At 37.8% G+C, this 72,089-nt stretch overlaps 1 protein-coding gene across 1 annotated transcript; it reads left to right on the forward strand.

Annotated features, from left to right (window-relative positions):
- The first annotated feature begins 29,193 nt into the window (after positions 1 to 29,193).
- LOC145009093 (phospholipase A1 PLIP2, chloroplastic-like) lies at positions 29,194 to 32,121 on the forward strand. The gene is made up of 3 exons (XM_078967758.1): positions 29,194 to 30,089; positions 30,297 to 31,322; positions 31,417 to 32,121. The coding sequence occupies exons 1-3, from the start codon at positions 29,469 to 29,471 to the stop codon at positions 31,966 to 31,968; spliced, it is 2,199 nt and encodes a 732-aa protein (XP_078823884.1). The 5' UTR covers positions 29,194 to 29,468; the 3' UTR covers positions 31,969 to 32,121.
- Positions 32,122 to 72,089: the final 39,968 nt, after the last annotated feature.

The raw sequence follows: 72,089 nt of genomic DNA on the forward strand, positions 1-72,089 counted from the left end.
AGAATGTTCCTGTTCTCAACCAAGGAAGAGCAATAACCGACGATCTAATATTGCTTCTAAACCTTATTCTTCTCATTTTCATTCTAATTCTTATTCTTCAAAAGATTCAAAGGGGAAAGGAAAGCTCTTTCCATAAGACAACAGATGCTCGAAAGATATCCAAAAGCATGCAGACATCAAAATTTCAAATCATCATGGTTGGGACACGCCACAGACCTGGGGCGAGCGGTGTGAGTGACGAGGAGCTTTGTCAGATGATCCACGATGAGGTGGCTGCGGCAATCAGCACCGAGATTCCGAAGATGTTTGGGTCTATCAAGACCACACTGTTGGAGACTTTTGATGAGCGGTACGCTGCGATGAATGAGGTCGCAGTCGCTGCAGCTACAACAGCTGTGGTTGCTACTAGACCTCAGGGAGGTGACTCATTGTTGTTCCGGGAGTTCAGCAACATGAAGCCACCCGAGTTTGACGGGATGCGGGATCCGATCGCTGCGATGAGATGGATTGCTGACATTGAGGGATGCTTCTATACGTGTTCATATCCGGAGCATCTAAGGGTACGGTTCGCTTTGAACCAGCTCCGCCTAGGAGCGAAGGATTGGTGGATGTTCGTAACAACGAACTTCACTCTTGCAGATATTTCAGCAGTGACCTGGGAGAGGTTCACTACCATGTTCCAAGACGAGTATGTTCCCCCGGTGGAGAGGGAATGACTGATTCAGGAGTTCATGACCCTCAAGCAGGGTAATGATTCGGTTACTGTGGTCACCCGAAAGTTTCATGAGAGGGCGATGTTCTGCCCTGAGCAGGTGTCTGCTGAGGAGGCACGGATGAGCCGGTATTTGGGTATTCTGAGGAGGGACATTCGGGAGTTCGTGTCGAACTCGACGTACCGGACATTTTCTAAGCTCCAGGAAAATGCCCGTAAGAGGGAGATTGAGTTGGAGACTCAGGCCAGGGAGGAGGCCGAGTCTCAGAGGATGGATCGGCGGCCGGCTCAGTCTCAGCCGGCAGCCAAGCGAACCAAGTTCGCGGATTCGAGGACGGGAGGCCAGAAGTGCCGCACTTGCGGGAGGTGCGGCAAGGGTCATGAGGGGGCCTATCGTTCGGGTGCTTGCTACAAATGTGGCAAGGAGGGGCATATCGCCAGGGATTGCCCCAAGGGATTTATGGTTTGCTTCCATTGTGACCAGACCGGCCATCGGAAGGCCGAGTGTCCTCAGCTACACCAGGGATCAGCACAGGGATCTGCGCCTACTGCTAGGGTTATCGAGATTCGACCGGTGAAGTCCGAGGCTCCGAAGGCTCGTGGGAGAGCTTTTCAGTTGACTGCGGAAGAGGTCCGTGTGGCGCCCGATGTAGTGGCTGGTATGTATTCTTTCATGTATTTACTTTCATGTCGAGATATTGTGCTTATATTATGATATGCGTAGGTACTTTTCTTGTGAATTCTGTACCTGCCTTGGTATTATTTGACTCGGGTACGAGTCGGTCTTTTGTATCTTTGGCTTTTATTCAGCACATCGGTATTAGTCGGGAGGTGATGACTCGACCCGTGAGGGTTTCCATAGCTAATGAGAAAGCGGTGTATGCCACCGAGGTGATTCGAGGATGTGTGCTCGAGATTTTTGGCGTCAAGTTCCCAATTGATCTAGTTCCTATCGCGATGGGATATGTATGTGTCATCGTGGGTATGGACTGGTTGAGTAAGCTTGGAGCAGTTATTGACTGCGAGAGACAGCTCGTGACCATACGAGACCCTAGTGGGGGAGTGCTTACTGTGTATGGCGAAGGGACCCGGTGTGGGTCCGCATTTTGTTCGGCTGCCAGGGTGAGACAGAGTTTGCAGCAAGGCTGCAGTGGATTCATAGCCTATGTGATGGACACATGAGTGGCCGCGGGGAGGCCAAGTTCGATTGACGAGGTCCCGATAGTGTGCGAGTTTCCGGATGTTTTTCCCGAGGAACTGCCGGGCGTGCCTCCGGAAAGACAAGTGGAGTTTCGTATCGATTTGGTTCTGGGAGCAGCACTTATTGCCAAGGCGCCTTATCGCCTCGCGCCACCAGAGATGTTGGAGTTATACTTGTAGCTTCAGGAGCTGTTGAGGAAGGGGTTTATTCGACCGAGTAGCTCACCTTGGGGAGCGCCGATCCTTTTTGTCAATAAGAATTATGGTTCACACCGGATGTGTATTGATTACCGGGAGTTGAACAAGTTGACGGTCAAGAACAAGTATCCGTTACCAAGGATCGTTGATCTGTTCGATCAAGTTGCAAGGGGCATCTTGGTTCTCCAAGATAGACTTGAGGTCGGGTTTGATGGGTTTTAGCCATAAGAACTTTCCTATGTGCGCATGCAAAACCCTATTGCTAGGATCTAGGCTTTCTAATTAAACATGCTTTGAATCCAAGACTTCTAATAGCTAATTAGGTTAAATAACAATGATGAAACAGATCTAGAATCATACCTTTGAGTTCCTTGTTGATCTTGTTTGCCTTGGAGCTTCTAGAGTCACAAATGTCACTCCTCTAATGGCTTACAAACACCAATAGCAAGCAAGATGATTTAGGAGAGAGGAGAAGGGAGGAATTCGGCCAGAGGTTCCTTGCTTTAGGTTGTGTGTCGAATTCCCTCACCCATAGGGTCTATTTATACTTGTAGACTCCTTAAGGGTTACCACCTAAACCCTAATTGGATAATCTTCTCTTAAGGCGATCCAAATCCATTCCATAGATAACCCTATGGACGATTTTGGCTTATCCAAACCCTAGAAATCGTCCATCCTATCTAGGATAAGGATTTATAGTCTAAAGTGTAACTATCAAACAATTGACAGTTTATACCCTCTTATTTAATTAATCTCTTTAAGTCACCAAATTAATACCAATTAATTTATGACTTATATTAATCAAATAGCCATATATTATTCCTTATAATATTTACTCTCTCTTAACAAATCATCCTTCAAGTTGCTATGGTGAAGGCAACCCAAAAGGACCATGCACAACCGAATATAGTTACAGCCTTAGACACTATTCCAACAGTCTCCCACTTGGATAAGTCTAGTAACTATACAAGTACAATTCGGTTTGCAATCGTAGCTCTCAAAGACGCTGTCAACTCTGATCTAATCAATCTTGTCCTTTAGATAAGGGATCGTACAGTCCTCTGTTAGATATCATGCTGACAATCCTATGGAATGGTTAGCCAAGCATTTAGATTTCTCGATCTCCGATTTATTCGACATAGAACTTAATCGAACACATCAATTTAGTTCTGACCGGGCCCGGCACATAAGTCAAATCAAATCATCGAGTGGCCAAGATATCTCTTCTACCCTCTTAGGATAAAATTTACAGATAAACTTCGACTTATATGCATTTACTTATTCATTAACCAACAATACACAACAATGCATTTTATAACATCAAGTTACTGATGCGTTTTCGCATTATCAATGCACAATCAATTAACAAATAATAAACCACATATCTAGGTTTTAAGACTATATGATATTATCGTCTTGCGATCACCTTTTATATCGTATTCCATAAGGTGATTCCAGCAAGCGCGGGTTTATTCCAATGCTCAAAACCAGTTCATAAGCACTCATGAACGTTGCAGCAACCCTTGCTATGTCTAACACCATTTAGACATTCTACACACCAATTCATGACAATCTTCATTCATATCTACTCCCAACATATGAACGATTGTGGACCATTTGAATAATTCGATTATTCCTAATAAACTCAATTATTCTGGAAGTCAAAACATGCAAAGTGAAACAATAGTTAAACAATTAACATGTGACAGTAACTTTACTCATAAATAAAACTCCTTTATTTAATCATCAAATGTTAATTACATTTATCTATTATACGTTTCTAATACTATCTAATCTATACTAATATCATCCTTCAGCCCAATACTCCTAGCATGCTGCAAGTGCTTAACCCTACTCAGTCCCTTCGTAAGCGGATCTGCTGGGTTATCTTCTGATGATATCCTCTTCACTACGAGTTGTCCTTCTTCTACACGATGTCTAATGAAGTGATATTTTCTATCGATATGTCGAGATCTACCATGATCCCTCGGTTCCTTGGTCAAGGCAACCGCACCTTCGTTATCACAGAAAATCTCCATGGGCTCCTTTATGGCTGGTACAACTCCAAGATCACCAATGAAGTTCTTTAGCCATATTGCCTCCTTCGACGCTTCGCTCGCTGCGATGTACTCTGATTCGCACGTTGAATCAGCCACGGTTTCTTGCTTGGAACTCTTCCAAGTCACTTCTCCTCCATTTAGGGTAAAGACCCAGCCCGACTGCGAATGGTAGTTGTCCCTGTCGGTATGAAAGCTGGCGTCACTATACCCTCGCACCTTCAAGTCATCACTCCCTCCAAGGACTAAGAACCATTCTTTCGTCCTCCGAAGGTACTTAAGGATGTCCTTCACCGCAATCCAATGTGCTTTGCCAAGGTTCCCTTGATATCTGCTAACCATGCTCAAAGCGAAGGCTACATCAGGGCGAGTACAAGTCATAGCGTACATGATTGAGCCAACTGCGGAAGCGTATGGTACTCGGCTCATTTCTGCTATTTCAGCTTCGGTACTCGGACTTTGAGTCTTACTCAACTTGGCATTTCCTTGTATCGGTAGTTCTCCCTTCTTTGAGTTTTCCATACTAAAACGTTTTAGTACCTTCTCTAAGTAAGTATTCTGACTAAGTCCAATTAGTCTCTTACTTCTTTCTCTTACTATCCTTATTCCCAAAATGTAAGAAGCCTCTCCGAGGTCCTTCATAGCGAAACACTTCCCGAGCCAGGACTTAACCTCCTGCAGAGTCGGGATGTCGTTCCCTATGAGTAATATGTCATCGACATATAATACGAGAAAGCTTACTATACTCCCACTGGCTTTGACATATACACAAGATTCGTCTTCGCTTCGTACAAATCCAAACTCTTTGACTTTCTCATTGAAGCAAAGATTCCATCTACGAGATGCTTTCTTAAGTCCATAAATGGACTTCTCAAGCTTACACACTCTATTCGGATACTTCGGATCCACAAACCCCTCTGGCTGAGCCATGTAAACATCCTTAGCCAACTTTCCGTTAAGGAAAGCGGTCTTGACATCCATTTGCCAAATCTCATAATCATGAAATGCGGCAATTGCTAGCATCACTCTAATAGATTTAATCTTCGCAACTGGTGAGAAGGTCTCATCATAGTCAACTCCGGGAGTTTGAGTAAAGCCCTTCCCGACCAATCGCGCTTTATATGTGTGTACGTTCCCATCCACGTCGGTCTTCTTTTTGAAGATCCATTTGCACCCTACGGTGTTACGTTCGGGCACATAATCAACCAAATTCCAAACTTGGTTATCGCACATGGATTGGATCTCGCTATCCATCGCCTCTTTCCATTTTGCAGACTCTGAGCCTGCCATGGCTTCCTTATAGCTATTAGGTTCATCAAGATTTACTAGTGTACCATCACTAATATACGTGTCCCCTTCGGTAGTAATATGAAAACCATAAAACTGGGGATGAACACTAACTCTATCGGAACGTCTAAGAGGTAAGGATTCGTCAATCGGTTCAACCGGAATTTCCTCCTCGGGTTGAATGCCAGCGGTAGAGGTTCCTTCATCTATCGACTCTTGAATCTCTTCAAGTTCGATTTGCCTCCCACTGTCTCCTTGGCTTATGAGTTCTCGCTCTCGGAAAACTCCTCTCCTCGCAACAAAAACAACATTGTCTTTCGGTCTATAGAAGAGATATCCAAAGGAAGTTTGCGGGTAGCCGATGAAAATACATCGCTCACTTCAAGGTTCAAGCTTGTCGTGAGTATCTCGTCTTACGAAAGCCTCGCAACCCCAAACCTTGATATGTGCCAACGAGGGAGCTTTCCCTGTCCACATCTCGTGAGGTGTTTTGGCAACCTTCTTAGTTGGTACTCGGTTAAGGATATGGGTGGCAGTCTCTAAGGCATACCCCCAAAAGAAGATAGGTAGTGAAGCACGACTCATCATAGAGCGAACCATATCCAATAAGGTTCGATTACGCCTTTCTGCCACACCATTCAACTGCGGTGTCCTAGGAGGCGTCAATTGCGAAACTATTCCACACTCCTTGAGATAATCGTAGAATTCAAGACTTAGGTACTCTCCTCCTCGATCAGATCGAAGCATCTTGATTTTCCTGCCCAATTGATTCTCCACTTCATTCTTGAACTCTTTGAACTTTTCAAAGGTGTCTGACTTTTGCTTGATTAAGTAGATATACCCATATCTATTATAGTCATCGGTAAAAGTCACATAGAAGCGGTTCCCATCCTTCTTGGTTGATCTAAAGGGTCCACATACATCGGTATGTATTAGGTCCAATAGTCCCTCACCCCTTTCACAAGTACTCGTGAAGGGTGACTTAGTCATCTTTCCAAGTAAACAAGACTCGCATGTGTCATCTTCCCTAAGGTCGAATGACTCCAACACTCCATCCTTTTGGAGTTGGGCTATGCGTTTCTTGTTGACATGTCCAAGACGACAATGCCACAAGGATGCTTTATCCATACTAGTGGAAGAATCAATATTCAAAACATCATTTCCTAAGTTATCAACAATCATAACAGTTTCATATATTCCATTACATGGTATAGCTTCAAAGTAAAAGACACCATTTAGATAAGCCAAAATAGAACCATTCTCATTATTAAAAGAAAATCTAAATCCTTGTCTATATAAACCATGAAATGAAATGATGTTTCTAGCCATTTCTGGCGAATAGCAACAATTGTTCAAATCTAAAACTAAACTATTCCTAAGCACTAAAGAATACACTCCAATCTTGGTCACAGGCGACGATCTTCTGTTCCCCATGATTAGATTGATCCTTCCTTGCTCCACATCCCTACTTCTTTTTACTCCCTGCACATTAGAACAAATGTGATAACCGCAACCGGTATCAAGAACCCAAGAAATAGCATGATTAGAATTGTTAGATTTGATTGTGTATATACCTGCGAAAGATGGATTGATCTTTCCTTCCTTGATGGCTTGCAGGTAATCCGGGCAGCTTCTCTTCCAATGTCCTATCTTGTGGCAGTGGTGGCACTCTGCCTTCCTTGGGTTGGAACAGGGCCTAGAGGGATCAACTTTGGTCCCACTAGAAGAGGAACCATCTCGGGCTTTCACCTTTCGATAGTTATTCGATGAAACTTTCCTCTTCTTTCCCTTCCCTTGACCAATAGCCAAGACAGGAGCAGCGGATGGATTGGGAGTTGGTGCAACAGACTTGTCCTTGAAGTTGCTCTCAGCAACCCTCAAGAGACCTTGGAGTTTGCTTAGGGTGACCTCCTCTTTGTTCATGTGGTAGGTCATCCTAAATTGGTTGTACATCGGAGGCAAAGAGTGAAGCACCATGTCGATCGCCAAGTCTTCGCCGAAGTCAACATTTAACTTGCGAAGGCGGTCGACATACCTTTGCATCTTTTGCAGGTGCACAGTAAGAGATTCTCCATGACCCATCTTAGCGGAGATCATGTTAGTGAAAATCTCGTAACGCTCTTGTCTCGCGTTTTGGTGGTACCTCTCCAACAAGTCTTGATGCATCTCGTATGGATACATGTCCTCGTAGGACTTTTGGAATTCGGAGTTCATAGTGGCGATCATGATGCAATGTACTTTCGTTGCATCTCGCTCATGAGTTTCAAAGGCGGTGATTTCGGCAGGAGTAGCAACTTCAGGGTTGATTTTCTCGAGCTTCTCATCGAGGACATACTCTTTATCCTCATAGCGAGCAATGGTGCGAATGTATCTTATCCATTCGCTAAAGTTCGTTCCATCGAAGGTGACCTTTTGGCAAAGGCTCATCAACGTGAAAGAACTAGCAACAGCGTTGTTTGCGTTTGACATCTATAGAAAGGACAAAGATAGATTAGAACAAGAATCCCTAATTATCACCCAATAAGAAAAATTAGGGCTAGGATCCAACAATAACATTTACATACTAGAAAAGGGATGCCGTAATCTAATATGCAAATAAATTGAAGGTAAGTGAATGACGATTCACTAATTCTCCATTACAAAACTTAAACTATTAGTCCTAAGTGTTTTTGAGAATTCCTAGGTTCGGATGAGATTCATTGAACTATTCAATGGCATGTTTAAATCTCGATATGCCCCTCTTGTTTGTGACTGGGATGTCGAGGATCACAAAGCGGGTGTGAATTACCATGCAAATTCACATGGTGCCTTCATTGTAACAATCACCTATTCGATGTGCCGGTAAACCACACACGCTCCATCGAACTATGATAAACAATGAATCACCCTTTGCCACCTTCGCTTAGAACCAATTAGTGTGCCGGTAAACCACACACGCTCCACTAACTTCTTAGCAAGGTGCAAAGTGTAATTTCATGGGATTGCATCAATTCACTTTTCCAAAAGTAACTAAGATTGGGAAATTTTTAAAACGTGTAGTTACTTTGTATTTCTTATTATACTTTTAATGAGAGGATGAGGTTGCCCTATCCTACCCGTTCGGCTAACGACCCTCCACCAATCAAGCAAGTGGTGGGTGTGAGTGTACACCCATTAAGCACCATTTTATAGGCCGCAACCTTATACCCACCTTATAGATTGGCTTCGTGAATGAGGCCTACTAACGGTAAGACTAGCATTTAGTTATACATATATATATTATTCTAGTAATATCATATAAGTATAGGGTTGTATTTTAAAACCATTTAAAATCTAGGGTTTGAAATTTAAGTTGTCTAAATTTAAAACTTTTAATCACAAATATAAATTTCAAAGCTTTAGGGTAGGTTTTAAACATTTAAAACATGAAGGATCAAATAACAAATAATTCCAATTAACAATTAATATCCTAATTATCTTTATTTGATTTATCTAAGATTTCTTTCAAGATAATTATCAAAATAATTAATCATTATCATATAAGGAAATTAAATATTTTATTAGATGATAAATATCTTTAATTAGATCAAGATAATAGTCATATTTATCAAAAAAATCGGATTTAGGTAAGTATGATTAAAAACCCAAAAATCGAATTTATCAAGATAAAAAATCTAATATGATTAAGGTAAGTATCCATAAGATAATTATGAAAAAATCCCGAATTTGGCCATTCCTGACGCCTGGACTCGCCGAGTGCACAAGGGGACTCGCCGAGTCAGGCCTACTCGCCGAGTCCACCTTGGAACTCGCCGAGTCAGTGACTCAAAAACCCAAAAATCGAATTTGCAGGTTTGTTTCAGTTAATCAAGCAACAATTTAAAGAAAACCAAGCTAGGCTTTGATACCACTGATGGGTTTTAGCCATAAGAACTTTCCTATGTGCGCATGCAAAACCCTATTGCTCGGATCTAGGCTTTCTAATTAAACATGCTTTGAATCCAAGACTTCTAATAGCTAATTAGGTTAAATAACAATGATGAAACAGATCTAGAATCATACCTTTGAGTTCCTTGTTGATCTTGTTTGCCTTGGAGCTTCTAGAGTCACAAATGTCACTCCTCTAATGGCTTACAAACACCAATAGCAAGCAAGATGATTTAGGAGAGAGGAGAGGGGAGGAATTCGGCCAGAGGTTCCTTGCTTTAGGTTGTGTGTCGAATTCCCTCACCCATAGGGTCTATTTATACTTGTAGACTCCTTAAGGGTTACCACCTAAACCCTAATTGGATAATCTTCTCTTAAGGCTATCCAAATCCATTCCATAGATAACCCTATGGACGATTTTGGCTTATCCAAACCCTAGAAATCGTCCATCCTATCTAGGATAAGGATTTATAGGCTAAAGTGTAACTATCAAACAATTGACAGTTTATACCCTCTTATTTAATTAATCTCTTTAAGTCACCAAATTAATACCAATTAATTTATGACTTATATTAATCAAATAGCCATATATTATTCCTTATAATATTTACTCTCTCTTAACAAATCATCCTTCAAGTTGCTATGGTGAAGGCAACCCAAAAGGACCATGCACAACCGAATATAGTTACAGCCTTAGACACTATTCCAACAGGGTTATCATCAGATGAGGGTTCGGGATGAAGATATCCAGAAGACTGCATTCAGAACTCGTTATGGACATTATGAGTTTGTGGTGATGCCTTTTGGGCTCACCAATGCCCCAGCTGCGTTCATGGATCTCATGAACAGGGTGTGCAGGCCGATGCTGGATCGGTCGATGATCGTATTCATTGATGATATTTTGGTATATTCGAGGTCTAGAGAGCAGCATGAGGAGCATTTGAGGGAGATCCTTGGAGTTCTGCGATCAAAGAGGTTGTATGCCAAATTCTCCAAGTGTGATTTCTGGAGAATTTGGCAGTGATGAGATGGGAGGTGCCGAGACCACCCACTGAGATCAGGAGCTTTCTGGGATTGGCCGGCTATTATTGGAGGTTTATTAGGGATTTCTCCAAGATCTTCGTGCCACTTACCAAGATGACCCGGAAGGGTGTTGCATTTTCATGGGGTCCGGAGCAGCAGTCCTCATTTGAGACACTTCACCAGAAGTTGTGCGAAGCCCCGGTGCTCGCACTCCCGGAAGGGATGGAGGATTTTGTGGTATACTGTGATCCATCAATATCTGGGTTAGGGGCAGTGCTTATGCAGAGGGGACATGTGATATCGTATGCATTGAGGCAGCTGAAGCCTCATGAGTCGAGATATCCCACCCATGATCTGGAGTTGGGGGCTGTGGTGTTTGCCCTCAAGATCTGGCATCACTATCTGTATGGGGTTCGGTGTACCATATACACGGACCACAAGAGTCTGAAGTACTTGATGGATCAGCCCAACCTGAATATGCGCTAGAGGAGATGGTTGGATGTGGTGAAGGATTATGATTGTGAGATCCTGTACCACCTGGGCAAGGCTAATGTCGTAGCCGATGCTTTGAGCCGTAGGGCGGAGAGCGCCCCGATTCGAGACATTTGTATGAGGTTGACAGTGATGACTCCGGTATTGGACAACATCCGAGGGGCCCAGGCTGAGGCTGTGAGACCAGAAAACCGAAAGAGGGAGCGAGTTGTCGGGCAGGTATCGGAGTTCGTTACCGATAGTTGGGGACTTATGACATTTCAGGGTCGAATTTGGGTACCGTTTGTGGGCGGGACGCGTACCATTTTGATGGAAGAGGTACATCGATCGAAGTTCTCGATCCATCTCGGGGCCACTAAGATGTATCTAGACCTAAATAAGGAGTATTGGTGGCCATGTATGAAAAGGGATGTTGCATGGTTCGTTGAAAGGTGCCTAACTTGTCGCCAGGTTAAGGTCAAGCACCAGCGTCCGCATGGTAAGCTGCAGCCGCTGGAGATCCCCGAGTGGAAGTGGGAACATATTACCATGGATTTTATCACCAAATTGCCAAGGACTGCAAGAGGAGTCGATGCAATTTGGGTGATTGTGGATAGGTTGACGAAGAGCGCTCATTTTCTTGCTATCAGTGAGAGCTCTTCTGCTGAGAGGTTCGCAGAGTTGTATGTGAGGGAAGTGGTATCGCAGCATGGGATTCCGATATCGATTGTTTCAGATCGAGACATACGATTTACTTCCAAATTTTGGAAGAAGTTTCATGAGGAGTTGGGAACGAGGCTGCATTTCAGTACCACATACCACCCACAGACGGACGGGCAGAGTGAGCGGACGATTCAGACACTCAAGGATATGCTCCGAGCATGTGTTTTAGATTTTTTCAGAATTTGGGACACATATTTACCCTTGGCAGAGTTTTCGTACAACAACAACCATCATTCGAGCATTGGTATGCCACCCTTTGAGCTGTTGTATGGGAGGAGGTGTCGGACCATCGTTTTCTGGGGAGAGGTGGGGCAACGTGTAATGGGTAGTACGGAGATCGTACTTCAGACGACTGAGCAGACACACCAGGTCAGGAAGAGGTTGGTGACCGCTCAGAGTCGCCAGAAGAGTTATGCGGACAAGCGTCGGTCCGAGCTCGAGTTTCAGGTCGGTGACCTCGTACTCTTAAATGTCTCTCTTTGGAAAGGAGTGATCCGATTCAGGAAGAGGGGCAAGTTGGGGACTCGATATATTGGACCTTTCAGGGTAATCGCGAGTGTAGGCAGGGTAGCCTACCATTTGGATCTACCTACGGAGTTGGGGTAGATTCACGACACTTTTCATGTGTCTCAATTGAGGAAGTGTATAGCCGACGAGTTGCTAGTGGTACCATTAGAGGATATTCAGGTGGATGCAGGCCTGAACTATGTTGAGAGACCGGTAGAAATTAGGGATCGGAAGGTCAAGGTTCTGAGGAACAAGGAAGTGCCTTTGGTGCAAGTGCAGTGGCAGCATCGGAAGGGGTCCGAGCTGACATGGGAGTCCGAGTCGGAGATGCGGGCAGCATCCGAAGTTGTTTTCGGTATAAGATCGACTTCGGTGACGAAGTCTGGTTCTAGTGGGGGAGAATTGTAACAGCCCGAAATTTAGGTACGACCATTTAACCCTTCATCTTTTCCAAAATGTCATTTTGGTCCTATGTGTTGAGTGAGTACGCTGGGCGTACAAAGAGTACGATGCGCGTACTCACGCGCTTATTTTGTACACGTTGCCATCCGGGTACGCTGGGTGTACCTAAGGTTACGCCAGGCGTAATCGGCCCAGACTCAAAACCCTAATATGACTTGAGGGCTATAAAAGGAATGAGATGGTCTTGTCCCTCAATCACCATCTTTCATAAAGAAACCGTAAGAGAGCATTTCCTTCGTTTTTAGCTTGGGTGTGAGTTTTCTAAGCTTCAAAGTGTCATTTCAAGGTAGTAAAAGAGAAGAGGAGACCATTGTGGAGGCTAGAAGTTGGTGGACAAGTGTAGATCTGAGGACTACAAAGGTTGGAGCTTCTTCCTTAGGTAAAAAGTTCAGATCTTGCCTTGTAGTTTATATGGTGTGCTTCCTGGACCAATTTCTAGGGTTTTTTGTCCCAAGATGGAGACTTTATGAGCAAGTAGTCTTCATTGGCCTAGATCTATCATATTCCTGGACTATATGAGTTGTATGTTCATAAAAATGCAATCTTGGACGTGGATGTTGAGCCATGCATGAGATCTAGACTCTTGGAGGGGAAAGGAAAGGTGTTAGAAGGTGTGGGGAACCTTTTTAGCCATGCGAAGGCTTAAAGGTTTCGACTTTATGGACTAAGAGGTATTATTTTAGCCAGATCTGGAATATGGGGTTGTGTCTTAATCGTTTAAGACATTAGAAGAAGGAAGTGAGAAACTGGGATGTACGCTGGGTGTGATCCCAGTACGCGCCACGTAGTGGGATGCGTTCCCCGTTTCTAGAATGCAAGAGTACGCCCCGCGTACTGCTTGCTGTTGACTTTTGTTGACTTTTAGGGTTTTGGTCAACATGTGGACTTTTGAGTCAAGGAGTGGTGAAATGGTCTTTTACCCCTCTGTGGGATAATGAAAAAGGGTGTAGCTTAGTCTTGGAAGCTTATATTAATTAGAATGATATTCATTGTGAATAGGCGGGGTTGGATCGTCGTTTCGAGATTCAGAGATATCGAGCACGTGAGATTCTAGACATCCTACGAGGTGAGTCTTCTCACTATACTGTACCTGGAAGGGTACCTATGTGTGACCGGAAGGTTGGATATGCTATAAGATGTATGCATTGTATGTGATTAGTTAACCGTTTTGTATGTGCTAAGTATGCTATGCTTGTTATGGGTTGGAAGGCATTATGTTATGGGCCGGAAGGCATTATGATGTGGACTGGAAGGTCAGGGAATTATGGATCGGAAGGTCGACACGAGTAGGACCGGAACGTTTCCCGGGTTGGGACGAAAGTCCCCTGAGACACATGCACCGGAAGGTCATGGCCTGGAAGGGTGTATGTGTGTAAGTGGTATTTTGGGGAACTCACTAAGCATTTATGCTTACAGTTGTTGTGTTATGTGTTTCAGGTACTAGCGAGGACCGTGGGAAGGCGCCGGCATGATCTACACACACTGATGGAAGATTTATTTTATGATCTTGGGATGTATTTTTATTATGATGACATTTGCTAAACACGAGATTTGAGAATATTGAATGATGTTTTATGTTGTTTGAAAAATGAAAAATTGTTTCGAAAATTCACGTTGTTACAGTTCTATCCCGTTTGACTGGCAGGTGAGCAAGGCGGAGGGTCGGGTGGCTCCAGCGCTCCGATGGATTGCTTTCCATGGTTTTCTCCAACGCTCACTGCTACTCAACATCTTCATTAATTGCGGTGTCGGCTACAGATGACGTTCGGTTTTCAGATTCTACAAATCGATTCCACCACTATGTACAGTTCTCTAAACCACCGTTTCACTCAAATCAGGCGCAAGAAAGATGGGAGAAGTTGGATATCGTTGGTCGGACCGTCACTCCTATATACGATATGTAATTCCAACCCATCGTCGGCTTTCGGTTGCTTCTTACACCTGATCAAAAATCACACATTCGCTTCTTCTGTCTTCCTCACTGCCCGAAACTCTTAGGCGGTGACCAATCGTCAACCGTCAGTAGCTGACCAAAATAGCCCCTTCTGTGGTTCGGTGTAGCTGATCGGTAATTTCATTACTCAACTCATCTTCTCAACATTTTCCGGTGACCATTCCATCTAAGTTGTTAACTTCTCTGGGTTTTTTTTTGGCGTTTCAAGAAGATTATACCTTTCGAATCTTTCTGCTGCTCTTTCTTTTCATATTCTAAATTATGTTATTTTGTTTTCCATAAGAATAATTATTTCTGAATCTAATTTTCATTACAATCTATATGTGTACTGGTGACTATATGTCAAAAATTTTCTATAAGTGAAAGTATTTCCCAATCAGTGTACAGGGTGAGCCATATGTCAGCCGCCACTTCTCATCTCACTTAACATCACATTTAATTGAATCATGTTATGTTATTTATTACAGGTACACGATGGTAGGGATCCCCAAGGTTGAAACCACAGGTGGATTGGCCAAACCAATATATTTTATGTATTTTTCGTGAGAATAGGTATTGTAGTAGTTTTTACTATTTTGATTGAGTTACAGTCGCATCTTCACACTTTCCAGTTTTATCTTCACTTCTAACAACATCAAAACGCTTACTCAGTTCAATACTATCCTTTTTTAATTCAGTTATGGCTTCCTTCTTCCAAAAGGTTTTTTATCTCACCTCTGATGGGTGAGGAAGGAGGTGGTGGGAATGTAGATTTTGATTTTCAAAATTAAATATGATATTGGCTCTGTAGTTTCCAGGGTTATTAGGGATGTGTTCTCTATAATTCCCAACTTCTTCTTTATATGAGTTATGTGGTATATAATTGTTTGATTTTAAACATTGATACACATAGTGTAAATGTGTACATACTTGATAACTTGGTTCTTGAGGCGCATGTTCCACATTATAAGCATCTTATTCCAAAATGTTATTGACGTTAAAGGGTTAGGGTTAGTATAAATGAAGGAGACAATGAACAAGATGAATAGTTGGAAGAGACATGTGGCTTTGTTTATATATACATCTTAACGTATATATATACTTTTTTCCAGCTTCTAATTTATGTGGAAAGATGTGAAGAAGCAGAAATGAGGGTTAGACAGGTTGAGAAACAGGTAATCAAAACATTTATTTCCTTATATTTTTGTGCTTAATAGGTATAACATGTGCCAAACTTTTAAGCAGGAAAGAACAAACATTTTAGGCTCTTTGTGTGGAAGCTGAGGTGTTCATATTCAGAAATCTTCTTGTACGTTCACTATAAAAACATTTATGATTCATAATATAACTGTTGGATTAATGTCTAAGTCCATAACTATATTTGGTATGTACTTGACCCGACCCGACATGGTCCATTTGGGTTGCACTTCACCAACACAATTTATATGGATAGTCTTTTGAGAATAATATATTTATGATTAATATTAATATATTATAAGTTCTAATATATTAATATGGAATCATATTATTTAATTAGTATTAATCAAGAATTAATTTAGAATTAATTAAGTGATCAAAATGAACTCCTTAAATATGGACTCTTATATATATGGAATGGGCCAAGTTCATTTAGGTTGGACTAAGCTCTCATGGATAGTCCATGGAGTGTTTAACCCATGGATCATATGAAATGAAAGGTCATGGGTTTAACCCTAGTCTCCATACTATATAAAGATGTCATTGGTTGGTGAAATGGGCACTAGTGTGGGACACTAAGAAGGGCTAGCTGATTTCACTAGAGAGAACCAAGTATCCATATTCTCTAAAGTCTTCCAAGGTGTTTTGGTGATTTGTGATTCCACTTGAGGCTTCCACACTATTGGGGCTAAGCTCTTAAAGCTTGAAGACATCAAGCTACATCAAAAGGTATGTCATCTAACTAGTACTTTGTAGTATAAGAACTTCATAATATGCTAGTTAGGATTAAAGCCTTGGAAAGTTCTTATTTGCATGTATAATAGAGAAAACATAGATCCAAGGTTTATAGGGTTGCATGTACACCATAGGAGTGTTAGAATGCTCAAAACCCAACAGTGGTATCAAAGCCTAGGCTTGTTTTCTTGTTATACTTGCAATAGAAGCTGAAAAATCGAGTTTTGTTGCTGTCTGCCCAGCAAACTCGCCGATTCCATGAAGGGACTCGTCGAGTCCAAGGCAAAATCGATCCAACTTGCCGAGTTGGTTCGTGAACTCGATGAGTTGGACCCCCAGACAGCATAAATTCAATTTTTTTGGCTGGAATTGGACTAGGAACATTACCCTAAGACGTGTTTGGACTTATAAACTTGTTTTTGATGTGGTAATGTTCATGCTAATCCCATTTCAAAGATAATTGTCAATAGATTCATGTTTTGTATTAGTTTAAAGTGACTAATTACATGAAAAAGTTTGATTTGAACTATCTTGTTCTTATGAGTTGCTTAGATTAATAGTAAAGTTGAGTGAAATAGTTGTTTTCAATCCAAATTAATCTAAGAGTTGATTCTAAAATGTGTTTTTGTAACTTGTGCTCAAGTTATACGAAAAGTCACATTTAAGTTTCATAAAACTCATAAAAGTTGGCAAAGGTTACAAAAATGAAGAGTCTTGTCTCATTGAATGGTTTTATGACTCCATAACTTGTCCTCAAGTTATGGAAGTTCAAGAGTCACTTCATTAAGTAATAAAATATGTAACCTTAATTAATTAATTAATTCCATAAGTTACAAAATAAAGATAAGTTAATTCTTTTATTAGTTTAAAGTCTTCCATAACTTGTCCTCAAGTTATGGAACTTGAAGAGTTTTTGGATTAAAACTACTTTAAACACATAAGTTATGGAATTAATTAGTTTTGAATAATTTCAAAACTTGCCCTCAAGTTTTGGAATTTGAAAAATTTTCTCTTATGAATACTTTAATTCCAAGTTAGCCCTTAGAATTTTAAAAGTTAAAATTCAACCCTTACACTTTATAATATTATAAGTTAATAATATTTATATATATGTATAAGAGTAAAGTCAGTTCAATGAATCGTCATTCACCTACCTTCAAATATTTTACAACTACCTTGGTGGAAATTTGTGAATCGTCATTCACCTACCTTCAAATATTTTACAACTTGGATTACGCCATCCCTCTTCTAAGTTATAAAATAGTTTGTTGGGTCCTAGCCTTAATATTTCATATTGGGTGTCATATTAAGGACTTAAGATCAACTATCTTGAATATCTCCCAAAAGATGTCTGGTTTAGACATTTATGATCTTCCCAAATATCTTGAAACAAGCTTTCTTAAATGTAGATGATGTCCTTTGGAAATCATACTTCTTTCACCTCCTCCAATTATTCTCCCTAACCCACAAGTTCAAGGTCACTCAAGCCTTACTGGCAAGGCAAGGTCTAGGTGTGATCACTTCTTGGAGATGTAGTCACACATTGACAAGCTGGGAGAGTTAGGTGTCAAAGTCTTGAGAAAGTTGGTGGTTCAACTACTTTCTAAGTCACATAGTGAGTTCTTTTGGAACACCTATGAAACAGACTATGACAAGACCCTTAATGATCTTATCTATTTGCTATGATCAACTTCCTAAAACTTTATGGACATTGACAATGATGACATTGGATATCTAGTAAAGCTCTCTCTTCCCAGTGGAAAGGGATCGGCCATAGTCAACTCGGTTGACCAAATGGTAAAGGGAAATGCTAAGTCTGATACAGTCCCGTGTACCATTATCAAAGGGTCCATATGTTTATATTCAGAAAGGGGCATTAGTTACAAAGCTGCCAAACATACCTAAGGATGTTAAAGTCAATAAGTCTGACTCTACTTCAGGTAAAGTCCGCTATCTAACTCTGCTAAGTTTCTATTCTGAGATTCTTGATACATGATGTGACTAGGTCACATGGTGATGTTTTAAGAATCAAAGAAAAGTGAAGAAACTTAAAGAAAGAATATGCTGAATCTGATCGCGTAGATGGATTTCTATCGCATAGTTTGAAGATTGGATTCTTGAGCTACTTCTTAGGAGTTATAAGATATTGCGTAGGAATAGATAACAACAAGTTTTCATATGGGTTATAAGGATAAGTTTTTTCGTAAAGTTTTAAAATAAAAGAAAATTTTTTTTATTTTATTTATTTTAAAATATCCTTACAATGGCATTTGAGGAAAAATTGTTGATTGTATGATTCCGTTAATAGCAAGAGTGGAAATATGAAATTGATTCTTTCATTTGTGGTAATGTCTAAATTTACCAAATAAGGAAAGATTCTCATCACCCAAGTTTCAATTGGACTGGAACTTGGAATCATGCAAGTTGTATAGCATGATGAATGAGAACTTTCAAGTATTGGAAAATTAAGAATAATTACTTGTTCACATGGATGTGTGAGTCAAGTAATGGACTAAGGGGATCGAGTACACATTCTTGTGCACTGGTCAAGTCCACCACAAAAGATCGATAAGATTATTCAACATAATTTACTAAAGCTCAGTAAATATGGTTATACTTACAAGCTTAAGTGTAATTTTGAGACATTGGAAAAAGGTTTCAATGTATGGCAGAGCGAATAAGAAGAATCAAATTAGGTAGAAAGATAAAAGTTTCTCAAATCTGAAAAGATGGGAGAGTACTTTGGTATCAGTTTTGTGATCATCTTAATGATTAAGAAACCATAGCACAATTATTTCTCTAAAGGAATCTTAGTGCATTCTTATGACTAAGAGGAGGAATCTTGAATTGTTGAAGTGGTTAAATCAAGAAGATGAGTCATACTTTGTTCCAATACAAGTCTTAGAGTCATACTCCAAGATTGTAATTTGAGTGATATGTCTTAAAGAAGGTTTAAAACACTTGTAAAATGTAATAGTAAAAGTTTCCTACTCTTGTACATTTGAAATTGGTAAGTTGTGATGTTTTGGATAAAACAAAGACCAACTAAGGCCAATTGTGTGAAGTGTTTGTCTTGATTAGAATCCGCACTATCTCTTGGATGTTTGACAAGGGAGTCTTATAGGTCAAGAGGACAGTGGGAGTCTTAAAGGTCTTGAAAGTCTCAAGAACTAATCAAGAATAAAAGCCTGAAGTTCTTCACTAGCACACGACTTGAGGTTTATAACCTATCATGTTGACATATTCTGAGCCCATTCCAGTTAAAGTTGGCTTTGCATATGAGTTCTTAGAGTTCTCAATTGGTTGTGCAACAACTTGGAAGCAATAGCAGGCCCTTGAGCTACCAGGTGGCAAGAAATCAAGATTGAGTTCAGTCCATATGAGTTTGGATTTGTCATTATCCTTGTCTTGTGACTATGTTCTTGACAATTCAGATGGATAAGAACACATACACCAGTAAATCTAAGTGTCATAAGGTTTCTCTCCGATTCATGAAAACGATGGTGAGGAAACTCTTTCACTAAGTAGATTTTAGCTAGATAGAAATTGTAATATTTGCATTCTCAAAGTCGTTAGTGGTGCGTGTGTGGTTTACCGGCACACTAACCTGGACTTGTGAGAAGTGCAAAGGTCTAAACAATCGAGACTATGATTACGGCATCCCTTTTCATAGTTCTTAAATTGTTAAGACACACAAGTGTGCTATCTAAGTCAAGGTGTATGATTTTGATAAAGTTTTATCAAAGCAATCTAGTATCAGAAATCTGAACTTTGGAAAGAAAGTCAATAAAGTATTGATTTCTAGAAGTCCAGTTAATTTCTGAGTACATGTCAAATCTAGTGGGAGCATAAGTGTTATGCTAATAATCATCATGTTAGTGGGAGCATGATAATTATGATAAGTATTGCAAGTTAGCAATGTTAATTATAGAAAACAAAGTTTCAATTGGGAAAGAGTTGTTTTGCTATAATTAAGGGAGAGGAAATTATACTTCATCTCAAATCTAAAAGCTTAGATTGAGGTTTTAATCGTATTCTGTCAAGGATATATATATATATATATATATATATATATATATATATATATATATATATATATATATATATATATATATATGAATTTCATGTTGGAATGGCTCAACATAAGGAAATTCTGTATATGGGTCCATTATTTGCGTTCTAAAATTCGATTATGATTACGACATCCCTTTTCATAATCTGAACTATGATAACTTGGCAAATAGAAATGGAAATAGTATAGCAAAAGACTGGTGTAGTCTTTATGTGAGACATCATGAATCGTGTCCAATATGCTTCGGATATAGGATCGATTACATGTGCTATATTCATCCGTTCTAAAATTTTCCAAATGCTTGGGGCATTAAGAAGGGAAAAGGTCTAGAATTGGATATGACTAAAAGGATTAAACAATTATCGAGGACGATCTAAGGTTTACCAAAGATTGGGTGCTCAAGGACAGTTGGAAGTATAGTGATAATTCTGGAAGGACCATATTGACATAATCTGTAAGGAGGTAGCTCTTGTTCAGAAGTGATAGTCAAAATGGAATCTGGAAATGTTTCAAAGTTAGAATTTTTCAATTTGTTTAAGGTTAGGAAACCTAATGCAAGAAGGATGTTTCTAAGGAGCTGATCTCCTTTGGAATGCTCTGTAATGGTTGTTGTCAAGTCTTTCTGACTTCGTGCATAATCATTACAAGAGGATCAATTCATATAAGTTTAGAATCTAACAGATTTCAGTAAATCGCATGAATTTGGAATTATTGCATTTGCAGTAAGGATTTGGGACCGTGAAAAGATGATCATTGGAGTTATGCTCAATTGATCTATTTCACAAAGTAAAGATCATAGACAAACATAGTATGCATACTTGGTGTGTGGCATGACTATTGTTCAGAAAACATAGTGTACATGCTTGGAGCATGGTACAACTAGTGTTTCAATTCAAGTATAAAGTTGATAAAACCGAAACAATGAATAATGAGTAATCAATATGGTGATAAATAAAAGTGTTTATTTATATTCATAGGGTTTGATACCATATCTGATTCATTTATTCTTGTGTTTCAATTTGCATGTTTTGACTTCCAGAATAAACTAGGTTATTCTTCCAGAATGACTAAGTTATTCAAACCATCCACAGTCGGTCATATGTTAGAAGTAGATATGAATCAAGATTGTCATGGGTTGGCTTGTAGAGGTCTAAGATGTTGGACAAAGGGCTACAACACTCATGAGTGCTCATAAGTTCTGAGTATTGGATTCAACCCGTGCTCATTAGAATCACTTCATGGATCTTATCACAAGTGATCATGAGACGATAATATCTTATATTCTTCAAACCTAGAGATATGAGTTGTTACTATGAGTTGGTTGTACATTGATTGCACGAAAACGCATTCGGTAACTCGGTGTTATAAAACATGCCTTTGTGTATGATTCAACAAGTAGCAGAACAAGCCATATGAGTCGAGGTTTATACATTCCTTTTACCTTCGGGATAAAAGCGATATCAGTGGGCCCCTCAATGATTTAATGATGACACATGTGAGTGCTTGGCCAAACCAGGATTGATTTGATTTGTTCAATCAGTCAGTCATCATGAATCGGAAATCGGGAAACAACAAATGGACAGAGAGAATGACTATAATCCATGTCTCAGTCCATATGATAACTAGAATGGAGGAATATATGATCCCTTATCTAATGGACAAGTTCGTTGACAAGATCAGAGTTCGACAGCGGCTTTAAGAGCTACGATTGCCAGTTAGCTTTTGAAGTCATACTCAATAATAGTTTTAGACTTATCCAAGTGGGAGACTGTTGGATTAATGTCTAAGTCCAAAACTATATTTGGTATGTACTTGACCCGACCCGACATGGTCCATTTGGGTTGCACTTCACCAACACAATTTATATGGATAGTCTTTTGAGAATAATATATTTATGATTAATATTAATATATTATAAGTTCTAATATATTAATATGGAATCATATTATTTAATTAGTATTGATCAAGAATTAATTTAGAATTAATTAAGTGATCAAAATGAACTAATTAAATATGGACTCTTATATATATGGAATGGGCCAAGTTCATTTAGGTTGGACTAAGCTCTCATGGATAGTCCATGGAGTGTTTAACCCATGGATTATATGAAATGAAAGGTAATTGGTTTAACCCTAGTCTCCATACTATATAAAGATGTCATTGGTTGGTGAAATGGGCACTAGTGTGGGACACTAAGAAGGGCTAGCTGATTTCACTAGAGAGAACCAAGTATCCATATTCTCTAAAGTCTTCCAAGGTGTTTTGGTGATTTGTGATTCCACTTGAGGCTTCCACACTATTGGGGCTAAGCTCTTAAAGCTTGAAGACATCAAGCTACATCAAAAGGTATGTCATCTAACTAGTACTTTGTAGTATAAGAACTTCATAATATGCTAGTTAGGATTAAAGCCTTGGAAAGTTCTTATTTGCATGTATAATAGAGAAAACATAGATCCAAGGTTTATAGGGTTATATGTACACCATAAGAGTGTTAGAATGCTCAAAACCCAACAATAACATCAAGTTCACTGTTGAATGGATTCTAATTAATATTCACTTGATAAGACTCCTAGGGATGAAGCAACCTCTATCATGGAACAACTTCAAGAGAGTGAATGTGATGCAGGTAAGGAGCCTTTGATTCTATACACACTAACCAATTTGAAGTAGGTATGATCTACTTTTTATCATTGTAATTTTTTGTACTTTTTTGCTCCGATTTTAGATAATTTCAGATTCGTCTATTGTGGTGTACTTATTGGAGTTGTTTGATAATACATTTGATTTCGTTTATTTTGAAGTAAGCAAGTGTTTCGCAGAAATGCTCCCCTCATTATCGTTTAACTATTGTTTCCATTATGTTTTTTATAATACATTTGATTTTGTTTATACGTTTATTATGTGTTGATAATACCTATGTTTTTCGATTTTTTTTTCAGTATATATTAAAAGAAAACAGAAGACATAAAAACAATTAACCATGTATAAAAAATAGTACATTATTACAGTTGAGCAAAATGCTAAAATATTAAAAAATAAAAACTAAATAATTTGCTAAGACCATCTCCAACCCATTAAACCATTTTTTTTTTGCAAAAACTTGGTTTAATGTATTAAGATACTATACATTTACCTATTTGTCCTGTTTTTTTTTATCCTAAATCCACTAACGTTAAAGTTGACCTGTATTATGAAATTTAGTTTATGGACAACAAGCGTAAATTAAATTGGTCATTTGGTCACATTTACATGGTTGCCAAGGAGAAAAGATGTACCTAAGTCGCACAGGGATTAATGGTCAAAATCTATAAATGGAACTAAATCCTGGATTATCCAGATTCAGTAACTAATGTATTTTCTGAAACATTTTGGAAAGAAGGTGTGTCATGTACTCTTTTTGAATGCAATATTTGACACCTTATATAGAAAGATGTAAAAGCATGTCAATTGTAATAGCAAAATCATTGAAAACAATAAAAAAAAAATCCTCAGATGAAGAAGTTAAATTTGAATCAGCCAAAGAAATAATAAAATAGGATTATTTCATTAGAATTGAGGAATCAAAGAAACGGCCATTTGGGATTGCTATTACAAATTCAAACATCTCCTTCAAAATATAAGCAAGATGGATTCATGATGAAATTGAACAATAGGCGCGTTTCTAATATATGGTGAGCTATGAATATGTTGACATTTTGTATGCTATCTGATTTTAGTCTACTACAAACATTCTTTTATATGCTATCTGATTTTTTTGTTCCCTTTTGAATAATAATACAGGCAATGAGGAAGAAGTAAAACAAATTGTATGTGCTTTTTATGTGCTCTGTTATTTGACACCAGAAATTATAGTTTGGCATTCACTAGATTTTAATGTTTCAAAGGGACGATACAACATAAGTAGAAGAACAATGGTTAGTTCAATACAACAATTGAGGGTGGAATGGGAAATTAAATGGGCAGCAGTACAATAATGGAAGTTCGAACAGGAGAATGGGAATGAAGTTGAGCAACAGAATGTAAATTGTGAGCACGGATATGAACATGTTCAATCGTGTGGTTCTCCAAAAAAGGTATAAATTTGTTTAATTTTATAAAAAAAACAAATGAAAATCTATCAGATAACTTAAATATGTATTTACATGCATTACGGGTTGTTCATATTGGGTTTTAGTTAATTTGGGTTGAAATTAGAATCAATAACCATGATCAAAGATGAAGAGTAATTCTTTTGTTTTTTTTTCTAAGGAAATGAAAGTTGAAGAACAAAAATACAACTGCATGCCCATAAGGTACTACTTTTTTTTCATATATAACATTGATAAAACCGGTATTAAGGACAGATTGGATTTAGTGAGATTAGAAAACATAATTAATAATATGTTATTGTGTGTGAATTTTTCAGGCTATTGAAGGTATATACCATAAGGACTAAATTTGTAATTTTATTGTTTTTGTAAATTACCTACTTTACGTGGTTCATGATGAATATGCACCTAGAAAAATCGGGTATGGCTTTTTATTTATTTATTTTTGTTTTTGTATATTTTATATTTTATACATTTTTTTTTTGTAATTTGTAGCGTGGATGCGATCAAGAATTTTGAAGTGGAAGTTGGCATGAACATGATAGAAGTAGATGGATGTGCGATGGCCCCACGACAACTCAAACTCGGTTCTTTAGATGGTAAAAAATAGGAGCAACGACAGAATATGCGACGGCTAAAACAGCCAAGAGAAAAATACAAGTTACAATAGAAGCAGCCTCATCATGTGTCCACTGGTTTTTTTTCTACAAGGGTCAAAAGGTAAAATGCAGACAATATCATGAAATCCATATATAATTTGTATTATATAATTTATATTCATTATTAGATAGCCTAAAAAAGAGATTGACTTACGCTTATGGTACTTTGTGTATATGACATGGAATACTTTTGGATTTTATCCATATTCGTAAGAAGCACCAGATGCGAAAAATGATCTTATCTATTTAGATCCATTAACATTTACAGAAAATAAACAGCAAAAGGAATTGTCGCTTCCGACCCCGCAACGCGGAGTTCCCCTTCTAGTTCTTATAGAATAGTATTTGTACAAAAAAAAAAAATCATTCTTACCTGATATTATTCTCATAGAATGTCATTTTCGTAAGAATGAACCTTTGAAAATGATCAAGTACGTTCAAGAATTATATATTTAGGAATGCTATTTTTTACGACTTTTTTTTTTTTTTATGACATTCTGTTAAAATATGGATAATTCTATTAAAATATATACGATTACTAAGTATTCTTTAAGAATATGTATGAATTCGTATTTATATTCTAATGTCTATGAATATATAAGGATATTATTATTTTTCAACCAATGGTTCAAGAATGTTGTTTTTCTTGAAGAAATTCATTTAAGCAAAATATGTATTCTGTCATAAATATGTATCCTATCACTTTTTTAGAATATCATTCTAACACAATTTCATTCTGATATAATAAATCAGGTATAATTAAAAATTATGTTACAATTAAAATTTAATTAATAAAAAATCAAAATTTTTAAATCAAGAGAATTAATTAACCCTAAAAAAATGGAATTTTCTTTTTTTTAATTTATGTTAGTTGGCTAAAATACCCTTATAATTAAATTAGATGATATTCTTTAATTATTTTTAATTTGATAGTATATATTAATCAATTTCTTAAAAGAACTAAAATGATTGGTTCACAATCATTCCTACTCCACACAATAATTAGTTAGAACATAATAATCTAAGTCTATATATATATATATATATATATATATATATATATATATATATATATATATATATATATATATATATATATATATATATATATATATATAGGAGTAGGATCAAATGAGAACACTAAAAAGGTTGAGATCACGAGAACAAATCTGGACCATTTAAATACTTAAATGTAAGGTCATTATTGAAAGGGGGGTTTATGAAAAAATCTTAAACTATTGATATTAAAATGTAACTTTTAAATGGTTAGAAGGACATAACAGGAATTTCAACTTTACTATCTCCTATAATTTCTCACATGTTCATATATTTCCTTTAATCTATTGGGTATATATTTCCACATCTTATTTTTAGGGTTTCATAAAACTCACACCATCATCGATTTGGGCATCACCTACAACCCACCACGAAGATCTGTTCCCATCATCATTGGTCTCGGTAGGTGCAATAAGGGTTGCTCAAGCAGTTTTTGGTTGCTTCTCCTTCTATTACGGTAGCATATGCGAAGGGGAGGAGAACATTTGGCCCGATGGACCAAGGCAAGCGGAAACATCAGCTCCGGTGAGGGTTTTCGCCGTGGTGCTCGATAGAAGAAGAGCAAGGTGCGAGGGGACGAAGAAACATGCAGTAACAACGATCTATCAATATAAATCGATGGGTCACGACAATGGCAGTTCATCGGGTAACGCTTCTTTTTCTTTTACTTTTAATTTGACTGTAAATCAATGGGGCTTAATGATGGGTGTTTGGCTTTGATTTTCCAACAGAAACCGATGGGTTTATATTACTAGATTTAGATTGGTGTTTTGTTTGCTGGAAGTTGATATGAAGAAGATGAAGCAATAATCCCAATGGTTGTATTTCTTGTTTGCAGGAAATCACGAGAACAAAACAAAATTTGTTCTTGACTGTAACTTGATAGGAAGGAAGAAGAAGGGTAAAAACGGGTTTGATTGATTCATTTGAAAAGAACAAGGAAAAAGAAAAGGAGGGTAATAGATGTGAATAAGTATTATGGATCGATTAATTGTAAATGATTAAAACTATGTTTTTTAGATAAAGTTTCAGCTGTAATCTTATATGAATACAATGTCAAATGTCTCATTTGTAGTTAAACATTAATGAACAGAAGTATATTATAATTACATGATATCATATCTTAATGATTTATGTTTTGAACATGTGTAATTTAGAGCTTGATGTTTCTAATTATGATAGCAGCAAGAAAATATGAAAAAAAAACAATGTTGTAGTAATTAATCTATGATTCACATTATAATCTTATATGAATATAACTACTGAAAATATAGGAATTTAGATGTTTTTTTGTATTCTTGTAAATTTATTCATGTATGATTAGAGTTGTATTCATTTATGATTGTAATAAAAGGCGTATTCATTTGCAACAAAATGATGAATTCTTAAACATTTTTTGATATCCATTCATAAAAAAAAATATACAAATACAAATCCAATCATGACATTTTCAGTTATAAATATGACACTATTTGACAAAATTAAATAACAAAATTAGTTAACTATTATATATTTTTAATTGATTGTATATTTAGTTTGATATTTATTCATTTATGGACAATAATCACATAAAGCAAGATAAAATCATTGATAACTCTTATTTTCTTTTAATAATGATATAAAGAAAATGAAAAAAAAAATTATATTTTTGGTAACAATCAATTAGAATCCCAAAAATTTAGGAAAATATCATTTAATTAAAAGACAAGTTTATCTATATGTCATTATTTATTGATTGGTTCAGAACTGTTCTCGCTTTCTCAACCTTGTAGGTATTCTCATTTGATTCTTATATATATATATATATATATATATATATATATATATATATATATATATATATATATATATATATATATATATATATATATATATATGGGTAAAGTGAATATACCTAACAACCTTATATAAGCTTAGGTACCTAACCACATCATACTACGTAATTTTGTATCATATTTGCATTGTAATCACCCAAAGTTATTAAAATTCAACCTCATAACTTGATTGCTTCCAAAATCTTTGGAGTTTCATCATTATTTTCCTTCAAATGACATCTTTCTATCGGAGACCCCCTGGTGAGCTTCATATACTACCGTTAGAAATCAAATGGTGTAGGAGGAATATAATGATGAATGTCTGAAAATCTTGGAAGTAAATCAAGTTAAGGGTTGAAGTTTAAGAACCTTTGACGATTGCAATGGAAATATAATGCAAAACAATGTAGTATAATGTGGTTAGGTACCTAAGCTTATATACGGTTGTTAGGTATATTCACTTTACCCTATATATATATATATATATATATATATATATATATATATATATATATATATATATATATATATATATATATATATATATTCTTTTCAAAAAAAAATCCTTAAATTTAACCCTATTAACAAAAAGACATCTCTAATCGTTATTTTCAAAATAAGCCTCTAAATTTCCAGAAAATATCTGAAACCGGCATTAGCCGGAAACAAGGTTTTTTTACAAGTATGTACCGTTTTTCTAATCTTAAAAAAATAAATAAATAAATAAATAAATAAAATTATACGTCAATAGAAGCAAACTTCATAAACTTTACTGCAAATTTATCTATTTAAAAAATGGATAGATGAAAAGTATAAATCCAGATATTTACAACTATGATGATGTATTTTAGGTAAACTAAAATGTGACACAAACAGTATAATTTTAGAAAATTAAAATTATAGAAACTAAATGCAAATTGATTATTTCCGGCGATTAAAAAAGTAAATAAACCGTTGATTCATTTTATTTATATCGATAAAGACGTGTAACGTTGTTCGATAAACAGGTCTATCAAACCAAAAAGGAAAAATACTGATATTTAAAAAATTTAAACAAAAATCTTTGAGGAAAGAGAGAGGGAGCCAGGGGCCAGAGGGACGTTCGGTGACCTATTTATGTTTTATGGTTCCGTGCTTCGTCTCAAGTCTCAACAACGTGCAACAGATCTCCCTTTCTCTCTCTCTCATTTACATCTCTTCCATTTTCCTTTTCCCTCTTTGAAATCGGACTCAAACCTCAAGGAATTGTGCCTGGGACGTTATCAATTGAAGAAATTCAACCCATATTACCATTAAAATCATCTTTGATTTGTATATAATAAGCTCATTTGTTTGAATTTTTTCCTCCAAGAAACCAGAGGATCAACGATGGATGGTATCTATTTAAAGACAGGGTTTATTGGGATCACGACTCCGATCACCGCAGCCGGTGAGATTCGTAAAAACACAACTCAAATTACTACCTCCGCCGTCAGCCGGACGACGGCAAGTGCGATTTCATCGGAGAAACCTTCAGTGTCAGGTTCCTCTGCTCCTCGGACGACAGGGCCGTGGGGTTTTTCTTTGAAATTCCCTCTCCCTTCTTTGTTTGTCGGTAACCGAAACCGGTACGATGCGTTGGCCGTCGACGACGCCGTTTCTGTTGATAGAAACGAAGAAACGAAGGAAGAAAGCGAGAGTAACAAGGAAAACGAGAATTGGGTGTTGAAGATTCTCCATGTGAGGTCTATTTGGAATGAAAGGAAAGATGGTGTGATAGAAGAGGAAGATCGAGAAGGTAGAAATCCTTTGGATCATCAAGACGAGGTTCCTTTAGATGACGCAGAAGAGTGTGATGCATGTAGCGTTGATGATTACGATGACGCCCAAATCGAATTCGATAAGGCTTCGTTTTCAAAACTTCTTAGAAGGGTTTCTCTTGCTGAAGCACGGTTGTATTCTCAAATGTCCTATTTGGGGAGTTTAGCTTACTCCATACCTCAAATCAAGGTACCCATTTCGTGTCTATCCTCATTATTCCATTTTGTTTCATTATTATAGAAATATACGTAGATGGTCCTGTTTGTTGGAATTCTGTGGCGATTCTTTAGAAACTGTAGAGGATTTTCAGATCTACGCCTTTTTCATAAGTAATTACCGCAATGTAGGTTATTTGTTATAGTTTCGATGGTTGATCTGTATCGTTTTTTTTTTCAGCCTGGGAATCTCCTAAAGCATTATAGACTCCGTTTTGTTACTTCATCCTTAGAAAAGAAAGCCCAGTTGGCTGCAAAAGCCGAGAAAGAGAAGGCTTTAGAAGGGGTGATTCAGGAAGGAGAAGATGACGCCAAAAAGAAAGAAGATCAGACCTCGAAAGCTGATATGGTTGAAGAAGACGACGAAGTAGAACAAACCACAGACACACAAAACAAGGTTGAAAACAAAGAAGAGAATCCAGGTGGAAATCTGATAAATGCTTCAACAGCTTATCATATCGCTGCCTCTGCTGCTTCCTACCTACATTCTCAAACAAGAAGCTTTATTCCTTTCACCAATAATAAATCAGACAATGTTGGCATGACGAAAGCAGAGGTTGCTTCATTAATGGCAACCACAGACTCAGTAACTGCTGTAGTTGCTGCTAAAGAAGAAGTGAAACAAGCTGTTGCAGATGATCTGAGCTCTATGCATTCATCGCCTTGTGATTGGTTCATATGTGATGATGATGATGATGAAGGTAGCAACACAAGATACTTTGTGATCCAGGGCTCCGAATCACTTGCATCATGGCAAGCTAATCTTCTTTTCGAACCTATTGAATTCGAATCCCTGGATGTAATTGTCCATAGGGGTATTTACGAGGCTGCAAAGGGAATTTATGAGCAAATGCTCCCCGAAGTCCATGATCACCTTCAACGCCATGGTGATAATGCAAAGTTTCGTTTCACAGGGCATTCACTTGGTGGAAGCTTATCTTTACTCGTGAATCTGATGTTGTTGATAAGAAACCAAGTCCCTCGTTCTTCATTACTTCCTGTTATAACATTTGGAGCACCTTCAGTTATGTGTGGAGGAGATCGTCTTCTTCATAAACTTGGATTACCAAAAAGTCATCTCCAAGCAATCACTCTGCATCGCGACATTGTACCCCGCGCTTTCTCTTGCAAATATCCGACTCGCGTAGCCGAGCTTCTCAAAGCGGTCAACGGGAATTTCCGGAATCACCCCTGCCTCAATAACCAGGTAGAAAAACTGAAAAAGCAAATCTCTATTTGGCTTTCCTCTCCGCTTTTTGTGGTTGTTAACAAAGGCATGATGTGATTTTTTTTTTTGGCAGAATTTATTGTATGCACCGATGGGGGAGTTTTTGATTCTGCAGCCAGATGCGAAACTTTCACCGAGTCATGACCTTCTACCTTCGGGCAGCGGTCTGTACATTTTGAGATCTGATGATGTGAATGTTTTGGAGGCAGAGAAGCAAATGAGGGCTGCCCGAACGGTGTTCTTGAATACGCCCCACCCGTTGGAGATCTTGAGTGATCGAGCTGCTTACGGGTCGGAAGGGGCAATTCAGAGAGACCATGACATGGTTTCGTATTTGGTGTCGGTTCAGAGTGTCATACGTCAAGAGCTTAAACGTGTAAGAAAAGTTAGGAGGGAGCAGAGGCGGCGTGCTTGGTGGCCCCTGGTGGTTCCACGTGGCGGTAGTGATATGGTGCCAGATGGTCATGGTCAAAATCAGGCCACCAAGTCTAACCTCCTGGGAAGGGAGGCTTTGAAAAGGTTTACGAGTCTGATTGCTTCTCAACATATGAACTTGATTGTCATACTGTTGCTTCCTGCAAGATTGTTGCTTGTGGAGGCAAGTAATGCCATTAGGCTAGGATGATCCATCCATTTATCCATTTAAGTAAGTAATAATTGTTAGAAGAAAGATGATTCATTTATTGTTTGATATGGATATGGATATGCACATATCATATGGGAAAGTGTCGATCACAAAAAAGAAAGTAAATATAGTCAGTCATTTTAGATCCCTCAATATGTTGGTATTTTACCTTTGTTATTTGTTTGTGCGGTGTGTATTTTATTATTATTATGTTTTAATTTTTATTTCTTGGAAGCTAAAAGTGGGTGTTTTTGCTTATACGGAAGTGGTATAAGAATAAGGACTTGTGGGAAGGAAATATATATTATGTATATGATGAGTATATGTTGCGTAGGTGCAAGAAACAGAGTTAGGAGATGTTGAAATTTAGGAATCGTGTTAAACGGGAGGGTATGACTAGTGGATTGGAGTTTTCTGGAGTTATAAACGAAAGGTGATAGATAGTTAAGGTGGACAAAGGTGACAAAATAGAGGTCATAGTCCGGACCCCTTTGATTCATTCCAACAAGCCATCCATCTATCTTTCTTGGCTTGGCATATGTTAGTTGCTCAAATCAGCCGATTCATGAGTCATTTGGGGCCAATTATGGACCCACTTGGGTTAGAAGTGGTCACCTTTGCTTATAAAACCGGATATAAGTTGGTTTTTAATCTAAAACTAGATTATATTAAAAAAAAAAAAAAACTACGAATATAAGTGCTTATAAGGTAGTTGATAGTTATCTAGGAATATAAGTATTCATAAGATAAAAATAAGTTACTTTTATGGTTATAAAAATAATATTTTGGAATAATACGTAGATAAACAAGTTGTACAATTGACGGAGTTTTGACTCTTAAAAGGCTTCTCTTGGTTGTAGGTTTGTATTGTAACTTGTAGAGTTGTAGCCTTGTAGGCAAATATCTATCCGCCAATTGGTGTATATCCACAATGTGTCTGGTACTGGTAGATGTAGGACCATGCAAACGGCAAAGATGAGAGTTGAGTGAATTGTCCCAAGATAATATACAGGAAAGAGGAAACCACATTAGGGAAGAAAAATAAAAAAAGAACAACAAACAATCCATGTGTAGAAATCTATACAGCTCATCTAAACTTATCGGCCTAGGAAATATATGCATTTTACAATCTTTATTTAAAACATCAAGTTTCATTTAAATAATAAATTCTAGGAACTTACAACATATGCTCTCATTTTCGCCCTACTAATTTTAGTATATATCAATTCGTTGCATTTTTAGAGAAAACTTTTAAAATGTCCATGTGGTTTGTTGTTTTTTATTGGTACCGTTCAAAAAAATCCAGCTTGGGAAAATAGTTATTTTGGCATGGTTTGATTGTGGAATTTTCCTTTTTCCGAAATGAAATGACTTTTTTTTCATTTAATATTTATATTTTTTAAATTTATTTTAAAGGTTTTATATAAAAAAATCTTATTATTTTAAAAAAAGTTTTAATAAAGTCCTAAAAGTTTTTTTTAATGATAAATTCTTGATTATTTAACATTTTACACAAATTAACAAAAAAAAAAACATCTTTTATATTTTAACAAGAAATTACAAATTATATGATTTTCTTAAAATAACGAGATTTTTCTATTAAAAAAAAAACTTTTACAGCTTTATCAAAAGTTTTCTCAAGATAATATGACATTTCCGTATAAAACTCTTTATTTTAATACTTTTCTAGAAAATAGAAAGCGACCAACACCCCACTCCCCCCGGTACTACTGGCTATGCTCAACATAGCCAGGTGAGACCCTGATCACGCCTAATTCTCGAGTACGCCTCACGTAGGAAGAGATTTAGGGTTTTGGACCATGGGAGGGGCAAAATGGTCTTTTGCTCTTGAGGGGGTTTAGCTGTGGGATTTGGACTCGTTAATTGAGTAATGGACCTTAATTATTAATTACAGTTAATTATGGTGTTATTAGGCGGAGTCTAGTTCCGGAAGTGTAGATGCGAGATTTATACATCATCGGTATCAGGTGAGTCTCATTAATTATTCTTACCTATGTGGTAGAATAGTTGTATTTGTGATGACCATCCGGGTCTAATTGTTATTTTGTATGATGTTGTTTATGAGTGACTGGGTGTAACAACGTAAATTTTCAAACCAAAATTTTCATTTTCAAAACACATAAAAACTCATAATGTTTTTGTCAAAAACATAATTGTTCAAGTATCAACACAAATCCACATAAAAATATCACTATCCCAGAATCCACATGGTCTCGAAATCGATGTGTACAATCAAGCCGACGGCTTCCCGCGATCCTGTAAAGTACCTGCAACACATATCACACAACACTGTCACACCCTCGAACCGAACAACGGAAACGTCCGAGGGCTCGGGTGACTATAAATTGAATTATCATCACAATGAATATACATGAAACATAACACGATCACCATCAAACATTACATAATACAACTGATATTGTTCACATCAAGTACATTGTCTTAGATTACATATTCCAAAATGTTAATAATTGTATGATGTTTGACATTACACAAAATAAATCCACACACTTGAAGATTCTTCTGCTTAACGGTTACCTGAGAATACAAGTTATTTTGAAAACGGTCAACATATATAATGTTGGTGAGTTTGATGAAACATGGAATCGAGTATGAAATTAATCAGAGTTTCAAATGATCAAAAAGAAGTATGCGAGATTTGAACACCGATGTAAATATGATTTCTGGTTCAGCTCTATTACGCTTCTCAAGTTTTTACTAAGTACAAAATACAAGTTCTGTTAAAGTTCTTTCTAACTCTAGTAAACACTCCTATTTATTAGAGAGAAAAGCGTACAAAAAATATTCTAAGGACTAAGCATTAAGCTTCGAATACAATGCCTTAGAAAAATACATTACATAAGGAACGAAGAATAGAGCATACGTAGACACAAAATACTTCGACTAATTACAACAAAATTCACCCTTACAATCTCCCCCTTTGGAATCAAAGTCGAAGTGTTCAATTGGTAAGAATCTGAATAGAGTAAAGCATGACCCTTCGAATCTCCGTATACCAGTTAATAATTTTCTTCAGTTCCTTCTTATCACCTTCATTATTCTTCTTGCAGTGGTTCATACGAACAACTAAGTTCGTATATTGCGAAGTTGAATATCTTTCCACCTCAGCTGCTTGAAACAAAAATTTCTTCGACCTTCCCGACTTATCCTTCCCAGAAAACACTAACCCAAAGGGTTTCAAGCAGATTTCTCCATCATCATACCTTTTAAGTTTTGTTTGAGTCTTTGTAGGATTCATGGGAGCTTTTATTTCTAAACCCTTTGTAGTAGCCAACTCCACATCAGTCATTGCAAGACATTCGTAATAATTTTCAATAAAGATTTTGATGTGAGTCACTCCAGTCTTAAATTCATCTGGCTCAGTATTTTGCAAATACGAAAACGACCTTTCCTTCAGAATTAATGCAACTTGTATAAGATCATACAAGTTCATCAATGGAAAGTCAGCCACAGTGAATTCACATACTTTTCCATCTGCCCTCACCACCACATACTTAATATTTTGGACTGTGTCTTCGAAGATCACATCCTTCTTTATGTTAATCACCTTCTTGATTCGTTAATAACCACACTTCTTCAGCTGGCTTAGCAAGAACAACATGAAATCTGATCTTCAAGTGTGTTTCTTCAACTTTTTTTTAAATTTGCTCTCATCCTTGAATTGTGGCATAATGAACATCATTTCATTGATGGGGAAATCCAACTGGTTTGAATCTGTGTTTGTAACAATGTAGCTTTGTTTGGGCTTTTTCTCAAACGCGTACATGTGATTAAAACCAACTTTGGCTTCAATCGTTTCATAGTTATAGTGCTTCGAAGGATCACCCTTGTTCAAATCAGGAGGGTCACTTGCTCTTTGAGTCATGATACTTTGTATCATTCTCATTTTCTCAACCTCTGCTTCTGCTTCTGCTTCTGCTTCTGCCTTCTTCTCCTCCTTAGACTTTTCAATCAGTATTTCTTTTCCCTTTGATTTCTCACCAGATATATCAATATTTTCTTTCTGTTTGGAACCACTCCCTCCAACCTCAGTAGTTTTACCAATCACAATTCCTTTTGGTTTTCTGAATGGCATAGTGGTGACAACGGTTGAAGTGATTGGACTAACTATTGCAATGACTGGTTTTGATGATGGAATATTCATTGAAATCACTTTCCCCACCACCTTCGAATCTCCTCCTGTCTTCATTCCTGCCATGATTTTTTCTCCCCCTTGCACCCTTATGCAAGCAGGTGGGGCATACGTAGTTGGAAGAAGACTGGAGATGCGGGATAAACGAGCCAGTTGTTGGACAAGTAATTCTTCAAACTTGGAAAATTTTTGGATTAAATCTTCCGAAGATAGTATGGACGAAGCAGGCTTGGAAGATAGACTTTTGAGCTCTTTTAGAAGTGAGAATACTTCCATGAAATTTTTATTGTCAGTTGTTGAAAGCTGAGTAATTTGTGGACTCAGGCTTTCATAGAGCTTTGCAAACTTTGTAACAGCTTCACAGATAATATCCACCTTCTTGTTGATGGATTCGAATTCAGTACAAACAACCGAAATTTCCTTCTCCATATCTTCACGTAATTCCTGAATTTTGAAATTTACGTCTTCTCGCACCTTCTTAACATCTTGAACAAAGAGCACATGTCTTTCTTTTGCCACCATCTTCAAATCTTGTAAGTTTGATGAAAAATCAGACTTCTGTGACTTTACCCGTGACTCATTGTTTTTATCAGAAAGATCAATCTTTTCCATTAATCGGGACTCGGAAGCTTGAATCATTCCAAAAACTTTGGTTGTCAGCCTCCCTTCAAGCAATGACAACATGCCATCAACTTCCAGACTTGACACAACATGACCTCCCCAATGTCAGCTTGAGATTCAATAATTGAATTGAGCTTTGTATTCAAAATCTTAAACTATTTCATCATCATTAGCATATGATCCGGGAAATCAGTTTCCTCTTCATCAAACTCCAGGTTTTCAAATGTTCTCCCAAAACCTTCTGATTCATTTTCATTTTCCAAGAATGAATCTTTCATGTCACAACTAGAAATTTTTGTGCCTTGTAGATTACAACAATTAAGCCAAATTATGAATCAAAGACTCAAGAGCATGTATGATGCATACTCTATGATGATAAAATTTCAAACAAACACCCCATGCAAGCATTTTAAGTAGTCAATAAGCAATTTGAAACCCTAGAAGTCCTTGTTTAAGTCCACTTTGGACTAGGACTTCCTTTTTGGGCCCAATGGACCAATAAGCTTCCAGTTTGACCATCTTCGGCTTAGAACTCTTAAATGGTCTCTAATTGGACCGACTTCCAATTATTTCGATCTTTTGGGCCATATTGGGCCTAGAATGAAATAAATTAATTATATGAACCATTTCGAGCCATAATTAACCTAATTTAGCCCTAATAGGTCATAAAAATTATACTTTGATTTAATTGAGCCAAACATCATCTAAATTATCTATAAGGTGGGCTTAAGGGCAAAAAGCCCAAAATTTGTTTCTCTTTTCTCCTCTCTCTCGGCCCAAACTACAAACCCAAGGGAAGAAGGGTTGACTTTTGGTAGCCACCTCACCATTATCTCTTGGATTCCCATGCTAAGGTCTCATATCTCCATGCAGTAATCCCATCACCACTCTCTCCTCCTCTCTTTTTTCTTCTCTCGGCCGAACCCAAAACACACACACAAACATACACACACACTTCACTCAACTCTCTCAAAATAAACTCTCTCCACTCCTCTCCAAGTGTTCGAAAATTAAGAAGCTTCAAGGATATTTTTCCCACAAACACATCATCTAAGGTAAGTTGATGTTAGATCCATAAGCTAGTTATTTCATTCCATTCAAGAATCACCTCTTAATCCATTCAAACTTATGATTTAGCACCTTAGAAGCATCTAAGTTCGAGATCTTCCAAGGAGTGTTGCTAAGGCTGAATTTTCTTCTCATTTTTCTTCCAAAACCGAAACCACACCCAAGGTGAGCTTCATACCCCCTTATTTTTCGGTTTTTATAAGTTTTTGTGGGGGAAAATACAAGCAAATGTGTAGATCTATGAGTGAATGTATGGCTTGTGTGATTTTTATGCTTATATATATGATTTTATGTGATTTGTGATGTTTATGTTAGCCAAAAGAACCTAAAAACCGAGAACTACAATATGAGGAATGAAATAAGTATAACTAATACCATTTCACACTAATCAAGTCTAGAAAAAGAGTTTAGTTGGCTAAAATGAACATTTTTGGACTTAAAACCCATTTTTGGACTCAAAATGTCAAAAATACAAAACTAAGGGGCCCAAAACGACAAAAGATAATTTATGGAGGTTGAAACAAGTCCAAAAAAGTTTTAAGATAATTTTTCTAAATAAAAACACTTTGGAGGGGATTAAAATGTGAATTTTAAACATAATGGGCTAAAAATGGGCTTTTCGGCCCAATAAGCCCAAATTGCGAAATTTTCGAAATATAGGAGCTGAAAATGCAAGTTTCCGTAAAACAGGGACTACAAGTGTATTGAAACTATTTTGAAGGTAAAAAATGCTTTTAAAATTCAAAAGGGATCAAAAATGCAAAAAATTTCCATTTTGGGCCAAAATTGTAAAGATTGCGAAAAATGGGGGTTCCAACTGAGAAAACCTCATTTTGAAGGACTTAAGCTGTTTATTAAGTAAATCATGGCTGAAAATGTCTTTTTCAATAAGTTTTGATGCTAAAGTGTCAAGAAAAATGGTTAGCGACTAAAATGGAAATTCTTTTATATAAAGGGTTAAAAGTGTATATTTTATCCAAGTAGGGTCACAAAAAGGTAAACTTTTACTTATAAACAAATAAATCCCATTAGATGAAATACGAGCACTACGACTACCGGAGAAACGTAATTGCAAATACACCTTCAACACGAATATCGTTACCAAACGATTTGATTCGGTCTCGAATCAATTACAAAACAAAAATCAACAAACATTAGTACTTCAATAAAAACGCGAAATTTTCGAGAAGTCAATACACAATCTTTGGACTTGAAAGTTTCAAATCGTGCTTGTTGGGCCTAGCTAGCCCAATGACATGATCTTTAGGCCCGAAGGGAACGCGCTTACATGTTATTGGGCTTCTATGACCTAATTCCATGTAAAAGGACTTTCAATAGCTTTATTGTGCTGTTGGGCCCCAAGGGTCCATTAGTACTGCTAGCAAAGTCGAGAAGTCAAATGCGAGTCGGGCCAAGTGCTTTTCGCATTCATGATAGCCTTGAACGACTAATGGAAATAACGAGGGCTTCGTACTCTCTTTTCTCCTCGGTTGTGGGGCTATGAGAAGTCAGGGTGGGTGGATTAAGTGAGTCTTACGGACGACGCCAAAAGGATCATTTGTAATTGGTAGTTATAAACTAGTCATTTTCGTTAATGCGTGATTATAACGACTCACAACCCATAATTAATCCAATGTCACCTGGAATTATCGGAAACAATCGTCATATCGGTATAACAATAAATAAGACATGTAATTCTATGTATTGGGAACACATCGAGTTTTCCCGTGAAATCAACACTTTTAACTATGTGATGTATACAAGGTTTAACAATTATACACGCTTACAAAAATCGACAAGCATACTACGGATCTCCACACTTTTTCTTATATACAATACTTGTTTCAGAAAATATCGGATTTTCTAGGTTTTCAAACTTCACAAAAATCATTATCTTTCAAACATGACTTATGAACTCACCAACATTTCATATGTTGACGTTTTTCAAAATACTTCTATTATCAGGTAACAGGTAAATCGAAGAATAGGTATCCAGTGATGTCTTGGTGTTTTGTTTAAATTAGTATCGTACGGTTTAAGTATTGGAAATGTAATGTTCAAACAATGTACCGAATGTAAACAATATCTGTTGTAATATTTCAATGCATGGTGGTGAATGATGTTATGATTCATGTATATGTTGAATTAGTGTCTAAGTCCATAATTATTTTGGTATGTACTTGACCCGATGGTGCATGGTCCTTTTGGGTTGCCTTCACCAAAGCAACTTGATAGGATGAATTATGGAGAGTAAGGATTAAATATGATTTATTAATATATTATGGGAATAATATATTAAAGGAGAAATCATATTGTTTAATTAATATTAGTCAATAATTAATTGGTAATTAGTTTTGTGACTAAAAGAGATTAATTAAACTTAAGGGACTGGAATTGTAATTATAAGATAATTGCAATTTGGGCCATGGATTGCCTTATATTAAGGGATGGACGAATTCTAATGGGAAACCCATAAGGAAATCGTCCAAGGGCTTAATTAAAGGAGTCTATGGGTTGCTTAGGGCTTAAGCATCCAAATTAGGGTTTACTTGTTAGATAACCCTAATAGCCCAACTATATAAAGACCCCTTAAGGCTCAAAAACGTGGCTAAGCTTCATGTAAAGGTTTACACACGTTTTTGGCAGCCTTCAACCTCTCTCCTCTTCATCCTCTTGCTTATGGTGTTTGTGAACCATTAGAGGAATGACACTTGTGACTCTAAGCCTTCCAAAGTCAATTCAAGGAGGAATTGGGATTGTTATTGCTACATAACAATCAAGGTGTGATCTTAAACCTAATTACATATTAATATGATTACTTGTATGCTAGAATTAGGGTTTATAGTCTTGGATTCAAAGCATGTACAATAGAGAAACCTAGATCCAAGCATTAGGGTTTATATGAGCACATAGGATGTCTTATGACCAAAACTCATCAGTGGTATCAGAGCCTAGCTTGGTTTCAATTGTATTGATGCATTGTATAACTGAAAAATTCAATTCTTTGGATTGTGGAGGCTGGACTCGCCGAGTCCATGGCTGAACTCGCCGAGTCCATGCAGACTCGACGAGTCCATGCAGACTCGACGAGTCCATGCCTGACTCGACGAGTCAACTCGTCAGATAATGCTTATCTCGGGATTTCTTGCTGTTTTTACATATGGATAGTTACCTTATCATGTTAGATCAATATAAATCCAATTTTATGATATATATGACTATATTCTTGATCTAATTAAAGATAATTATCAATTAGCAAGATAGTTGTTTCCTTATAAGATAATTGATTAATTATTTTGAGTAAATTGATAAATTGTTTTGCAAGAAATCATTAAATAAATCAAATATGGATAATTATGTGATTAAATGTTAATTTAAAATTATTTGTTATTTGATCCTTGTTGTTATGAAAGGTTTCATATTTTCCCCTTTAGGTTTTATAGTTTAAGTTTGAACCCAAAAGTTTTGGAGTTTTGAAATTTAAATAGTTAAAACCCTAATGTTTTGAAAAAGGTATCAAAACTTGCCCTCAAGTTTTGGAATTTAAAAGTTGATTAAAGGTTTAATTAGAAATGTTAAATTCTAAAACCCTAGTAATGTTTTGAAAAGTTCAAATCACATCCTTATGGTTTTATTAATTAATTAAGGAGTATAATTAAAAGAGGTTTAATAAATCCATAAAGGTATAGGTTAACCATTTAATTGAATTAAAAGTGTAATTGTTAAAGTTAACCATATAGTATTTTAAAAGTATAAAATATACCCTATACTATATATAACATTAAAAGTCTAACTTTATATATATGTATGAGTAAAAGTCAGTCTTACTGTTAGTAGGCCTCATTTACGAAGCTGGTCTATAAGGGGTGTTTAAGGAAATTGCCTATAAAATGGCGATTGAATGGGTATTCACTCTTACCCACCGCACTCTTGACTAGTGGAGGGTCGTTAGCCGAACGGGTAGGATAGGACGAAACCTTCCATTATAAGTATAATGAAATACCAAGTAACTAAATGTTTTTCAAATTCCCAATCTTAGTTACTTAGGCAAAAGTGAATCGATGCAGTTCCATGAAATTACACTTTGTGCCCTTGCAAAGACGTTAGTGGAGCGTGTGTGGTTTACCGGCACACTAAATGGTTCTAAGCAAAGGTAGCAAAGGGTGACTCAATGTTTGTCATAGTTCGGTGGAGTGTGTGTGGTTTACCAGCACATCGAATAGGTGATTGTAACATGTGAGGGCACCATGTAGTTTGCATCGTTATTCACACCCGTTTTGTGATCCTCGGCATCCCAGTCACAAACAAGAGGGGCATATCGAGATTTAAACATGCCATTGAAATGTTCAATGAATCTCAAAGGATCTAGGAGTTTTCATAGAATTAAAACTTAAATTTCTTTTTCGTGTTTCATGGTGGAAATTAGTGAATCGTCATTCACTTACCTTCAAATGTTCTGCAATTTAGGTTACGGCATCCCTCTCCCAAGTTGTAGGATATTGTGTTGGGTCCTAGCCTTGGAATTTCATTTGGGTGATTTACCAAGGACTCAATCAATCAACTAACTTGAATTCGTTTTTCTCCCGATGTCAAAGTTCGACAACTATGGTCTTCTCAAATCCCGTGGAACAAGCATTCCACATGAAGATGATATTCCACGATTCGATCGAGGAACAAGAAATCATGCTTCACTTCCTCCTCCTCCTCCAATTATTCTCCCTAACCCACAAGATTGTAAAATTGAAAGGTTTAATATCACTCAAGCCCTTTTGGCAAGTAAACATAAAGAGGGCAAGTCAGTGTGTGCACACGTCTTAGGGATGAAGTCACACATTGACAGATTAAGAATGATGGGATCCGTTGTCGGTGAAGCGATGGCTGTTGATTGGGTTCTTCAGTCACTTCCTAACTCATATAGTGAGTTCGCAAGAGAGTACTATATGATGAGCTACGGCGTGACCCTTATAGATCTCACCTATATGCTTGTTGCTGCTGAATCAGCAATGGTTTGGCGCAATAGAAAAGCAAAGTTGATTGGTGAATCTGCCTTCAAGACCTCTATGGATATAGACAATGGAAATGAAAGACATGCAATGATCGAAAAGTTTGATCATAAAAGAAAGGCGATGTCTGAGGTAGTTCCATGTGTTGTTCCAAAAGAGTCAGTTTGCTTTTATTGCCAAGAGAAGGGGCATTGGAGACGAAGTTGCCCTATTTACCTAAGAGATCTAAGATATGGGAGAGTCGAAACGTATGGCTCTAATTTAGGTAAAATCCATTGACTAACTCTTTTAAGCTTCATCCTAGATTCTGAATACATAATGTGATAAGATTACAATTGATGTTTAGAAGGATCAAAGAAAAGAAAAGAAGCTTAAGGGAAGAAGTGAGCAGAATCTAACCGTGAATGAATGGATTTCGATCGCGTTTCTCGAAGATTAGATTCTTGAGCTACTACTTAGAGTTAGAATTAGATTGCTAAGAAATATGTATTAGCATAAGTTTTTCAATGAGTTGCATTGTAAGGACAAATTTTTCCGCAATAAAATAAATTTTTGATTTTAAATTTTATTTATTTATCCTTACAATGGCGTGTATGAAAAATTGATGTTAAAATTATTAGCAATAATGGATTTGTTTCTTATTGTGTTATGGAAAGTCAAGAATTTACCAAATAGGGAGAGTTTCTCATCGCCCAAGTTTCAATTGGACAGAAACTTGGAATCACGCAACTTGGTTGAATGATGACTGAGAAATTTCACATTTGGAAATTAGACAAATTCGTTGACAAAGTGTCAAGTGAAGGACTAGGAGATCGAGTACACAAAGTTGTGTGTTGATCAAGTTCACCATAAGAGTAACAAAAATATTCGTCATGATTTACTAAAGGCTTAGTAAATATGATTACACTTACAAGATTAAGTGTAATTTTGAATTGATTAAAGGGTTTAGATCAATAGCAAAATGAATAAGAAGAATCAAGTAGGCAGAAAGATAAGAATTTCTCCATTCTAAGAAGAAGGGAGAGTAGCTTTTATGCTTTATGATAGGTCTTAATGATTAAGAACCATATCTCAATTGATCCTCTAAGTGAGTCTTGGTACAATTGTATGTCCAAGAAGAGGAATCAAAGATTGAAGAAATGGTCAAATCAAGAAGTCAATCATACTTCGTTCCAAAACAAGTCTTAAAGTCAAGATTGTGACATTGAGTGAATAGTATTAAGAAGGTTTATAACATTCATCAATTGTGGAAAGTTGTGATGTCTTGGATAAGACAAAGACCAACTAAGACCCAAATTATGAAGTGTTTTGTTTTGATAAAAGCTACACTAACTCTTGAATATTTGTTTGTCAAGAAATGTTTTGATAAGAGAATCGTATATGTCAAGGAGTCAGTGGGAGTCTTAATAGTCTTGAAAAGTTTCAAGAACAAATAAAATAAATCTTATCGATTATCACTAGCACACAAGTTGAGGTTTACAACCTATCGTGAAGACATTATTTTGTTTCTGTGCCAATCCAATCGAGTTAATTATGCATGTGAGTCCTATGAGTTCTCATTTGAATGCATAAAAGGCAAGGACCTTGATCAATGGAAAGTACATTGATAGGAAAAAGGTGAGCTGCTTAACTACTTGGAAGACGTGGTGGGCAGCTGTCCTACCATAAGGCAAGAAATCAAGATTAAGGAAGTTCGATCCATATGAGTTTGAATTTGTCGTAAACTTTGGTTTTAACAAATTCACATGGATAGGAACACATACACCGTTTAAATCTAAGTGTCATAAGATTTCCTCCTTCATGAAAATGATTGTGAGAAAATGCTTTCACTAAGAAAGATTTTAAAAGATAGTGATTGTAAAATTGCATCCTCGAATTCGATCATGGTTACGGCATCCCTTTCCATAATTTGAATTGTGAGGTTTGGCAATTAATCTTAATTGTTAAGATACACATATGAACTATCTAAGGCAAAAGTGTATAAGTTCAAGAAGTCTTGATAAAAGATTATCAAAGCACTAAGTATTAGAAACATGAACTTAAGAAATTCAATAAGTATTGTTTTTCTGAAAGTTAAGATGTTTATGAATACATGTCAAAGCTAGTGGGAGCATAAGTGTTATTTTTACAATAATCATCATGATAGTGGGAGCATAAATGTTATGATTGTATGATTATTAAGGCACGTATTGCATAGTTGGCAATATTAATTATAGAAAACAAGAGTCATACTTTGCAAAGTTGTAAGAGTTGAAAGGTTGTTTTGCTATAATTAAGGGAGAGAATATTATGATTCATTTCAAATCTAAAGGATTAGGTTGAGAAATGTTAATAAACTTAGTCAAGGGTACATAGTGTGTTCTTAAAGTTTTGATTATGATTACGGCATTCCTCTTCACAATTCGAATTTTGAGAACATAGAAAATAAAACATTATGCATCGTGTCCCGTACGCTTCGGGTATAGGATCGATTGCAAATGATTTAATGTTTGACCAGTCTAAAATTTTCCAAATGTCTAGTGCATTTAGAGGGAAAAGGGACTAGAATTGGTTTTGACTAAAATAATTAAACAACTATCAAAGGACAATCCAAAGTTCGACGAGGATTGGTCGCTTGTGAGTAGTTGGAAGTATAGTATTGGAAATTATGGAAATGTTTCCATATTGGATGGACAATATCGACATCATTACGAATAGATAAGATTCTATTAAGAAATTAGTTGTCATATGGAAAATATGGAAGCGTGTCCATATTGGGAAGTAAATATTGAAAATCTATGACTAGATTAGAAACCTTTATGCAAAAGGATGTTCAAAGGAATGTACTTTGAGTGAGAGACATCATATCTAAAGAATTGTCTTGTAACAATCTACGTTAGAGGACTTTGTAATATCATTGGCAATAGTCTTTGAGACTTTGGTGCAGTGGCATTACAAAAGGATCGTTGCATAAAGTGTTAGAATCTAGTATATTCTATAAGTAACAAGAATTTGATATTCTTACTTTAAGAAAATGGATTTGGAGTTGTAAAATGAGAATGATTGGAAATGTGTTCAATTTGTATATTTCACAAAAGTAAGAACCATAGGTAAACATTGTGTGCATGCTAGGAGCATGGGACAAGTGTAATAATTCAAGTAAAAGGTTGATTACCCGAAACGACAAATAATGAGTAATCGATATGGTGATAAATAAAATGTGTTTTGTTTATACTCAAAGGTTTGAGGCCATATGGGATTAGTATTATTCTTGTGTTTCACCTTGCATGTTTTGACTTCCAGAATAATTGAGTTTATTAAGAATAATCGAATTATTCAAACGGGCCACAGTCATTCATATGTTGGAAGTAGATATGAATGAAGACTGTCGTGAATTGGTGTGTGGATTGTCTAAAAGAGTATTAGACATAAGCAAATGTTTGCTGCAACGTTCATGAGTGCTTATGAATATGATTTGAGCATTGGATTAAACCCACGCTCACTTGGATCACTATCTCGAGTGATTAGTGAGACGATAACATCTTATATTCTTGAAACCGAGATGTGTGAGTTGTATCTTGCGAATCGATTGCACATTGATAATATGTAAACGCACTAGTAAATTGGTGTTATAAAACATATTGTTGTGTGTGATTTGGTTAGTGAGTGCAAGCAAGCATTGTATCAAAGTTTATCCGTTCCTTTTATTCAAAGAATAAAAGCGATATCTTTGGGCCCCTCGATGGTTTAGTGATGACATACGTAAATGCGCGGCCGGGCTAGGGCTAATTTGATTTGTTCAATTAGTCTGTCGTCATAAATCAGAAATCGAGAAGTAGTACAAAGAGAATGATCAGAAATCATATCTCAGACGATATCTAGAATGGAGGAATATATGATCCCTTATCTAAGGACACGCGTATCTGATATGATCAGAGTTGACAGCGGCTTTGGAAAGCTACGATTGCAGATCAGGATCTGAATTCATACGCAGAATAGTTGTTAGACTTATCCAAGTGGGAGACTGTTGGATTAGTGTCTAAGTCCATAACTATTTTGGTATGTACTTGACCCGATGGTGCATGGTCCTTTTGGGTTGCCTTCACCAAAGCAACTTGATAGGATGAATTATGGAGAGTAAGGATTAAATATGATTTATTAATATATTATGGGAATAATATATTAAAGGAGAAATCATATTGTTTAATTAATATTAGTCAATAATTAATTGGTAATTAGTTTTGTGACTAAAAGAGATTAATTAAACTTAAGGGACTGGAATTGTAATTATAAGATAATTGCAATTTGGGCCATGGATTGCCTTATATTAAGGGATGGACGAATTCTAATGGGAAACCCATAAGGAAATCGTCCACAGGCTTAATTAAAGGAGTCTATGGGTTGCTTAGGGCTTAAGCATCCAAATTAGGGTTTCCTTGTTAGATAACCCTAATAGCCCAACTATATAAAGACCCCTTAAGGCTCAAAAACGTGGCTAAGCTTCATGTAAAGGTTTACACACGTTTTTGGCAGCCTTCAACCTCTCTCCTCTTCATCCTCTTGCTTATGGTGTTTGTGAACCATTAGAGGAGTGACACTTGTGACTCTAAGCCTTCCAAAGTCAATTCAAGGAGGAATTGGGATTGTTATTGCTACATAACAATCAAGGTATGATCTTAAACCTAATTACATATTAATATGATTACTTGTATGCTAGAATTAGGGCTTATAGTCTTGGATTCAAAGCATGTACAATAGAGAAACCTAGATCCAAGCATTAGGGTTTATATGAGCACATAGGATGTCTTACGACCAAAACCCATCAGTATATTCATTGTGATGGTATTCATTTATAGTCACAATAGTCCTCGGACGTTTCCGCCGTCTGGTTCGGGGGTGTGATAGGTTGGTATCAGAGCTCTGTTTATAGTGAACTAGCATATCTAACCACACATTGATATGCAACTATAAACCAAAAAGAGGGACTAACACAACTCTGAACAAAACAAGTAAAACACAACAATAAAAACATCCTTGCCTGTATTAGGAAAAAGAACATAATACCGAATCAAACAAGATAATACTAGTATGTTGGTTAAGCCTGAACTATTCAAGTCATATCAAGAAGTGGATGTATCTTGATCAACTACATTCCCTTCAAGGTATTGTTGGAATAGTGTCTAAGCCCGTAACTATATTTGATATGTACTTGACCCGGTTGTGCATGGTCCTTTTGGGTTGCCTTCTCCAAAGCAACTTGACAAGGTAATTTAAGGGGAAAGAGAGAGTATTATGACTTATTAATATATTATAAGAGTAATATATTAAAGGAGAAATCATATTTATTTAATTAGTATTGGTCATGAATTAATTAAGAATTAATTTAATGGTCAAAAGAGATTAATTGAATAAAGGGGTATAAACTGTCAAATGTATGATAGTTGAGTTTTTGGTTAAGGAAACCTAATGGGCTTAAGGGGGAACGAAATTATGATGGGTAACCATCATAATTTTGTCCAAGGGCCTTATTCCAGAAGGTTCCATGGGCTGCTTGGTGGCTAAGTTGTCCATTAGGGTTTAGATTGAAACCCTAGTAACCTGTAAGTATAAATATGACCCCTAGGGCTTTGAATTCGGCTACCACTTGATTCTAAGAGTACCCTAGGCCGATTTCTAGCCTCTCTCTCCCTCTCTCATATCGCCTTCTTGCTTGTGGGGTTTGTGAACCATTAGAGGAGTTGCATTTGTGACTCTAGGCTCAAAAGAAGAAGAAAGAGAAGATCTAAGCCAACTCTTGAAGAGGTAAACATCTAGATCTGATTCTATATGTTAATTTTGTTGTCAATATGCTAGATTAGGGTTTGTAAGTCTTGGAATCAAAGCATGTTCAATAGTGAAACCTAGATCCAAGCATTAGGGTTTTGTATGAGCACATAGGAATGTTTCTTATGCATAAAACCCATCAGTGGTATCAGAGCCTTGAATGGTTTCAGTTGAATGTAATGCTTAACTGCTTTATTTGCTGAAAATCGATTTTTTGGTGCCTACCCGACTCAACTCGGCGAGTTAGTATCTGGACTCGGCGAGTTGACCCCTACTCGGCGAGTCCAGGTCTGACTCGGCGAGTCAGTTCGTCAGAATTAGGGATTTTCGGGTTTTGGCTGCTGTTTTGACTTGGATTTGATGCTTAATTTGTTTTATAAAGTTAAAATCCGAATTTTATCTTAATTAAGTGTTTATCCTTGCCAAAATAATAGATAATTTCAAATCCTTTTAATATTAGTTGTTTATGTGATAAATATGGATTATTTAAAATTATTTGGTAATTATCTAATGACTAAAATTAAGATTAGGTCAAATATAGATAATTTTGAAATTAATTGATTAATTTGAATGATTTGTTATTTGATCCCTTATGTTTTGAAAAGTTCAATACTTGCCCTTAAGTTTTGAAATTTGAATTTATGATTAAAAGTTTAATTTTGAGTAATTTAAATTTCAAACCCTTAGAATTTTACAAGTTTAAAATTCAACCCTATACTATTATATATTATTACAAGTTTAGTTAATATATATATATATGTATAACTTAAAATGCTAGTCTTACCGTTAGTAGGCCTCATTCACGAAACCGGTCTATAAGGTGGGTATAAGGTTGCTGCCTATAAAATGGCGCTTAATGGGTGTACACTCACACCTACCGCTTGCTTGACTGGTGGAGGGTCGTTAGCCGAACGGGTAGGATAGGGCAACCGTATCCTCATTAAAAGTATAATGTTAATTATAAAGTAACTACATGTTTACAAATTCTCATTCCTAGTTACTTTAGGGTAAAATGTGAAAATGATGCTAATCCATGGAATTACACTTCGTACCCTTGTCAAACGTTGATGGAGCGTGTGTGGTTAACCGACACATCAATTTGGGGATGACATTAGTAGCGAAGGGTGACTCGATGTTTGTCATAGATCAATGGAGCGTGTGTGGTTTACTGGCACATTGATTAGGTGATAAAGACATTGAGTGCACCACGTTGATTCGCATGGTTATTCACAAATTTGTTTGCGATCCTCGGCATCCCAGTCGCAAATTTGAAATGCATATCGAGATTTAAACATGCCATTGAAAAGTTCAATGAATCTCAAAGATCTAGGAGTTTTCAATACATTTAAAACCTAAATTGCTTTTTCGTTTTTCATGGTGAGAATTAGTGAATCGTCATTCACTTACCTTCAAATTATTTACTTTTAGAGTACGGCATCCCTTTCTAAGTTGTAAATAATGTTGTTGGATCCTAGCCCTAATTTCTCATTTGGGTGTTTAATTAGGGATTCATTTCTAATCAAACTTTGTTCCTTCTTTTTCAGATGTCTGCAAACAACAACAACAACGCTTCTGGGTCATTCTCATTGATGAACTTGTGTCAGAAAGTGACATTTGATGGTTCAAACTTCAACGAGTGGATGAGGTATATTCGCATGATCACACACTACGAGGACAAGGAATATGTCCTCGATGAAAAGCTTGAGAAGATCATCCCAAATGTTGCTACTCCCGAGGAATTGGCCGCCTTTGAGGCCCACGAGCGTGATGCCATGAAAGTACTATTGGATAAGGTGTCTAAGTCCATAACTATTTCTGGTATGTACTTGACCCGACCCGGCATGGTCCATTTGGGTTGCATGGCACCATGCAATTGGATAGACTAAATGAGAGAAATAACACTTGGAGATTATTAATATATTATAAGTTCTAATATATTAATAATATTATTTGATTAGTTTGATCAAGAATTAATTTAGAATTAATTATGTGATCAAAAGATAACTAATTAAATATATGGGTTGATTATGTAAATAATCCATATCTTGTATAGTGGGCTAAGAGGCTCCATGGATTATCAAGTTGGGTTCCACCCATAGGATGCTCCATGGGAGTTACAAACCCATGGGTCATGGAAATGAAGAGTCATGACACATTAGGGTTTAACCCTAGATGTGTCAACACTATATAAGAAACATATTCTCCACCAAAATCGGTTACACTAAGAAACAAGAGGGCTTGGCCGATTTTGAGAAGTGTGTGTTCTCTCATAAGTTCTTCCAAGAGCATTTGGTGTTGTGTGAAGCATTTGAGGCATCACACTTGGGGTGCTAGGCTCACAAGGTTTCAAGGAACACAAACAACAACAAGGTAAGTTATTCTATCTATACTTTAAGTTAAAATTGTTTCCCATGTATGCTAGATAGGAATATAACCTTGGAATTTAACTTTGCATGATAATTAGACAAACATAGATCCAAGGTTATTAGGGTTGCATGTACACTTAGGAAGTGTTAGAATGCTCAAAACCCTTCAGTGGTATCAGAGCCAGGTTTGTTTGCTTTTTATTTGTGCTTAAAAGTTGAAAAAAAAAGTCGAAAATCTTGTTGTCTACGAATGGACTCGTCGAGTCCATAAGAGGGACTCGTCGAGTTCACGTGTATCTTCAACCAACTCGGCGAGTAAGTTCATGCACTCGGCGAGTTGAGTCGACTGGTTGCAGAATTTCGACTTTAGTTGCTGGAAATGAATTAGAAACATTACCCTAAACTTTTTGGTACTTGAAAAACTTGTTTTAGGTGGTGTAATGTCTTTGCTAATTCATTTACAACAACTAGTTATCAAAATTACAAAGTTTTAAGTGTAATTTAGATTTATGAATGTGTTCATATTCATGTTCTTGTTCCTATGATGTTTTAGATGATCATAGGAATTATTTGTAACCTATGTGGTAGATTAATTCTTGATCATAATGTGTTTTAATGGAGTCCATAACTTGTCCTCAAGTTATGGAAAACCAAGAGTCACACTTGAATTAAAACCATTAAAAGAACACAACAGTTAGAAAAATGAAGAGTCTTCATTTTATTACTCTATTAAACTCATAAGTTACAAGAAATGAAAAGTTTTGAAAGTTACAAAACTTGCCCTCAAGTTTTGGAACAAATAAAGTTAAGTTAAAACTATAGTTCCAACCCCTAGAATTTTAAAAGTTAAAATTCAACCCTTATACTTATATTATGATGATTTAATAATTATATATATATATATATATATATATATATATATATATATATATATATATATATGTATAAGAACAAAGTCGTCTTACCGCTAGTACGCCTCATTCACGAAGCCGGTCTATAAGGTGGGTATAAGGTTGTTGCCTATAAAATGGTGACTTAATGGGTGTCTACTCTCACCCACTGCTTGCTTGACTGGTGGAGGGTCGTTAGCCGAACGGGTAAGACAAGGACTTATAAATTCTCATTCAAAGTATGATGAATATAATAAAGTAACTAAATGTTTTATTAAATTCCCAATATTAGTTACTTTAGGAAAATGTGAATAAGGTGCTAATCCATGAAATTACACTTTACACCTTGTCTAAGTCGTTGGTGGAGCGTGTGTGGTTAACCGGCGCACTAACTTGGACTTAACAAGGTAGGTAAAGGGTGACTTAAGGTTTATTATAGTATCGGTGGAGCGTGTGTGGTTTACCGGCACATTGATTGAGTGATAAACTTTAAGGGTACCAAGTGATTTGCATGGTTACTTCACACCTCGTTTTGTGATCCTCGGTATCCCAGTCACAAAACTTGGAGGGCACACTCGAGATTGAAACATGCCTTTGAAAAGTTCATTGAATCTCAAAGAATCTAGGAATTTCTATAAAAAAAACCAATAAAACCTAATATCTAATATTTCGGTTTTCGTGGTGGAAATTGGTGAATCGTCATTCACCTACCTTTCAAATATGGTATAGCTTAGATTACGACATACTTCTTCTAAGTTATATTATATTGTGATTGGATCCTAGCCTTAATATTACATTTGGGTGTTTTATTAAGGACTCTCTTAAATCTATACTAAACTTGTTCTCCTCTTTCAGATGTCTTCAAATAATGCTTCTGGCTCGAATCCTAATGGCTCCTTTACTCTTATGAGTTTGTGTGGGAAAGTCACCTTTGATGGATCCAACTTCAATGAATGGATCAGAAACATCAGGATGATTACCCGCTACAAGGACAAAGATTATGTCCTTGACAAGGAGCTTAAGGAGATTGATGAGACCACTGAAACTCCTCAGGAGATCGCTGACTTTCAGGCACATGAAAGGGATGCTACGAAAGTAGCTTGCATCATGATGGCCACAATGACAGCTGAACTCCAAAAGTCTTATGAGGATTTCTACCCTTATGAAATGCACCAAGATTTGATGGAAAGATACCATCAAAGTGCACGACAAGAGAGGTACGAAATCATCTGCTCCATGATAACAACCATGATGAAGGACGGGGATTCCGTCACGAGCCACATGCAGAAAATGCAAAGATATGTGGATCGATTGCTGAAGCTTAATGTGAACCTCCCTGAGGAGCTTGCAATAGATATAATTTTGCGCTCCTTACCATCGTGCTATGATCAATTCCGCATGACATATCACATGAATAAGGAAGAGGCCACTCTCAGCAAACTTCAGGGACTTCTCAAGACTGCAGAAACAGGTCTTAAGGGGAAGTCGGTTGCTATCACTCCTACTCCAAACTCAACTCCGATTTTGGCAATCGGGAAAAGTCGAGGGAGGAAGAGAAAGAGATCTTCGAAGGATACCAAGGCTCGGACCCTTGATGGCTCTTCTTCAAGTGGAACCAAGAAAGGTTTCATTACTCCTTCTTCTAACCCAAAAGAGGCTGAATGCTTCTATTGCCATGAAAAAGCTCATTGGAAGCGGAACTGCCCAAAGTACCAGCAGGATGTGAAGGATGGGAAAGTCAAACCCAACCATGCAGGTATTTACACTATCATTTCTAATAACTCACCCCATTCAAAATCTTAGGTCCTTGATACCGGTTGTGGTATTCATATTTGTTGTGACTTCTAGGGACTAAGAAGAAGTGAGAATGTGGAGCAAGGAAGAATAAACTTGATCATGGGGAATAGGAAAGCTTCACCTGTCACCAAGATTGGAGTTTATACTTTATCGCTAAGTAGTGGGTTTAGTTTAGATTTGAATAAATGTTGTTACTCGCCAGGAATGGCAAGAAATATTATTTCCTTTCATGCTTTGTACAAACAAGGATTTACCTTCGTTTAATAATGAAGTTGGTTCTATTGATGCTTTCTTTAATAATGTTCTTTATTTTAAAGCATTACCTTGTGATGGTGTGTATGAAGTTGTGTCTGTTGTAGATAACTTAGGAAATAATGTTTTGTGTATTGATTCTACTAATAATAATAACTTGGATAAAGCATCATTATGGCATTGTCGTCTTGGACATATAAGCAAGAAACGCATAGGCCAACTCCAAAAGGATGGAGTCTTGGAGTCGTTTGACCTAAAGTCAAATGATAGTTGCGAATCATGCTTACTTGGTAAAATGACAAAGTCACCCTTCACAGGCTTGTGTGAAAGAGGTGAAGGTTTGTTGGACCTTATACACACGGATGTGTGTGGACCATTCAAACATGCCACAAGGGATGCTAATCGTTACTATTTGACTTTTACTGATGATTACAGTAGATATGGATATGTCTACTTAATCAAGCATAAGTCAGAGACTTTCGAGAAGTTTAAGGAATTTAAACAGGAAGTCGAGAATCAATTGGGCAGGAACATTAAGATGCTACGATCCGATCGAGGTGGTGAGTATCTTAGTTCAGAGTTCCTCGACTATCTAAGGGAATGTGGGATTGTCTCACAATTGACACCTCCCAGGACACCGCAGTTGAATGGTGTGGCTGAGAGGCGTAATCGAACCTTGTTGGACATGGTTGGTTCCATGATGAGTCGAGCTTCGCTACCAATCTCATTCTGGGGGTATGCGTTAGAGACTGCCGCCCATATCCTTAATCTAGTCCCTACAAAGAAAGTTGCCAAAACTCCTCACGAAATGTGGACTGGTAAAGTACCTAAACTAGACCACATCAAGATTTGGGGTTGCGAGGCTTTCGTGAGACGCGAGACTCATGATAAGCTCGAACCCCGAAGCGAGAGGTGTATTTTCATCGGCTACCCACAGCAATCCTTTGGTTACCTCTTCTACAGACCTAGTGACAATGTGGTCTTTGTAGCAAGAAGAGGAGTCTTTCGAGAAAGAGAGTTTATAAGCCAAGGAGACAGTGTGAGGCAAATTGATCTTGAAGAAATTCAAGAGTCAAGTGGTGAAGGAACTTCAAACTCTAGCCCTCAACTTGAGGAGGAAACTCCTGTTGAGCCAATTGACGAATCTGTACCTCTGAGGCGTTCCACGAGAATTAGGAGTGCACCTGAGCATTACTATGGATTCCATATTACTGCAGAAGGTGAGACACTTATTAGTGATGGGACACTAGTAAGTCAAGATGACCCTAACAGCTACGAGGAAGCCATGGCAGGCCCCGAGTCTGCTAAATGGAAAGAGGCTATGGATAGCGAGATACAATCCATGTATGACAATCAAGTTTGGAACTTGGTTGAGAATGTACCAGGTCGAAAGACTGTAGGGTGCAAATGGGTCTTCAAGAAGAAGACCGACATGGATGGTAAAGTACACACTTATAAGGCTAGACTGGTTGCAAAGGGCTTCTCTCAAATTCCTGGAGTGGATTATGATGAGACCTTTTCTCCGGTAGCCAAGATTAAGTCTATTCGGGTTCTGTTAGCCATAGCCGCATTTCATGACTATGAAATTTGGCAAATGGATGTCAAAACCGCTTTCCTTAATGGAAAGTTGGCTGAAGATGTTTACATGAGTCAGCCAGAGGGTTTTGTCAGCAACGAGTACCCCAATAGAGTGTGTAAGCTTGAGAAATCCATTTATGGATTAAAGCAAGCACCTCGCAGATGGAATCTTTGCTTTGATGAAAAGGTCAAGGAATTTGGCTTTTCTAGGAGTGAAGATGAATCTTGTGTGTATGTCAAGGCTAGTGGGAGTATAGTTAGCTTCTTGGTATTGTATGTGGATGACATACTACTCATAGGAAACGACATTCCAACCCTGCAGGAAGTAAAGTCCTGGCTTGGAAAGTGTTTGCTATGAAGGATCTTGGTGAAGCTGCCTATATTTTAGGGATAAGGATCTTGAGAGATCGGAGTAAAAGACTAATTGGACTTAGTCAAAGTACCTACTTGGATAAGGTGCTGAAGAGATTCAAAATGCAAGACTCCAAGAAAGGAGAGTTGCCCATCCAGAGTAACGCCAAACTGAGTAAGACACAAAGCCCTAGCACTGAGGCTGAGATAGCACAAATGAGTCGAGTACCTTATGCTTCGGCTGTAGGATCGATCATGTATGCTATGACGTGTACTCGACCTGATGTAGCTTTTGCCCTGAGCATGGTTAGCAGGTTTCAGGGGAACCCTGGCAAGGCACACTGGACTGCGGTAAAGAATATTCTCAAGTACCTACGAAGGACTAAGGACTGGGTCCTTACCCTCGGTGGGAGTGATGACTTGAGAGTTGTAGGGTATAGTGATGCTAGCTTCCAGAGTGATAGGGATAATTTCCGCTCTCAGTCGGGCTGGATCTTTACCCTAAATGGAGTAGCAATTTCTTGGAAGAGTTCCAAGCAAGAGACAGTGGCAGATTCTACTTGTGAATCAGAGTATATTGCAGCTAGCGAGGCGGCAAAGGAGGCGTTATGGCTGAGGAACTTCATTGGAGACCTTGGAGTTGTACCAGCTATTAAAGAGCCAATGGAAATTTTCTGTGATAGTGAAAGTGCTGTTGCCTTAGCCAAGGAACCAAGGGATCACGGGAGATCCAGACACATCGACATAAAATACCATTTCATCAGACATCGGATCGAAGAAGGACTCCTCGTGGCAAAGAGGGTATCATCAGATGAGAATCCGGCAGATCCCCTCACGAAGGGACTGACTCGGGTTAAGCATCTCCAGCATGCTCGGAGCATAGGGCTGAAGGATGATATTAGATTTAGTAGTTAGATAACCTCGAAATTTGTAAAGTGTAATTGACATCTGATGATGAATAAAAGTTTTTTATTTATGAGTAAAGTGTTGCTATCTCTTGTCGATCGTTTACTATATTTCTTTTGCATGTTTTGACTTCCAGAATAATTTTTGTTTGGTAAAACATATTATTCAAACCTCCACAGTCGGTCATATGTCGGAAGTAGGTATGAATCAAGACTGTCATGTTTGGTTGTAGAGGTCTTGGACAAGGCTACAGCAATCATGAGTGCTCATAAGTTCTGAGCATTGGACTCAACCCACGCTCACTGGAATCACTTCATGGAATTCTATCTCGAGTGATCGTGAGATGGTAATATCGTATAAGTCTTCAAACCTAGAGATATGATTTGTTACTTACAAGTTGATTATGCATTGATTGTACGAAAAACGCATTGGTAACTCGATGTTATAAATCGCGCTCTTGTGTGTAATTCAATGAGTGGTAGAACAAACATATGAGTCGAAGTTTATCTGTTCCTTCTTGGATTAGAAGCTGATATCTGGGCCCCTCGATGATTTTGTTTTGACCTATGTACCGGGCCCGATCAGAACTGAATTGATGTGTTCAATGAAGTTCTTTGTCAAACAAATCGGAAATCGGGAAACAAACTGTTGGACAATAAGTAAGACATTGTTCCATGTATTTGTCCGACTGATATCTAGAACAGAGGATTATATGATCACTTATCTTAAATGGCGTACCATCATCTTCTCAGTTCCGAGAAACCTTGAAAAGAGCTACGATTGCCGATCGGTTCCTGAAGTCATACTTGCAGTAATAGTTATTAGACTTATCCAAGTGGGAGACTGTTGGATAAGGTGTCTAAGTCCATAACTATTTCTGGTATGTACTTGACCCGACCTGGCATGGTCCATTTGGATTGCATGGCACCATGCAATTGGATAGACTAAATGAGAGAAATAACACTTGGAGATTATTAATATATTATAAGTTCTAATATATTAATAATATTATTTGATTAGTTTGATCAAGAATTAATTTAGAATTAATTATGTGATCAAAAGATAACTAATTAAATATATGGGTTGATTATGTAAATCATCCATATCTTGTATAGTGGGCTAAGAGGCTCCATGGATTATCAAGTTGGGTTCCACCCATAGGATGCTCCATGGATGCTCCATGGGAGTTACAAACCCATGGGTCATGGAAATGAAGAGTCATGACACATTAGGGTTTAACCCTAGATGTGTCAACACTATATAAGAAACATATTCTCCACCAAAATCGGTTACACTAAGAAACAAGAGGGCTTGGCCGATTTTGAGAAGTGTGTGTTCTCTCATAAGTTCTTCCAAGAGCATTTGGTGTTGTGTGAAGCATTTGAGGCATCACACTTGGGGTGCTAGGCTCACAAGGTTTCAAGGAACACAAACAACAACAAGGTAAGTTATTCTATCTATACTTTAAGTTAAAATTATTTCCCATGTATGCTAGATAGGAATATAACCTTGGAATTCAACTTTGCATGATAATTAGACAAACATAGATCCAAGGTTATTAGGGTTGCATGTACACTTAGGAAGTGTTAGAATGCTCAAAACCCTTCAAGTACACTGCATCATGCTGGCCACCATGAACCTCGAACTCCAAAAGTCCTATGAGGACGTGTATCCATATGAAATGCATCATGTCTTGCTGGACAGGTATCACCAGAGCGCGAGGCAAGAGCGCTATGAGATCATTACTAACATGATCACCACTAAGATGGGGAGTGGAGAATCCTAACCTCTTATTTGCAGAAAATGCAGAGGTATGTTGATCGTCTTCTCAAACTTAATGTTAAGTTTGATGAGGATTTGGCTATCGACATAATCCTCCACTCCTTGCCCTCCTGCTACAATCAGTTTAGGATGACCTACCATATGAACAAAGAGGAGGTCTCCTTGAGCAAGCTCCAAGGACTCTTGAGCACTGCTGAGAGCAACCTCAAAGACAAATCCGTTGCACCGTCCCCTGCTGTGGCCGCTCCTGTGATGGCAATAGGTCAAGGAAAGGGTAAAAAGAGGAAGGCTCCATTTAAGAGCCACCATAAGGGGAAACCCCGTGATGGTTCGTCCTCAAGTGGGACCAAAGCTGGCCCTGCTAAACCCTCTTCCGATCCAAAAGAAGCAGAGTGCTTCTATTGCCACCAAAAGGGCCACTGGAAGCGAAGTTTCCCACAATATCTGCAGGACATAAGAGATGGGAAGATCAAGCCCATATTTGCAGGTATGTATTCTATTAAATCTAATAACTCATCATTTGCTACTTCATGGGTTCTTGATACAGGGTGTGGTTACCACATTTGTTCTGATATGCAGGGCCTAAAAAGAAGGAGGGAGATGGAACATGGGAAGATGAACCTGATTATGGGAAACAGAAGAACGTCACTTGTGACCAAAGTCGGTGTTTATTCTTTAGTGTTGAGTAATGGGTTAGGAATAGATTTAGAAAATTGCTGTTATTCGCCAGATATGGCAAGAAACATTATTTCTTTTCACGGGTTGTTTAGACAAGGTTTCAGATATTCTTTTGATAATAGTAATGGTTCTATTAACGTTTATTTGAATGGTGTCTTTTATTTCAATGCATTACCTTGTAATGGGATTTATGAATCTGTGATGATTGTTGATAATTTTGGAAACAATGTTTTGAATATTGATTCGTCTACTAGTTTAGACAAATCATGCTTATGGCATTGTCGCCTTGGCCATGTCAACAAGAAACGCATAGCCCGACTCCAAAAGGATGGAGTGTTGGAGTCATTCGACCTTAGGGACAATGACACGTGCGAGTCTTGTTTACTTGGGAAGATGACCAAGTCACCCTTTACTGGCTCTTGTGAAAGGGGTGAGGGTTTATTGGATCTCATACACACTGATGTATGGGGGCCCTTTAGATCCACCACAAGGGATGCTTGCCACTTCTACGTGACTTTTATAGATGATTATAGCAGATATGGATATATCTACTTGATCAAGCACAAGTCGGAAACCTTTGAAAAGTTCAAAGAGTTTAAAAATGAAGTGGAGAATTAGCTGGGTAGGAAAATCAAGATGCTTCAGTCAGACCGAGGAGGAGAGTACCTAAGTCTTGAGTTTCACGACTATCTAAAAGAATGCGGAATCGTTTCGCAATTGACGCCTCCGAGGACGCCACAATTGAATGGTGTGGCTGAGAGACGTAATCGGACCTTGTTGGACATGGTTCGTTCTATGATGAGTCGGACTTCGTTACCAATAGCTTTCTGGGGGTATGCTTTAGAGACTGCCACCCATATACTTAACTTAGTTCCCACCAAGAAGGTTTCCAAGACTCCTCACGAGATGTGGACAGGGAAGGCTCCCTCGTTGGCACATATCAAGGTTTGGGGTTGCGAGGCTTTCGTAAGACAAGAGACTCACGACAAACTAGAACCTCGTAGTGAGAAGTGTTATTTCATCAGCTATCCGCAGAAGTCTTTTGGCTACCTTTTCTATAGACCGAATGACAATGTTGTCTTCGTTGCTAGAAGTGGAGTGTTCCGAGAAAGGGAATTGATAGGCCAAGAAGACAGTGGGAGGCAAATTGAACTTGAAGAAATTCAAGATCAAAGTGATGAAGGAACCTCTGACACTGGCACTCAACTTGAGGAGGAAACTCTTGTTGAACCTATTGACGAATCCTTACCTCTTCGACGTTCCACTAGGGCTAGTGTTCCACCCCAGTTTTATGGTTTTCATATTACTACTGAAGGGGATACATTTATTAGTGATAGTACACTAGTAAATTTGGATGAACCTAGCAACTATAAGGAATCCATGGCAGGCCCGGAGTCTGCAAAATGGAAAGAGGCTACAGACAGCGAGATTCAGTCCATGTACGACAACCAAGTTTGGAATTTGGTTGATAATGTACCGGGTCGTAAGACAGTCGGGTGCAAGTGGATCTTCAAGAAGAAGACAGACATGGATGGGAAAGTGCATACTTATAAAGCACGATTGGTTGCGAAGGGCTTTACTCAAACTCCCGGAGTTGACTATGATGAGACCTTCTCACCAGTTGCGAAGATAAAGTCTATTAGGGTGATGCTCGCCATAGCTGCGTTTCATGATTATAAAATATGGCAGATGGGCGTGAAAACCGCTTTCCTTAATGGAAAGTTGGCTGAGGATGTCTACATGAATCAGCCAGAAGGTTTTGTCGATGCGAAGCATCCAAATAGAGTATGCAAGCTTGAGAAATCCATTTATGGATTGAAACAAGCATCTCGCAGATGGAATATTTGTTTTGACGAGAAGGTTAAAGAGTTTGGCTTTCTGCAAAGCGAAGATGAATCTTGTGTGTATGTCAAAGCCAGTGGGAGTATAGTAAGCTTCCTCGTATTGTATGTCGACGACATACTACTCATAGGAAACGATATCCTAACCTTGCAGGAGGTAAAGTCCTGGCTTGGGAAATGTTTCGCTATGAAGGACCTCGGAGAGGCTGCTTATATTCTGGGAATAAGAATAGTAAGAAACAGGGAAAAGATACTGATAGGACTCAGTTAGGATACATACTTGGAAAAGGTACTAAAGCGTTTTAGTATGGAAAATTCCAAGAAAGGGGAGTTGCCAATCCAAAGCAATACCAAGCTGAGTAAGACTTAGAGCCCGAGTACAGAGACAGAGATAGCTGATATGAGCCGAGTACCTTATGCTTCCGCAGTAGGCTCTATCATGTACGCTATGACCTGCACTCGCCCTGATGTGGCCTTCGCTTTGAGCATGGTCAGTAGATATCAAGGGAATCCTGGTAGAGGTCATTGGATTGCAGTTAAGAATATTCTTAAGTACCTTCGGAGGACCAAGGAATGGTTTCTAGTCCTCGGTGGGAGTGATGACTTACGGATACAAGGGTACAGTGACGCTAGTTTTCAGACAGATCGGGATAACTTCCGATCGCAGTCAGGTTGGGTCTTTACCCTAAATGGAGGAGCAGTGACTTGGAAAAGTTCCAAGCAAGAGACCGTAGCTGATTCAACGTGCGAATCAGAGTATATTGCGGCAAGTGAAGCGTCAAAGGAGGATATATGGTTGAAGAACTTCATTGGAGACCTTGGAGTTGTGCCATCCATAAAGGAGCCAATGGAAATTTTCTATGATAATGAAGGAGCGGTTGCCTTGACCAAGGAACCGAGAGATCATGGCAGATCTCGACATATTGACAGAAAATACCATTTCATCAGACATCGGGTAGAAGAGGGACTCCTCGTTGTGAAGAGGGTATCATCAGAAGAGAACCCAACAGATCCCCTTACGAAGGGACTGAGTACGGTCAAACACTTGCAGCACGCTAGGAGCATTGGGTTGAAGGATGATATAAGTTTGGATTAGATAGGAAATGTGTAATAGGTAGTTTGTACTTGACATTCCATGAGTAAATAAATTGTGTTATTTATGAGTAAAGCTACTATCTTATGTTGGTTATTTATCTATTGTTTCCATTTTGCATGTTTTGACTTCCTGAATAATATGATTTTTCAAAAGGTCCACAGTCGGTCATATTTTGGAAGTAGATATGAATGAAGACTGTCATGAATTGGTTGTAGATTGTCTAAAAGGTCTTAGACATAGCAAAGGTTTGCTACATAGTTCATGAGTGCTTATGAATATGAGTTGAGCATTGGATTAAACCCGAGTTTGCTGTATCACTTGGTGGTGTTTTATCTTAAGTGATCGCAAAGCGATAACATCATATAGTCTTAAAACTTAGAGATATGGTTGTTGTTTGCTGGTTGATTATACATTGATAATGTGAAAACGCATTAGTAACTTGATGTTATAAAACACATTATTGTGTGTGATCCATTAGTAGATAATAGATGCATATGAGTCGAAGTTGATCTGTTCCTTTTATTCTATGAGAATAAAAGTGATATATTGGCCACTTGATGATTTGGTTTGACTTATGTGCCGGGCCCGGTCAGAATGAAGTTGATGTGTTCAACTAAATTCTATGTCAAACAAATCGGAAATCAAGGAATTTTTATTGGACAATAAGCATTGTCAGCATGATATCCAGAACAGAGGATTATACGATCCCTTATCTAAAGGACAAGTTGATCAGAGTTAACTGCGAAGTATAAGAGCTACGATTGCTAATAGGATTCTGAAGACATATGTGAGATATAGTTACTAGACTTATCCAAGTGGGAGACTGTTGGAATAGTGTCTAAGCCCGTAACTATATTTGATATGTACTTGACCCGGTTGTGCATGGTCCTTTTGGGTTGCCTTCTCCAAAGCAACTTGACAAGGTAATTTAAGGGGAAAGAGAGAGTATTATGACTTATTAATATATTATAAGAGTAATATATTAAAGGAGAAATCATATTTATTTAATTAGTATTGGTCATGAATTAATTAAGAATTAGTTTAATGGTCAAAAGAGATTAATTGAATAAAGGGGTATAAACTGTCAAATGTATGATAGTTGAGTTTTTGGTTAAGGAAACCTAATGGGCTTAAGGGGGAATGAAATTATGATGGGTAACCATCATAATTTTGTCCAAGGGCCTTATTCCAGAAGGTTCCATGGGCTGCTTGGTTGCTAAGCTGTCCATTAGGGTTTAGATTGAAACCCTAGTAACCTGTAAGTATAAATATGACCCCTAGGGCTTTGAATTCGGCTACCACTTGATTCTAAGAGTACCCTAGGCCGATTTCTAGCCTCTCTCTCCCTCTCTCATATTGCCTTCTTGCTTGTGGGGTTTGTGAACCATTAGAGGAGTTGCATTTGTGACTCTAGGCTCAAAAGAAGAAGAAAGAGAAGATCTAAGCCAACTCTTGAAGAGGTAAACATCTAGATCTGATTCTATATGTTAATTTTGTTGTCAATATGCTAGATTAGGGTTTGTAAGTCTTGGAATCAAAGCATGTTCAATAGTGAAAACTAGATCCAAGCATTAGGGTTTTGTATGAGCACATAGGAATGTTTCTTATGCATAAAACCCATCAGGTATAACTAGCACTCGTTCTGAGGAGATCGTGATAGCTAGGGAACCTAAGAACATACCTATTTATCACCAAAAAGAGAACATCCGTTTAGTCTGTACAATAGTTGTAGCATCCTAGGGATAATGTTAGCATATTTACACACTCTCGCAGACAGCATGGCTGGTTTCCATCACCCCGTAGATCCTTACTTCCCTAACCAAGGGAATAACGGATGGTTAGACGAAGAGCCTAAAGAAGAGCCTGAGGAAGATCCCGAGGAGGAATCTGACGGAGAACCGGAGGCAGAAGTCGAGTGCGAGCCTGCCGAACCAGAAGAAGAACATGAGGAGGAAGAAGATGAAGGAAGCTTTGAGGAGGAACCCAACGAAAGTGAAGGGGGTGATTCGGACGCGGAGTTCGAATTCATCAACCCGCCTTACCCGATTAGGGTGCCTGCTTACCGGGTGGGCCCCACTGGTCCTACACCCCCCTGGGTATTGATCTTTGGAGGTGAAGCAGACAACAGGGACAGCGACCCCCGTACGACATGTCACGCGAATTCTTTGACCTGAGGGACGGAGGGCCGGCTGATCGAGCCCTTCCAATCATGGTAAGACGGTTACGGAACACTGGCGACCTCGCTCAGAGCACTGCCGATCAGGTACGCCAGCTGTGGACTAGGGTCGAGCGTGCAGAGCAGGAGACACGGGACGTTCTTCGAGAGTTCCATATGAGGCAGGTGAGGTGGGAGTCACGACTCCAGGACGCAGAATGACAGGTGGCTCGTCTTCAGGGAGCATCCACTTCCTCAGCACCACCCCTAGGCACATCTCACCGCGACTAGAGATAGAATTATCTTACTAGCTCATTAGGAACTATGTTATGTACCCTGACTCTATGTTTAAGTGACTACACTACTCATAGAGTCGTTATGCTGTCGAACTAGTACCGCTTATGTATGCTCTTTCGAGCAAAATTTTCATGTATCAAAGTGCGGATAATAGTAATGAAAGATTTTATATGTTTTATTTGTTGGAATAGTGTCTAAGGCTATAACTATATTCGGTGGTGCATGGTCCTTTTGGGTTGCCTTCACCATAGCAACTTGAAGGATGATTTATTAAGAGAGAGTAAATATTATAAGGAATAATATTTAGCTATTTGATTAATATAAGTCATAAATTAATTGGTATTAATTTGGTGACTTAAAGAGATTAATTAAATAAGAGGGTATAAACTATCAATTGTTTGATAGTTAAACTTTAGACTGTAAATCCATTAGGATACACCTTGGACGGATTCTAAGAGCTTTAGGATAGCTCAAATCGTCCATAGGGTTATCTATGGAATGGATTTGGATAGCCTTAAGAGAAGATTATCCAATTAGGGTTTAGGGTGAAACCCTTAAGGAGTCTAATTGTATAAATAGACCCTATGGATGAGGGAGTTCGACACATAACCTTAAGCAAGGAACCTCTGGTCGAATTTCTCCCCTCTCCTCTCTCCTAAATCATCTTGCTTGCTATTGGTGTTTGTAAGCCACTAGAGGAGTGATAATTGTGACTCTAGAAGCTCCAAGACAAACAAGATCAACAAGGGATTCAAAGGTATGATTCTAGATCTGTTTTAATATTGTTATTTAACCTAATTAGCCATTATAAGTCTTGGATTCAAAAGCATGTTTATTAGAAAGCCTATATCCGAGCATTAGGGTTTTGCATGTGCACATAGGAAAGTTCTTATGGCTTAAACCCATCAGTGGTATCAGAGCCTAGATTGGTTTTCTTTAAATTGTTGCTTGAATAACTGAAATAAACCTGCAAAATTCGATTTTTTGGGTTTTGAGTCACTGACTCGGCGAGTTCCAAGGTGGACTCGTCGAGTAGGCCTGACTCGGCGAGTCCCCTTGTGCACTCGGCGAGTCCAGGCGTCAGGAATGGCCAGATTCGGGATTTTTTCATAATTATCTTATGGAAACTTACCTTAATCATATTAGATCAATGTAAATCCGATTTATTGATAAATATGACTATTATCTTGATCTAATTAAAGATATTTATCATCCAATAAAATATTTAATTTCCTTATATGATGATGATTAATTATTTTGGTAATTATCTTCAAAGAAATCAAGATAAATCAAATAAAGATAATTAGAATATTAATTGTTAATTGGAATTATTTGTTATTTGATCCTTCATGTTTTAAATGTTTAAAACCTACCCTAAAGTTTTGAAATTTATATTTGTGATTAAAAGTTTTAATTTAGACAACTTAAATTTCAAACCCTAGATTTTGAAAAGTTTAAAATGCAGCCCTATACTTATATGATATTACTAGAATAATATATATATATATATATATATATATATATATATATATATATATATATATATATATATATATATATATGTATGTATAACTAAATGCTAGTCTTACCGCTAGTAGGCCTCATTCACGAAGCCGATCTATAAGGTGGGTATAAGGTTGCGGCCTATAAAATGGCGCTTAATGGGTGTACACTCACACCCACCGCTTGCTTGATTGGTGGAGGGTCGTTAACCGAACGGGTAGGATAGGGCAACCTCATCCTCTCATTAAAAGTATAATAAGAAATACGAAGTAACTAAACTTTTTTAAAATTTCCCAATCTCAGTTACTTTAGGAAAAGTGAATTGATGCAATCCCATGAAATTACACTTTGCACCTTGCTAAGATGTTAGTGGAGCGTGTGTGGTTTACCGGCACACTAATTGGTTCTAAGCGAAGGTGGCAAAGGGTGATTCATTGTTCATCATAGTTTGATGGAGCGTGTGTGGTTTACCGGCACATCAAATAGGTGATCGTTACAATGAAGGCACCATGTGAATTTGCATGGTAATTCACACCCGCTTTGTGATCCTCGGCATCCCAGTCACAAACAAGAGGGGCATATAGAGATTTAAACATGCCATTGAATAGTTCAATGAATCTCATCCGAACCTAGGAATTCTCAAAAACACTTAGGACTAATAGTTTAAGTTTTGTGATGGAGAATTAGTGAATCGTCATTCACTTACCTTCAATTTATTTGCATGTTAGATTACGGCATCCCTTTTCTAGTATGTAAATGTTATTGTTGGATCCTGGCCCTAATTTTTCTTATTGGGTGATAATTAGGGATTCTTATTCTAATCAATCTTTGTCCTTTCTATAGATGTCAAACGCAAACAACGTTGCTACTAGTTCTTTCACGTTGATGAGCCTTTGCCAAAAGGTCACCTTCGATGGAACGAACTTTAGCGAATGGATAAGATACATTCGCACCATTGCTCGCTATGAGGATAAAGCGTATGTCCTCGATGAGAAGCTCGAGAAAATCAACCCCGAAGTTGCTACTCCCGCCGAAATCACCGCCTTTGAAACTCATGAGCGAGATGCAACGAAAGTACATTGCATCATGATCGCCACCATGAACTCTGAATTCCAAAAGTCCTACGAGGACATGTATCCATACGAGATGCATCAAGACTTGTTGGAGAGGTACCATCAAAACGCGAGACAAGAGCGTTACAAGATTTTCACTAACATGATTTCCGCTAAGATGGGTCATGGAGAATCTCTTACCGTGCACTTGCAAAAGATGCAAAGGTATGTCGACCGCCTTCGCAAGTTAAATGTTGACTTCGGCGAAGACTTGGCGATCGACATGGTGCTTCACTCTTTGCCTCCGATGTATAATCAATTTAGGATGACCTACCACATGAACAAAGAGGAGGTCACTCTAAGTAAACTCCAAGGTCTCTTGAGGGTTGCTGAGAGCAATTTCAAGGACAAGTCTGTTGCACCAACTCCCAATCCATCCGCTGCTCCTGTCTTGGCTATTGGTCAAGGGAAGGGAAAGAAGAGGAAAGCTTCTTCAAATAACTATCGAAAGGTGAAAGCCCGAGATGATTCCTCTTCTAGTGGGACCAAAGTTGATCCCTCTAAGCCCTGCTCTAACCCGAAGGAGGCAGAGTGCCACCACTGCCACAAGATAGGACATTGGAAGAGAAGCTGCCCGGATTACCTGCAAGCCATCAAGGAAGGAAAGATCAAGCCATCTTTCGCAGGTATATATGCAATCAAATCTAACGATTCTAATCATGCTATTTCTTGGGTTCTTGACACTGGTTGTGGTTATCACATTTGTTCTAATGTGCAGGGACTAAGAAGAATTAGGGATGTGGAGCAAGGAAGGATCAATCTAATCATGGGGAACAGAAGATCGTCGCCTGTGACCAAGATTGGAGTGTATTCTTTAGTGCTTAAGAATAGTTTAGTTTTAGATTTGAACAATTGTTGCTATTCGCCAGAAATGGCTAGAAACATCATTTCATTTCATGGTTTATATAGACAAGGATTTAGATTTTCTTTTAATAATGAGAATGGTTCTATTTTGACTTATCTAAATGGTGTCTTTTACTTTGAAGCTATACCATGTAATGGAATATATGAAACTGTTATGATTGTTGATAACTTAGGAAATGATGTTTTGAATATTGATTCTTCCACTAGTATGGATAAAGCATCCTTGTGGCATTGTCATCTTGGACATGTCAACAAGAAACGCATAGCCCAACTCCAAAAGGATGGAGTGTTGGAGTCATTCGACCTTAGGGAAGATGACACATGCGAGTCTTGTTTACTTGGAAAGATGACTAAGTCACCCTTCACAAGTACTTGTGAAAGGGGTGAGGGACTATTAGACCTAATACATACCGATGTATGTGGACCTTTTAGATCAACCACGAAGGATGGGAACCGCTTCTATGTGACTTTTACCGATGATTATAGTAGATATGGGTATATCTATTTAATCAAGCAAAAGTCAGAAACCTTTGAAAAGTTCAAAGAGTTCAAGAATGAAATGGAGAATCAATTGGGCAGGAAAATCAAGATGCTTCGATCCGATCGAGGAGGAGAGTACCTAAGTCTTGAATTCCACGATTATCTCAAGGAGTGTGGAATAGTTTCGCAATTGACGCCTCCTAGGACACCGCAGTTGAATGGTGTGGCAGAAAGGCGTAATCGAACCTTATTGGATATGGTTCGCTCTATGATGAGTCGTGCTTCACTACCTATCTTCTTTTGGGGGTATGCCTTAGAGACTGCCGCCCATATCCTTAACCGAGTCCCTACTAAGAAGGTTGCCAAAACTCCTCACGAGATGTGGACGGGGAAAGCTCCCTCGTTGGCACATATCAAGGTTTGGGGTTGCGAGGCTTTCGTAAGACGAGATACTCACGACAAGATTGAACCTCGAAGTGAGCGATGTATTTTCATCGGCTACCGGCAAACTTCCTTTGGATATCTCTTCTATAGACCGAAAGATAATGTTATCTTTGTTGCGAGGAGAGGAGTTTTCCGAGAGCGAGAACTCATAAGCCAAGGAGACAGTGGGAGGCAAATCGAACTTGAAGAGATTCAGGAATCGATAGATGAAGGAACCTCTACCGCTGGCATTCAACCCGAGGAGGAAACTCCGGTTGAACCGATTGACGAATCCTTACCTCTTAGACGTTCCGATAGAGTTAGAGTTCATCCCCAGTTTTATGGTTTTCATATTACTACCGAAGGGGACACGTATATTAGTGATGGTACACTAGTAAATCTTGATGAACCTAATAGCTATAAGGAAGCCATGGCAGGCCCGGAGTCTGCGAAATGGAAAGAGGCGATGGATAGCGAGATCCAATCCATGTACGATAACCAAGTTTGGAATTTGGTTGATTACGTGCCCGAACGTAAGACCGTAGGGTGCAAGTGGATCTTCAAGAAGAAGACCGACGTGGATGGGAACGTACACACATATAAAGCGCGATTGGTTGCGAAGGGCTTTACTCAAACTCCCGGAGTTGACTATGATGAGACCTTCTCACCAGTTGCGAAGATTAAATCTATTAGAGTGATGCTAGCAATTGCCGCATTTCATGATTATGAGATTTGGCAAATGGATGTCAAGACCGCTTTCCTTAACAGAAAGTTGGCTGAGGATGTTTACATGGCTCAGCCAGAGGGGTTTGTGGATCTGAAGCATCCGAATAGAGTGTGTAAGCTTGAGAAGTCCATTTATGGACTTAAGCAAGCGTCTCGCAGATGGAATCTTTGCTTCGATGAGAAAGTCAAAGAGTTTGGATTTGTACGAAGCGAAGACGAATCTTGTGTATATGTCAAAGCCAGTGGGAGTATAGTAAGCTTCCTCGTTCTATATGTCGATAACATATTACTCATAGGAAACGACATCCCGACTCTGCAGGAGGTTAAGTCCTGGCTCGGGAAGTGCTTCGCTATGAAGGACCTCGGAGAGGCTTCTTACATTATGGGAATAAGGATAGTAAGAGAAAGAAGTAAGAAACTAATTGGACTTAGTCAGAATACTTACTTGGAGAAGGTACTAAAACGTTTTAGTATGGAAAACTCAAAGAAGGGAGAACTACCGATACAAGGAAATGCCAAGTTGAGTAAGACTCAAAGTCCGAGTACCGAAGCTGAGATAGCAGAAATGAGCCGAGTACCATACGCTTCCGCAGTTGGCTCAATCATGTACGCTATGAACTGTACTCGCCCTGATGTAGCCTTCGCTTTGAGCATGGTTAGCAGATATCAAGGGAACCCTGGCAAAGCACATTGGATTGCGGTGAAGAACATCCTTAAGTACCTTCGGAGGACGAAGGAATGGTTCTTAGTCCTTGGAGGGAGTGATGACTTGAAGGTGCGAGGGTATAGTGACGCCAGCTTTCAGACCGACAGGGACAACTACCGTTCGCAGTCGGGCTGGGTCTTTACCCTAAATGGAGGAGCAGTGACATGGAAAAGTTCCAAGCAAGAAACCGTAGCTGATTCAACATGCGAATCAGAGTACATCGCAGCGAGCGAAGCGTCGAAGGAGGCAATATGGCTGAAGAACTTCATCGGTGATCTTGGAGTTGTGCCGGCCATAAAGGAGCCCATGGAGATTTTCTATGATAACGAAGGTGCGGTTGCCTTGACCAAGGAACCGAGGGATAATGGTAGATCTCGACATATCGACAGAAAATATCACTTCATTAGACATCGTGTAGAAGAAGGACAACTCATAGTGAAGAGAATATCATCAGAAGATAACCCAGCAGATCCGCTTACGAAGGGACTGAGTAGGGTTAAGCACTTGCAGCATGCTAGGAGTATTGGGCTGAAGGATGATATTAGCATAGATTAGATAGTATTAGAAACGTATAATAGATAAATGTAATTGACATTTGATGATTAAATAAAGGAGTTTTATTTATGAGTAAAGTTACTGTCACATGTTAATTGTTTAACTATTGTTTCACTTTGCATGTTTTGACTTCCAGAATAATTGAGTTTATTAGGAATAATCGAATTATTCAAATGGTCCACAATCGTTCATATGTTGGGAGTAGATATGAATGAAGATTGTCATGAATTGGTGTGTAGAGTGTCTAAATGGTGTTAGACATAGCAAGGGTTGCTGCAACGTTCATGAGTGCTTATGAACTGGTTTTGAGCATTGGAATAAACCCGCGCTTGCTGGAATCACCTTATGGAATATGATATAAAAGGTGATCGCGAGACGATAATATCATATGGTCTTAAAACCTAGATATATGGTTTATTATTTGTTAATTGATTGTGCATTGATAATGCGAAAACGCATCAGTAACTTGATGTTATAAAATGCATTGTTGTGTATAGTTGGTTAATGAATAAGTAAATGCATATAAGTCGAAGTTTATCTGTAAATTTTATCCTAAGAGGGTAGAAGAGATATCTTGGCCACTCGATGATTTGATTTGACTTATGTGTCGGGCCCGGTCAGAACTGAATTGATGTGTTCGATTAAGTTCTATGTCAAATAAATCGGAGATCGAGAAATCTAAATGCTAGACTAACCATTCCATAGGATTGTCAGCATGATATCTAACAGAGGACTGTACGATCCCTTATCTAAAGGACAAGATTGATTAGATCAGAGTTGACAGCGTCTTTGAGAGCTACGATTGCAAACCGTATTGTACTTGTATAGTTACTAGACTTATCCAAGTGGGAGACTGTTGGAATAGTGTCTAAGGCTATAACTATATTCGGTGGTGCATGGTCCTTTTGGGTTGCCTTCACCATAGCAACTTGAAGGATGATTTATTAAGAGAGAGTAAATATTATAAGGAATAATATTTAGCTATTTGATTAATATAAGTCATAAATTAATTGGTATTAATTTGGTGACTTAAAGAGATTAATTAAATAAGAGGGTATAAACTGTCAATTGTTTGATAGTTAAACTTTAGACTGT

The sequence above is a fragment of the Lactuca saligna genome, chromosome 8 (assembly GCF_052625555.1).
Source record: "Lactuca saligna cultivar CGN05327 chromosome 8, ASM5262555v1, whole genome shotgun sequence".
In the NCBI taxonomy this organism is placed as follows: domain Eukaryota; kingdom Viridiplantae; phylum Streptophyta; class Magnoliopsida; order Asterales; family Asteraceae; genus Lactuca; species Lactuca saligna.

Coding starts and splice junctions, on each gene's coding strand:
- LOC145009093 (XM_078967758.1), top strand. CDS start 29,469: ATGGATGGTATCTATTTAAAGACAGGGTTTATTGGGATCACGACTCCG. Junction 30,090..30,296: donor ACTCCATACCTCAAATCAAG/GTACCCATTTCG, acceptor TTTTTTTTTCAG/CCTGGGAATCTCCTAAAGCA. Junction 31,323..31,416: donor ACCCCTGCCTCAATAACCAG/GTAGAAAAACTG, acceptor TTTTTTTGGCAG/AATTTATTGTATGCACCGAT.